Source organism: Crocuta crocuta, unplaced genomic scaffold, assembly GCF_008692635.1.
Source record: "Crocuta crocuta isolate KB4526 unplaced genomic scaffold, BGI_CrCroc_1.0 scaffold127, whole genome shotgun sequence".
In the NCBI taxonomy this organism is placed as follows: Eukaryota; Metazoa; Chordata; class Mammalia; order Carnivora; family Hyaenidae; genus Crocuta; species Crocuta crocuta.
In genome coordinates, this window is record NW_027532008.1 from 5,445,992 (window position 1) to 5,517,085 (window position 71,094).

Genomic DNA, 71,094 nt, shown 5'->3' on the forward strand with positions numbered 1-71,094 from the left:
GCATTTGTTTTCACAGATTTAAAATGAAAATGGCTTCCTGAGCCATACCTCTTGGAGCTAGGTATGCATGAGAAATTAAAAAGTGGCCGGGTCAGTGAGCTACTGTGTACAGCTTTTAGAAGTGGAGACAAAAAGTCACCTATGACAGGCTCAGAACGAGGTGAAGAGAAAGGAGCCCTTCAAAAACGAAAAAATCTGTAGAATGGTGATTAATATCTACTTCCTACAAGGCTGGCCTTCCCCCTCTGAGTTGAGTCCCAGGAAGAAGCAGGTGAGCAACAGATTCAGAAAAAAAAAAAAAAAAAAAAGTCCCCACTGTCCGCTGCTGGTAAATGGATCAGAACTCAAATCTTACCACCACTGCATCTCCACTACCTTTCTCCATTACTCAGTCTTCAAAGGGCACTCTGGGGCTCAGAGACCCAACTCAGAAACAGCACACTCCAGCCAGAGTGCTCAGGGGGACTGTTTGACACCTAAGTGTTTTCATCAGTGTAGGTCAGTTTTGAAGAATTCTAACATCCAGACACTGTCCCAGACACTGAGAAGCCGGATAAAACAAAGTTCGGAGAGCGGGAGGAATGCATTTAACTTAAGAAAGCAGTTAAAAAAAACAAAACAAACCCCAACACACTGGCTGAGGACAATTAAAAATGGTTGCCCGTCGTTCACAGCAACGAGGAAAGGTGGCTCTTACCTTCCCATCAAGGCCAGAAGGAAACGAGCCGCAACTCCTAACCTTTTTTTTTTTTTTTCCCTTGGTTTGTTCCCATTGCAACCTAAGTTTTCAGGCGAACCTACAGCTAGGGGACGCGACGTTTATTTTGTTTTGTTCTGAAAGGGCTTCCCTGAGAAAGCGAAAAGGTCCACGTTCTCCTATCAAGCCCGAGAGCCATAAAAACGTCTTAGAGACGCAGGACCACACACCGAGCCTAGACCCATCAGAGCCCAGGCAGAGCCCGGTCCTTCTCCCTCCGCACACACACCCGAAGACACAGCAACCGGACGCATCTCCCAGCGAGAGGATCAGCCCCCGCGAGCTCGCCCCGCGGGGAAAGCTGGCCCGGGACGCCGCCGGAGCGNCCCCGCTCCCCTCTGCCCACTCGCTCACCTTCTTCGGGTCCGGGTTCGCGGCCAGGCGCGCCTGCAGCTTCTCCACAACTTGGAGCGCCGACTCCGCCGCCATCGCTGTCACTGGCGCGGCCTCCTCGCCGGAACTGGGCTCGCGTCGCGTCCTCGGGCCGCAGCTCCGCCCTCCGTGCATCNTCTCCGCTGTCCAGCCACGGCGGAATGCAGCCCCCGCGCCGGACCCTGGCTTTAAGGCTCACCCTCGCCACGCCCCCGGGCGGGGTGTGGGCGCTGTGAGCCACGCCCTGATCCACACCTGTCACCGGTTCCGGGCGGGTCCACAGGGAGTCGGCAGAGCCAAACTGCCACTCTGGATTGAGCGCAGAACCACTCTGGGTTGAGCGCGCTAGGGGCCGATGGTTGGCCGGGCTACCTTAATTTCACCCTCCTGCGCAACCCCATTTTACAGATGAGGAAGCAGGGTCGGGGAAACCAAATTAACTTGCATGTGGTCACACAACGGGAAAGAGATGAAACTGGAATTTAATCTAAATGGTTTGAGGTCAACTATGAGGACACATCTCTGAACAGATGGAGGAATTGAGGGCTAGAGGGAGAAAGGGATTTGTGAGAAGTCAGACAACTTGGCTACAGGAGGTACTGTAGGTACCAAATAAATACATCTTGGATGAACATCTTGAAAGGTTGTTTCCTCTGAAGCAGTAGGGCCTGAATCAGACCAGCCCAAGACACCATCCTATAAGCACTAAATTATACTATAAGCGCTAACAAAAAAACAAGCAAACAGCTAAAAACTAAAAACATCAGCATTTATTACATCTTGTTCAATTAGATCAGATTAGATCCTAATCCAATCTCCAGCAGCAATTTGGCAATGTACTTAGTCTGACCTTTCACCCAATATGGGAAAGCCCAGAGATCCTTCCAGATCTCTCAGCTCTGGACAAAGGGGGGAAAATTATATATGTATACGTGTGTGTGGGTGGGTGTATACATATATATTTTTTTTCTTTTCATTCTAAGTTCTATTTTTTTCTTTTCATTCACTCACTATGCTGGGAAGCCCTCCCTACTGTGTTCTCACCCCTCAGCTTGGTGTCCCTCTCTACAACTGACCCGTTTCAGGGTGTAGATAGATTGTCAATTTATTCTTCTATCTTGCCACTGGGACATTTGTCAAGTACAGTAACCGACCTGTCCAACTTTAAATCTCTGCTACCCAGCACAATACAGATGATATAATCAGCACTATATAAAAAGTCCATACAAGTGGTGCCTGGGTGGCTCAGTCGGTTATGCGTTCGACTTCAGCTCAGGTCATGATCTCACAGTTCGTGAGTTTGACCCTGTAACCGGCTCTCTGCTGACAAGCTTGGGGCCTGGAGCCTGCTTTGGATTCTGTGTCTCCCTCTCTCTCTACCCCTCCCTCCCTCACATCCTGTCTCTGTCTCTCTCAAAAATAAACATTAAAAAAAAATTTTTAAGTCCATATAAGATTAATGGCCACCCACTTGGTGCCCTAAGACTGAACTGTGGGGTGTAACAGAAAGGGCATCAAACTGGTCGTGAGGGGACTTGGGTTCTGGTCCTGGCCCTAGAGTTTCCCTCCTCTCCACAGCAAATGCTTTAACATTTTAAATTCCTTCCATTTTGAAATTGCATCACTGGTGTAATGGAAAACGGGCCGATTCTTGAAGCAGAATTGCTGACTAACCGACCTGGCATATACTCGGGGCACACGGAACATATTGTGCATGTTACCTAGGGAGAGCTCAACAGCCACACAGAAAAGGAACTATCCACGCTGCTGAGGATTGCTGGAGAGGCTGCATCCCACTCCTCTGCCCCCTCAATGTCAGCCCGAGTCAGACTTACCTGCAAAGTAAAGAACTCTTACACGTGGCTATATAAATACTTCTCTGGTCAGTAAATTATGTGTCATTCTGATCTAAAAGAAAGTTTTTTAACCGGTTCCAAAAATGGTATTCTCTATATGCTCATGAAGGATTACCATTGTAATCCTTGGTTTACACATGGGTGTTTAACACCAGCATGAGTTCCCTAAGGTCAGAGGCTATTTTGTCCATCTTGGATCAACAACACCTAGCACACAGGTAACACCCCATAAAGGTCTGCTGAAAATCAAACTACTTATTATTAAACTTGAGGCCAGCCCAGATTATCATCTGACAATTTGAGGGGAAGTCCCTAACTCTCTTATCTGCTCCTCTGTGCGAGGACTTAAAAAAGGTCCATCTTATTCTCATCAGAAGGTAATTTTAAGGCTCTACTGGGAGAGAAAGATGGGAATCTTCTGCTAGGCACACTTTTGAGCTTTTGCAACATGCATGGTCTATTTTTATAATGAAGATAACTTTTTCTTTTAAAGATTTTATTATTTTTAAGTAACCTCTACACCCAACGTGGGGCTTGAACTTACAACCCCGAGATCAAGAGTCGCACACTCTGCTGACTGAGCCAGGCAAGTGCCCCTCTAATGAAAATAGCCTCAAGATATTTTAATTTTGGAAAAGAGCAATCTCAGGCGGATTGGTACTACAGTCATTTAACACACTGAAAAACAAGCGAAAGAATAAAAGACGACCAATCATCTTGTCCTCAACAGCAGAAAAGAGTCCTGGCCTTTCGAGGAACGGTCAGGTGAAGCTCCACGGGCTGAACAGGGTGTTGAGTGAGGAATATTGGTGGAGGTAGGGCCCCCCTCTGGGACCTCTCCAGCCCTGTGCTCTGCCATTCCTCTATCTCACTTGAGTAGGCGACGTTTGAGGTGGGTTGGATGGTGGGTGTAAAGGATGCAGGGTTGAGGCTCAGTGACCACCTGAGTCGCCCCCGAACTGTACCAATGCTAACAGTGGCTTCTGGTCCAGTTACTTACACTGGCTGAAATGGTTTCCTCCTACTTTAGAGATTTCTTGTGAAGCTTATTAATATGTCATGTTAAGCAACTGGTATATAGTAGGATTTTTTTTTCTTTCTTTTTTTTTAAGCAGCAATTATTAGGGAAAATTCATTGCCTTGGTAAAGAGAATATTGTGCTCTGCTGTAAAGGAGAATATAAAACCCTCCATCTGGGCAGTTTCATTCTGCACAGCTGTAGCCACTGTTCTCTTCCCCAGTGGGCTCATTTTTTCTGAATTGACTACATTCATCTTTGTTTTACATCCTTCCAACATGCTCAGTTGCTTATTTGCTTAGGGATGGCATCTTGCTTGGTTTCGCCAGCTGGATTCACCCTCCTCAAATACAGCAATGCAGGCAGAGACTGCTAAAGACAGGGAACGGGGGCGCCTGGGTAGCTCAGTCGGTTAAGCCTCCGACTTTGGCTCAGGTCATGATCTCACGGTTGTGGGTTCGAGCCCCGCATTGGGCTCTGTGCTGACAGCTCAGAGTCTGGAGCCTGTTTCAGATTCTGTGTCTCCCTCTCTCTCTGACCCTCCCCTGCTCATGCTGTGTCTCTTTCTCAGAAATAAATTTAAAAAAAAATTTTTTTTTAATTTAAAAAAATAAAGACAGGGAATGGTCTGAGATTCGAAATCCACACTTCTCATAGACTGCCGTGAAGGTGGATTAAACGTTTCCCTAACAACTTTAAAATATCAGGCCTAGAAAATCTGAGGCCCTTTGTCTAAGGAGGGCTGACTGCAGCATTCTCTAATGCCCATGGACAGTGGTCCACTGGGAATCTGTATTTACCAGGAAAAGAAGCTATCATCAACATTTTTTAAGTAATAGGTAAATACTCTGGTATTTTTATACTGTATGAATTTATATAAATTGTATCTAGGTAGTAACCTAAATGCCTTCTCTTTGCTCTTTATTTTATTTTTGTTGTAGCGTTATCACAATTTGAAATCACCTTCTGTAGTGAATCATGTTTTTATCATCTCTTCCCATTATGTGAGCTCCATGAGGCATCACTGTGGATAAAACGGTATCTAGAACATAGCAGGCACTCAATAAATACTGACGGATTTGAATAAAAGATCTGCCTCACAACACCGCTGAGATGGTGGGTGAACACACCTGGCAGAGTGCTGTCAACCAATAATGTTACCTTAATTAATCCTCATTATACATTTCGCAGATGAGGACATTGGTACCCTATGCCCCCAGTCCCCAAAACTTAGACTGTGGTTGTGGTTTTGGCCGAGAATGCCCTTCGAAGGAAGTTGTCCAAAAACATGTGGAGAAGTGACCAGTGCTGGGTATTTAGGCATGAGTGCAGGCTGGAAGAAGTGCCACCTGCCTTCTCGGGGGGTGATCCAGCTCTGCCACTCCTCTGTGTCACCTCTCCCCCGTCAACAATCTCATGAGGCTTCTTAAGGAATGAGAACCCAAGGCTCAAAGAGGCTGATCAACTAGCTCAAATGTGGTTAAGTGATAAACCCAAAATGTGCTCTGCTCAGCTCCAAAGCCCACCCTGGCCTGCGCCCATGTCTATATGCCTATTGCTGGTCACTTCGCCTCCATCCATGACTCACTACCTGACCCTGTCCAGCCCTGTTACCCCGTCTATTAACTGAGGAGGGCTGATCAAAGTAATAGTGGTTATAACAATCCCAATTCCAGGCACTTCCAATATGCCAGGCATTTTGCTAAGCGATTTGCATTAACTGTCAACTTTACCCTTAATCCTGCAAAACAGATCTCATGTAATCTCCATTCCACAGATGAGGAAACTAAGGATTTGGACCTAACAGAATGTGGAAGCAGCACAGTCAAAGCCACGTCTGTCTGGCACCAAAGCTCAAGATTTCTTGATTCCACCTTCTCCTTGAAATCCCTACTGCCATGGACATATTTGGGCTCTTAAATGATGTCCACTCTCTCAGACTTTCCAGCTGCAAACTCCTCAAACAATCCCTTTTATTTAGGCAGAACATGGTGGGCAACAGGATCTAGTTTTGTTTTCAGAAGCTCTTTTTACGTCAAATGATTTTTTTCCATTTCAATATAAATAAATTTATCTAAGTAAAAAAGTGAGTCTCTATATAATATCAGTAGGAGGGGCGCCTGGGTGGCCCAGTCAGCTAAGCGTCCAACTCTTGCTTGGTTTTGGCTCAGGTCATGATCTCACGGTCGAGCCCCGCTTTGGGTGAGCATGAGCCCCGCTTTGGGTGAGCTCAGGCACTGGTTCAGGTGAGCTAAAGCCCCACTTCAGGTAAAATACAAGCCCCAGGTGAGCCCCACTTCTCTCTTTCTCTCCCTCTCTACCCCTTATGGGATTCTCTCTCCTCTCTCTTTCTGCACCTCGCTCATTTGTGCCCTCTCTCTTGAAAAAAAAAAAAAAAAAAGACAGAAGTTTGAGAAACATTAAGATCGAAGACCCTTAGGATAACATATTTAGTTGAACCATACGAAATTGATGATATCTGACTATTTTTGTTTTGACCTACATAAATGACAATTTCATATGTTTCTAGAAAGTCCTATGTTTTCTAGCCCCTGACTCTGTTCCCGCAAAACCAACTGCTTGCCTTTGTCCTGCACACACCACATTATTTCTTTCCTCTGTGCCTTTGCCTGGGCCGGTCCCTCCACTTGTACATTCACACACTCTTAAGACTCGGGTCACCACCTTCATGAAACTTCTGTGTCATCTGTCCCCAAGGCTGGTGTGGTGCTCCCCTTCAGTGCTTCCCTAATAGCCAGCTTGTCTGTCTGCATGTTTGCCTGTGAACTCCTTTAGGAGAAAGACTTCTTAAAAAAGTTTTCTTTGGGGTGGGCGCCTGGGTGGCTCAGCCAGTTGAGCGTCCGACTTCAGCTCAGGTCATGATCTCACAGTTCATGAGTTCAAGCCCTGCGTTGGGCACTGTGTTGACAGCTCAGAGCCTGGAGCCTGCTTCAGATTCTGTGTCTCCCTCTCTCTCTGCTCCTTCCCTGCTCACACTCTGTCTCTCTCTCAAAAATAAATAAAGATTTAAAAAAATTTTTAATAGTTATAAACAGAGAGGAAGTGAGGCAAACCACAAGAGATTCTTAAATACAGAAAACTGAGGGTGGATGGGAGGGTGGGGGAGAAGGGAAAATGGTTGATGGGCATTGAGGAGGGCACTTGTTGGGATGAGCAACGGGTGTTGTATGTAAGCCAATTTGACAAATTATTTTATCATTTTTTTAATGTTTATTTTTGAGAGAGACAGAGACAGAGAGTGTGCAGGGGAGGGTCAGAGAGAGAGGGAGACACAGAATCTGAAGTAGGCTCCAGGCTCTGAGCTGTCAGCACAGAGCCTAACACAGGGCTTGAACCCACGAGCTGTGAGATCATGACCTGAGCCGAAATCAGATGCCTAACTGACTGAGTCCCCAGGCGCCCCTAGGACATTTTTTTTTTTCTAACGACTCCAATAGCCTCTGCCTGGTACACAACAGACCTTCAATCAAGCTGTACCTAACCGAGTGAGTGAATATGTACCACGAAGAGGTCTAACTTCCTGGAAGGCCAGAGAAGGCTTCAGAGAGGGATCATTTGATCCAGCTCTTGAAGGATGAGAAGGAAGGAATTTGCCGGGGAAGAGTGAGCGGCAGAACACTCCAGGTGAGGCGAGAGCAGGAGGGAGGGACTGGACGTCTGACAGGATCTGCGGTATTAGAGGAATGGAAACTGCCTTGAGCGGAGGGTAAATGTAGGAGAGCGGAGGGAAAAGGCACCGCTCACAGCCTATTTCCCCCTTTCCCTCAATCTTAGTCAAGACAGCCTGAAACTGATCAACATATCCGCAAATACTCCCAGTGGGTATTGATTGAAAGGGCTGTGAGACTGGCCTGTTCTGCCTTGAAAACTAAAAGCAGGTAATCTGAGCACAGGTGCAACATCAGTCATACGGAACCACCGTGTGCAAACCGGCGTGACCTCCAGCCACACAGAACCACTGTGTTCACACCAGCGTGACCGCCCTGCAGCCCTCAAGGAACTTACTCTCTAGAGAAGGTGCTGTGTAACCAAGAACCGGAGAAACTGTCACCACAGGCAAAGACCAAGACCAGGCTCGACCAGCAAATCCACTGGGAGACCACTCCTGGGAGCAGAGTGGCCTAAGACAGGCATAGTGATTCGAAGTCAAATATGGTGTCAGATCCCTCCCCACCAGGTAAGAGACCCCTCTGACCTGTACGAAAGAATGCTAGTTATGGTAACAATAAGAGCAAAACTCAAACAGGAGACCTGATATTGAAGGATGAGAAGGATTATTAACAGAAGTGGGTACTTTCTATGTTTTCTTATTTAAAAAACAGTCTTATGAGATAGGTTACTATTGTCCCCATTTTACAGAAAAAGAAACTGAGGCTGGGTGGGTTAACAGAAACCACTGGTACTGGATCCCAGGTCTCTGGCTGTGAAAACAATGTTCTTTCTACTTCACCAAGGAAGAAGCTTCACTCTGTGACTGAGCGGTGAAGGAGGGAGGACCCTCTGTGTCATGGGGGAAAAGGCACATTCAATGATAGGTACGTATGTGATGCACCAACTGCCAAGGGAGCACTCGCCTCGCAGGCTTTTTTATCCTCAGCCTCATGTTGAGATAATTTCTATGCTGATGATTACCAGAGTTCCAATCTTGCCCTCTCTCTCTAATCACCTAAAAGAATCACACACCGGTCCCTGAAGGCCAGCCAATTCCTCTTTTTACTTTTTGGTTTTAGTGGGGCAAGACACAGACAAGTCTCTCTCAGTCTGTTTTCTCATCAAAGTGGGGGAGCTTTGCTTGTTGGATAAGTTGATAGCTAAATCAATAATACTTGTGCCAAGAACTGCAAAATAAATAAAGAAATATCATGCCCTTGGGGCGCCTGGGTGGCTCAGTCAGTTAAGCCTCGGACTTCGGCTCAGGTCATGATCTTACAGTTCGTGAGTTCGAGCCCCGCGTTGGGCTCAGTGCTGACAGCTCAGAGCCTGGAGCCTGCTTCGGATTCTGTGTGTGTGTCTGTCTCTCTGTCTCTGTTACTCATGCTCTCTCTCTTTCTCTCAAGAATAAATAAACATTAAAAAAAAAAGAAATATCATGCCCTTGAAGTAACACTTGATTCATTCAACTCTCTACTGAGCCCCTATTTGGCGGGAGGGCACCGTATTTGGTGCTGGGGCGCCTAACAAGTGCTGACAGTCCCAAGCCTAAACAAGAAGGCCAGTCTGGTGGGTGTGATGTTATTCAAAAGAAAAATTCCATTCGGGAAACCTTAAATCTATCAACAACTAGAGGATGATCCAAAGGCTTGAAACAAAAACTCTACTGAGGAAGAGGAAACATCACAAAAAGACGATCAACTGTAGTAGTAATCCGGGAAATGCAAATTAAAGCCACAATGAAATACCAATTTAGACCCAGCTGACTGAATTAGATCCTGCTGGGAATACTGGGCCAGCAGGCCTGAGGTGACGGGACAGTAAACATGACCAGGCACTGAAGGAACACGGGTACAGCAGGCACTTGGTAAATATTTGCTAACCCAAACGCAGAAAAGCCGGAGTGGAGATAGCAAGCTGGCAGCCAGCGGGCTACTTATAACTGGCTTCCACGTTCTGTTTGCCCTCACAGTGTTTACAAAATTGAACTTTGCCAAGAGCAAAAATCTGGAGATTTCACAACTTCTGTTGAAAAGTGGTAGGCTCCAGCAGCTCTTGGCCCCGTCTCCACCGGACACCATGTGTTGTGCTCCTCTCGGTCGGAGATTTATTGGGACCCGCTCTCAGGGACAGACTCCAGAGATCGGTTTACCGGCTCTGCTGCAAGGCCAGGAACGAGCTCTTCAGCCAGATATTCACATACTATTCTCCTAAATCCTTACCACCCTGCAGGAAACCCAGGCTCGGAGGAGTGAAGACACTGGCTCAATGAATGGCAAAGATGTAAGGCAACTCAGGGATCTGACGCAGCTAATACTGGCGATTAAGCACTGTTAAGTGTCGTGCGTGAATTAAATAATCAGCACGTAAGCCCTGTGAGATGGGAACAATCATGAGCTCCCTTTCACTCGTGAGAAAACGAAGGCACACAAAGGCAGTGACTTGTCAAAGGTCACACGGCTTATAAGAGGCAGCACTGGGACTGAACCCCATGGCCTCGCAGAAGAGCCTGAATCTCAGGGCGACGCTGGCAGGCCTCTGGACCTTCCGGGGGTCGGGTCCCCGCCTTCCGAATCTCACCAGTTTACTCTTCGTGGCCACCACTGTTCACAGGTTAGTGGCTCCCTCTCAAAACATAAACATTTTGTGTTCGCCTTTAATATGAAGGTGGAACAGCACACACCATCCTGCAACGTGCTGTCCACCCCCTAACAACACACCACGGAGCACTTTCCTTATCAGCGTGGTGGTCCATTTCTATGGACATACTGTAATTTATTTAATTTAGCTCCTTATGAACATTTTGGTTGTCTCCAGTTTCTCCTTGTTTTATTAAAAATGGATGTATTAAACACCTTGGTCACCTAAATGTGTGCCGTTAAACATTTATTTCTGTAGGATAATTATTTTTTTATTAAAAATTTTTAAAAAAATATTTGTTTATTTTTGAGAGACAGAGAGAGAGAGCACGAGTCGGGGAGGGGCAGAGAGAGAGGGAGACACAGAATCCAAAGCAGGCTCCAGGCTCTGAGTTGTCAGCACAGAGCCCGATGCGGGGCTCGAACTCACAGACTGTGAGATCATGACCCAAGCCAAAGTAGGATGCTCAACCGACTGAGCCACCCAGGCACCCCATTTCTGTAGGATAATTCTAAATAGAATTCTGGAGTAAAGGTCATGTATATATAAGTTTTTGGCAGATGTTGTCGAGTTGCCCCCTCAGAAAGGCTCAGAGCATACCCAGAATGTACCCACGTACGTTCATTCCCATGAACGTTGTATGAGAGCCTGCCTGCATGTCCTTGTCTGCACTGGGTATAGTTTCCCACTGCTTTCTCTGCACCACCCTGAAGCTGCTTCCCTGAAGCTGCCTCCTCCTTTTTATAATCAGTTCAGTTTCACCAGTACGATTACAGCTATAAAAGAAACAAAACAGAATCACCTATGTCTAGTAAAATGGGGAAGCCAGGAAACACACCAGAATGATGGTGGCGACTGGATATATGTGGGCATGAACTGATTAAACCTTTTTTTTCAGCAGTTTCCAAATGTGCTTACATGAGTGTTGCTTAGATAACAATAGGGGAAAACTCCCTGATGCCCCTGATTCCTGTACGCCTTTTATTTTATTTATTTATTTATTTTTAAGAAAATGGGCTCAGAGTGTGTCTTTGGGACAGCATGGAGGAGAGGAGCTACAGATTGCTACTTGTGAGCCAGACTGTGTGGAAGAAGGGTTGTCTCCCCGCCCCGAGTGGACAGAACAGGGAAGACCGCGAAGAAGAAAGGAAGTTAGCTGGAGCTATACTCAGGGCCTGACGCACAGTGAAGGAGATTAGGGAGAGCCCAGAGCTTAACAGCCACTCAACTAATGTTAAGTTAAACTTAACATACACCTACATTGCCCAAGCCTGATGTCAGGGGGCCCATCCTAGATTCTTATCCATCCACCCCCAGCCACTAGAACCTCCTGACTCTATCTTCCTAAACCCTTTCCAAATCCACTTGCTTCTCCATCTCCTTGGATTGAGGTTCTCACCCTCTCTCACTCGGGTCACAAAAATAATCTCTAAACAGCCAGCACACCGGCACCCAGCCCCATTCATTTCCTGTAGAGTTGTCACTTCAGAGCGTTTCGAACATGCAAATCTGGTTTTGGGTAAAACCCTTCCATGGCTTCCTGTGGCCCGCAGCCCTGATTCTCAGTCCTGGCTGCCCAGGAGAATCACCTAGGGGGGTTTTAAGATGATCCCAAGAAACCAAGTCCCCATAGGCTGAGATTCAGACTAACCTGGTTTGGGGTGCGCCCAGACTGTTAGTTTTTAAAACCTCCGCTAGGTGATTCTAAGGTGCAGCCAGGGTTGAGAACCACTGGGCTCCAGGATACAGAGTGCAGCTTCCTCTGTATGGTGCTGGGAAACTCCAGGTCACTCAATCTTTCAGTAAATCTTTATGAACTACCTGCTATATACCCGACACCTTGCTGGCACGGAGGTTAAGTGAGTAACTTAAGCCCTTCATGAAGCCTATGTCTATCAGGGTCAATCCAGCTCTTAGTATTTTAAGTCTTTATTTCTGCCTCCTCCTACCTCCCACTCTGTCCTATTATCATGACCTGAAACTTGCCCCTTTGTGGCCTATGGACATGCCACTCTCTCAACCCAAATTCCAGACCTCAGACTTCTGGCCTAGTTAAGACTCAGCTTGAGAACCTCTTTCTCTGAAAAGGCTCGCCCTGACCCCAACCCTGGATCTGCCCTGATAATCATCGCACCTGCCACGGTAGCTACTGTTGTCACTGTCCATTTCGTTGTCTGGCGCCCTCACTGGACTGTGAGCCCCTTGAGGGCAGGAATGGTGCCTAAACCATCTCCATCTCCCCAGCGGGGATGCCAGTTGTTTGGTGAATCCATAAGTGAACAAACTTGAATGCCCCGGTGGAGGGTCTGTGTAAGAGGTATTCACACAGAGTGATAAATGGTATGAGCAAGGTATGAGCAGACTGGGAGCCTGTTAGAGGAGAACTGCAGCTTTGGAAACTTCATAAAGCTGGGAAGCTTCATGCTTCATGATGGGAGATTAAAAAACAGGCAGAGAGATAAACACAGTATCAAAACGGAGTAAAATGGTGGCGGGGGGCCTGTTGCCTTCCTACTCTCTGTGCATGGAAGTAACTGAGGATCTGTGTTCTGACTCGTACACTTATTTGTCACGTGACCTGGGGTCAGGTCTCCCCTGATATATGCAGGGCTGGTGGCAGAAGTGCAAACGCAGGCCAATACACTACATATCCAAAGAGCTGAAAGTTATAAACTAACAAAACATTACATATAGTTTCTATTCCATTCTCCTACGTTATTAAATACACCTTCGTAAGGGCCTGGAAGGCTAGGTTTGGATTTGGAATTGGGGAGTTGTTGGGATTATGGCAGCACAAGGAAAATCAGCCCCTGAACTACCCACTTCTCTTCCTGCCCATTCACCCAAGACATCCACAGCCAGATCCCTGCAGCCTGTGAATGTTACTTCACACAGCAATGGGGAATTAGGGTTGCTAATCACCTGACCTTGCGATAGGAGGATTATCCTAGATTATCTGGGCGGGCCCAACGCAGTCACAAGGACCCTAACAAGTGAAAGAGGCAGAAGAATCAGAGAAGATGTGACACAGGCAGAGGCTGGAGTGACAGGACTACTGACTTTGAGGAAAGAGCCACAGGCCAAGGAAGGTGGCCTCTAGACCCCGGAGAAGGCAAGGAAGTGGGTCCTCCTGCAGAGCTTCCAGAAAGGAGCTTGGCACTGCCAACACCTGGATTATAGCCCGCTGGGCCCCCTTCTGACCTCCAGGAATGTAAGAGAGTTAAGTCGGTGATAGTTTTTTACAATTGCACTAGGAAACTAGGCTCTGCCCTGCCCAAGGGCCTCTGGTTCAGCTGTGGGGCCACGTGAGCCACAAATCCACAGTCGCACGCCCACAAACAACTGTCCCTTTGCCACCCCTTGGGCCTGAGGGTACACATACCAGGGTTCTTAGGGGGGACCCATGGAAGAGGCTCTTTGAGCAAGGAAATGTGGGCATTTTAGCACTTATTGTGTATGGTCTGGAAGAGATGCAGGCTCTGGGTTGGCACAATTTCTAGACCCCATGGCCTTCTCACCCTGTGAGGTGCACAGCTCCTAGGAGGAGGTCCAGGGAAGGACCCTTTAATGCATAGAGCCCACACAGGCCCTGTGGACCCTCAGCTGTACCAGGGGCTTTTCCTGCCCCTGGCCTTGCCTTGCTCTTGCTTCTGTCTGCAGTGTTGGGTCCTCCACACTTACCCACCCACTTTCACCAAGCTAACTCTTTCAGGGCTTATTTTATTTTGATTTTTTTCGCGTTTATTTTTTTGAGAGAGAGAGACAGACAGACAGAAAGCGCAAGCAGGGGGGGAGAAGAGAGACAGTGAGGGAGACACAGGATCTGAAGCAGGCTCCAGGCTCCAAGCTGTCAGCACAAAGTCCAACGTGGGACTCGAACAGACCTGAGCCAAAGTCAGACACTCAACTGAGCCAACCAGACACCCCCTTTAGGGCTTAGTTTATTTATTTATTTTTTAATGTTTATTTATTTTTGAGAGAGAGAGAGACACAGCATGAGTGGGGTAGGGCAGAGAGGGAGACACAGAATCCGAAGGAGACTCCAGGCTCTGAGCTCTCTGCACAGAGCCCGATGCAGGGCTCGAACTCAGGACTTAGTTTAAATGTCCCTCTCTTAGGGTGCCTGGGTGGCTCAGTCGGTTAAGTGTCCGACTTCGGCTCAGGTCATGATCTCACAGTTCGTGGGTTCGAATCCCTTGCCAGGCTCTGCAGAGCCTGGAGCCTGCTTCAAATTCTGTCTCTCTCTCTCTCTGCCCCTCCCCCACTCACACTCTCTGTCTCTCAAAAATGAATAAGTGTTAAAAATATTTTTTAATTAAAAACAAATAAATAAATGTCCTCTTGAGGAAGCCCTCCAGTTCCCCCATGCCACTAACCAGAGCAGGTTTACCGGCTATCTTCTCTTACAGCTCCAGGGAGCACTCTCTGCGGCCCTTACCATGATGGCTATCATATGATGACATGGGTTACTTTTTTTGGTAAAGATGTAGAAGATGAATTTATTTTTGTAACTTTCCAGAAAATTTCATTTTTTCCAAGACAGAGCCCCTAACATATTACTTTTTTTATTGGGGCAAAATAGACACAACATAAAATTTACCATTTCAACCATTTTTAAAAAACATTTATTTATTTATTTTGAGAGAGAGTAAGCAGGGAAGGGGCAGAGAGAGAGGGAGAGAGAATCCCAAGTAGGTTCTGTGCTGCCAGCATAGAGCCCAATGTGAGGCCCGATCTCCCAAACTGTGAGATTGTGACCTGAGCCAAAACCAAGAGTCAGATGCTTAACTGACCGTGCCCCTATTTTAACCATTTTTAAGTGCCCAGTTCAATGTCGTTAAGTACACTCATTGCCATGCAACCAGCACCACTAGTATCCAAACTTTTGTCGTCCCAAACTGACACTCGATAGCCATTAAACAGTAACTCCCCGTTCTCCCTTCCCCTCAGCTCCTGGGAACCACTGTTCTATTTTCTGTCTCTATGAATCTGACTATTCTAGGAACCTCACAGAAGTGGAATCAGACAGTATGTGTCCTTTCACGGCTAGCTTATTTCACTTAGCGTAATGTCCTCAAGGTTCCTCCAACTTGTAACATGTGTCAGAACTTCACTCCTTTTCAAGGCTGAATCACATTCTGTCGTTAGGGATGTACCACATTTTGTTTACACACCATCCATCCATGGACACTTGGGTTAGCTTCCACCTTCTGCCTACTGTGGACAGCGCTGCTATGAACATGCGTGGACGAGTATCTGCTCCCCAGCTTTCAATTCTTTCGTGTATATGCCTGCAAGCGGAATTGCTGAATCAAATGGTAATTCTAGGATTAATATATATTGTTTTTTATCTATTCTTTTACACTCTCCCTGGTCCCTTCCTGCCCTACAGCCTTTACCCCATGAGGGGAGGAACCATGTCCGTCTTAATTCCGGGACCAGCAAGAGCTGGAGCTTCAATGTTTGTTAAGTGAATGAACAAATGGCCACGATTCGGGTGACGGGGAAGCCTGAAGCAGATGGAAACAGAAAAAAAAGTGGCAGCAGTCCCAGACAGATTTTCCAGCTCAGGGGTCCCTGGGAGAATGCCCACAAGGGTATCGTGTTTGCCCCAGTTTTTTAAAGTTTTCATGCCTTTTTGTGGGGCTCACCCTTCCTCTGGTCTTACACTCGAAGCTTTCAGGAGGAATTGTGTAAAAGGGAGCCCAAGTATCTTTGTTCCTCTTCTTGAGGCAACAGGACACAATGTGAAAGCTGCTTTGAGTCAGAAGGAACAGGGTTAGAATTCAAGCTCCCCTCCTTCCTGGTGGTGACTCTGAGCCTGGCTTTCCTCATTTATAAAAAGGGAATATTATATAACTCCTAGGGCAACTGTAAAGATTATCTCAAATATGCTAAGGGCCTGGAACAAAGGAGGTGCTGTCAATAAAATGTTGGTTCTCCCTTACCTCCTTCTTGAAGTGCCGCCACACACCCCACGTGTGCTCAGCTGATGGGCGTGATAAGCCGTCTTTGAAAGCCTTTATAGTTTTGATCACCATGGGGCAATTTCTAAAACAGAGACCAAAGGAACGTATTCTGGGGCACAGAGGAATTCATTATACACCACACTTTCTCTCCACGGAGGCTCAGTCCGCAATTAGAACTGAAAGAAACCTTACTATTCCCAGATCGAAACCGTTAAGCACGTTCACACTGAACGCATCTAAATGACGAGGACGAGAACACCTCTCAAGGATATACTGTGCTGGGGTTCACACAGCACTTTCACATATGTTCTCTCTTTGGGGCCTGGCAGGAAACAGATGGAGAGCTTGAGGATCTGTCTAAGGATACACACCCTGCATACGGCAGGAGGGTATAATGCAAAGCATTCAAGAGATCTTGGGTTCAAATTCTTGTCTGCCATTGATTCGTGTTGCGATTTTAGGCAAGATAAAGTAAATGAGACTCAGGTCAGAAATAATTATTACTGAGGCGTATGACTTTCAGTTGCTTGTATTCCAAAGTATGGTATTTTGCCCTTTTTTTTTTTTTTTTTTTAGAGACAGGAAGGAAAAACTGAATACACAGGGGAAACCGCCAGCATCAAGTTCTACTCAAAGCATGTTTGCACTTGATCTTAGCCAAGGCCAAGGAGTGTAATACTCAAAGCATGTTTGCACTTGATCTTATTAGCCAAAGGCCAAGGATTGATACTCAAAGCATGTTTGGAAGACCAGCAGCAGCAGCATCACCTGTGAAATGCAAATTCTCAACATTACTCCACCTCTACTCTATTTCCTCCACTTATCTGTTTACCTGACATCTTCATTTAGATATCTCAAATATAATGTGTCTAAAATCAAACTCTTGGTTTCTCTCTTTGCACCTCCTCCTTTTTCAATCTTTCTCAATGGGAAATCTAGGGTGAACCCACCAGTCTATACAATTATATGTTTCTAGTTTAGACAGATGAGGTGTATTTAAGATTTCGGACAGCATGGACATCTTTTGTAATGTATACCTGGAGGTTTTCCTTTGACCTTACTTTAATACGTCAACTTCTCTCTTAAAATATAAATCTTCAGGGGCGTCTGGGTGGCTCGCTCGGTCAAGCGTCTGACTCTTGATTTCAGCTCAGGTCATAATTTCACAGTTGTGAGATAGAGCCCCATGTTGGGCTCTGTGCTGGGGCATGGATCCTGCTTAAAATATTCTCATTCTCTCTCTCTTTCTCTCTCTCTCTCTCCCCCCCCACCCCCCACGCTCATGTGCTCTCTTTCATAAATAAATAAATAAACAAATAAGTAATGCTTTCCAACTGACCAGTCCTCCAGATATTCTCTAATCAGTAGCAAATACTTTGAAAGACTGGGCCAGGGTACTAGATTAATGTGTTTCAGGCTAAACTCCTTGGCCTGTAATTGCTTTTTCAGATCTACACTTGATGACTTCACTTGTTGTTGCTATCTGTGAAAACATGAGAAGAGTACAGCTTTAAAAATTATAGACCAAAGCCTATCAATTCTATAGAGAACACTTGCTATTCTGGAGGTACAGGTGACTTCTGAGAATTCTCCAAATTTATACTTCTATATAATTGCCCCCAAATTATGAAATAAAGCACAGCTGGGAAAAAAGACTCTCAGATAACCACTGGTCATATAAACCCACGGCTGCCTTTTTAAAAAATATTTATTTATTTTTGAGAGAGAGAGAGCCAGCACAAGAAAGGAAGGGGCAGAGAGAGAGACACACACACACAGAATCTTAAGCAGGCTCCAGGATCTGGGCTGTCAGCTCAGAGCCCAACGCGGGGCTCAAACCCATGAACTGTGAGATTATGACCTGAGCTGAGGTTGGACGTTGAACTGACTGAGCCACCAGGTGCCCCTGTTGTTGTTTTAAAAAATTTTTTTTAGTCTCTTTATTTTGAGAGAGAGAGAGAGAGAGAAAGTGGGGTAGGGGCAGAGAGGGAGAGAGAGAATCCCAAGCAGGCTCTGCACTGTCAGCACGGAGCCCGGTGCAGGGCTTGAACTCATGAACCACGAGATCATGACCTGAGCCGAAAGCAAGAGTGGAGTGCTTAACCAACTGAGCCACACAGACACCCCCAGGACTATAGTGCTTTGTAAAGCTGTTAAACTCTTTCTAACTTTTACCTGACCTGTTCTATCTCCTCAGATGTGTAATTTTTACACTGGATGAAAACAATGAAAACAAAAAGCTGTTCCTCTTTGCTGCAGAGGACACAATACTCTGCCCACACAGAGGCCCACGCCACACCACGGATCCAAGTGGCTTCCTCTCTCACTCTTCATCCTTAATTGCTTTCTGTCTCAGAAACCATTTTCCTTAGACTTATCATTCTTCTCTTCACTTCCATCACCCTCGGCAGCCAACGACTTTCATGAAAAATACCTCTTAGAGTGTCTCAGCAAAATTACATATTAAAATCTGCTATGGACTTTCAGGGTTACTTGCAACCAGCAGTAATTGTAGCTAAACGTTGCCAGCATCAGGTATTGGTCAGCTATCCCCAACTGTCATTCCCTCTCTAACTGCCTCAATTCAGGCTTCCTCGTCTTCTAGCAGGCGTATGACAAAATATCCTGCTTTTGTCCAGTCTCGATGGCCCCTGTGCACTGCTGCCAGCATGAGCTCTCTAAGCACAGAGGTAACGGATAATCATGATCATTCATGTCACAATAGTTACGTTATTTCTATTCCTCACAGTAACCAAATCAGATAAGAATAGTTATTCCTGTTCACCAGACAAAGATGGCACTGAATTCAGAGAAATGAAGAAATGCACCAAGATTACGAGATTAGGAAGATTAGATTTCATCCCAGATCTCTGTGGCCCCAGGGCCCTCGTCCTCCCCATTCCGACTGTCTTCCCAAAGCTTACCTGTCAAGCCCCCAGAACCTCTATCAGCTTTGTCTTGCATCCTTAGGGATCACTACTGTCTTGCCTGAAAAGATCTTCCTCAACCCTCTTCTTTGCCTGGTTCACTCCTGATACTGAGTTACTCCCACTGAGCTTGTCGTCATCAGCCCTCCCTGCCCACCCTCCTACGTGCGGTGTTCCCAGAACAGCCTAAGCAAAGCTCTGGCCTGCCACACGCCAGTCTTCTAAACCGCTGTATCTGAGAGCGTGGGGGGGTGGGGGGGGGTACGGTGGCACGCGGGATCTCCGAAGGCACACAGACACAATGCTAATACTGACTCACAAGGCGAGGGCATCATCCTAATTCTCTTTCAATCTCAGATTGCAAGGAGTAGGTTTTGGGGGGAGGGGGTGGTGATTAGGTGGTGGTTAAGAGCACGGCCTCTGGAGCTAGACTGCCCAGGTTCAACCCCTGCTCTGCCACATAGTGGCCGACTGACTTCTCTGTGCCTCAGCTTCCTTGCCTGTGCTATACAGAGAACTAGTATACATGGGGTCACTCGAAGGATCAAGAGAGCTGCGAAGAGCCTGCCTGCACCTAGGAGTGCTCGGGGGCACGGCCCAGTTCTCTTCAGCAGCTCTAGCCACCGCGCCTTCCGCTTGAGCAGAGCAAGCCTCAGGCCCAGAGCCTTGGGCACGCAGCTAGTGATGCTGGTGTTCCATTTACAGTAGAATGTGGAGATATAAACTTAACAAGGTCCATCCCCAGTAAACATTAGGTAATAATACACGTCATACCTGGATATGGCAAAAATAAAAATGCTAAAAGCAATACTGGAACAAACAAAAGTAGAGAAGTACACTCAAGTGTTCTCATAAAAATAACTGTGAGGGAATGGCTGTTAATTCATTTGATTAACATAACGGCTGTTGACTTGACTGTAGGAACCATTTCAGGATATATACACAGACCAGATCATCACACTGTATATTTTAATTATAGACAATGTGACTTGTCAATTATACATCAGGAAAGCTGGAGGGCGGGGACTAAAGCATACTGTTGATTTATTCATTTGTCTCCCTCACTAAAATGCCAGTTCCTTGGGGACAGAGACAGTCTTCCACTGCTGTATCCCCCAGATCCCAACACATAGCCACTGGGTATTCAATATAAATGTGATGAATGAACGAGTTCAGCAAACGCTCTTAGCACACAGTCAGCAGAGGTTTTCCTAAGACCCGACAGAGGACAGATGCTTTCCAAGCTCACAAACTTCAACCCAACAGAGAAATGTAGTCTAGCTCTGTGGTTCTCAAAGCATAGTTCTTGAATCAGTAGCTTCAGCACCACCTGGGAATGTGTTGAAAATGCAAATACTTAGGCCAGATCGACTGGATCAGAGGCTCTGAGGGTGAGGTCCCAGAAATCCAGGTTTTACACATCTGACAGGAGACTCTGATGCCTTATGTTTGATCATCACTGATCCAGAGGACAGAAATACAGAGCACGGCTAGAAGACGGCCCAGACAGAATCCAGACACCAAGAGCAGAGATGAGAGCGAGCTGCTCACAGGGCGGCTCTGTCTCTATTATCAGAATAGTCCTGCAGGTTGAGATGCTACCAGCAAGAGCCAAGAGCATCCTATCTTGGAACAGATTAGTTCCACGTGGATCTATCAAGTACCAGGCCAGGGGACTAGGCAATTTGGGTTAGGCCTGGCTCTGCCCTTAACCAGCTGCGTGGTCTCAAACACGGCCCTTTACCTCAAGCCTGTTTCTTGGCCTGTGGGCGCCGTTGCGGGGCTCCTGTCCTTCAGTAATGCCCTGCCCCCCATACCCAGTGCAGGACTCTGCCACGTGGCCTTTCCCTCCTTCTCTAATCTCCAACACCTCCTCCCCTATTCTTTCTCTCCCCCTTCACACAGAAGGGAACTTCCATACATCTCCATCACCCACGCATGCACCTGCACCCACATGTGCGGCTCCCAGCTTATGACCACACCCCAGCCACACTGCCATCCAAATCTAAACCCTCACACTGACTCAAGGCTGTTGCTACAGCAAGTGTCCCCCTGTCCCACATCACTGTTCTCTTTACTGGATTTTCTCAATCACTGGAAAAAGTTGTTTCTCCCACCTCTGTCCCCTTGGGCAACAAAACTTGTCAGAGTTGTTTCTAGGTGTCTCAAGTCACTGGCCCCCTGTTCTCCCTCAGCCCACTCTCCTGTCCCCCTCCAGCACCACTCCCGTCCTGGTCACTAAGGAAACCCAATGGCCACTTCGCGGGCCTTGTTTTACCTGATGGGTCAGCAGTACCTCGGCTTGGCCTGCCCTCCTCCACCGCACACTCCCACCTGACTGCCAGAAACCAAACACTTGCCTTTTCTCCAACTTCCCCGGTCCCTCCTCTTTGGTCTCCTTTGCCAATTCCCTTTCTTTTCCCAGCCATCGGGTTCAGTCTGGGACTCTTCATCACACTCACTCTTCTATGATTTCACCCAGTCTTGAGACTGTAAATCCGGGCATCTCTACACTGAAGCCCCCCACAGATCTGTAGCCCGAACTCCAGACTCCAGGCTGCTTACTCAACATCTCCCCTTAGATGATTAATAGCCATCTTGATTAAACATGTTCAAAATGGAACTCCTGCTTTTCTGTCAAATCTGATTTACATACTGCCTCGTCTGAATTAACAGTGGCTTTGTATTTCCTTATGCTTAGGCCAGAAATTTTAGTCATTCTTATCTTTCTCTCATATCCCTTCAACATTCACTCAAAGAAATCCTAATGGTTTACCTTTAAAAGGTATCCATTACCCGACCATTTCTCATCACTGCTAATGCCGCCACCCTGTCAGGGCCATGACTGTTTGGATTATTACGTTACTCTCTAAGTTTTCCTGCTTCTACCCATGCCCCCCAAATTCCAGTCTCAATGTAGCAGTTAGTTGCTTTTTGTTGCCATTGTTCTTTTTAACGTTTAGAAACAGGCTCCAGGCACAGAGCCCGACGCGGGGCTCAAACTCACGAACTGCGAGATCATGACCCAAGCCATGAAGTCCAATGCTTAACCGACTGAGCCACCCAGGCGCCACAGCAGTTAAAATAGAAGTCAGATCAAGTGACGCCTCTGGTCACAACCCTGAGAAGAGCGATTCACTTCATTTCCAATAAAGGCCAGGGTCCTTCTAACGGCCCACAAAGCCCTACACAAACTGGTGCCCAGTGCCCCCTTACCTCTCTGACCGCACCCCCCCTCACTCCGCCACAGCCATACCGGTCCCCGTGCCGCATGCTCCTCTGGCTGATCCCTCTCTCTCTGGAAAGCTCTTCCTCAAGGATCCCTATGGCCAACTGTGATCTCCAAGTCTTCTCAATCTCACTTTCTCAGCGAGGCCTGCCACAACCAGCCCTCCCTACCCCATACCCTGCTCCTTCTCATCTTACGACGTAGGCTTCCCTCATCATTGTTTATTGTCCGTCTCCCTCCATTAGTCGGGACGCTCCATGAGGGCAGGGAACTTTGTCTCTGTTCACTGATACACCCCAGGAAATTTAACAGTGCTAGGCATAGAGTGGGCACTCAGAAATTACTGAATAAATGACTTTAGCAGGACACATGTTTTGAGACAGTTAACAGGTTTATTTTAGCACATTAAAAAGTAATATAATAAACATGTCAAGCTTCTAAGTTCAGTAGCAACAGGTTCTTTTAGGACTTTTAAAGAAAACATCTGGGGGCACCTGGGTGGCTCAGTCGGTTAAGTGTCCGACTTCAGCCCAGGTCATGATCTCACATTCCTGGGTTTGAGCCCCGCATCGAGCTCTGTGCTGACAGCTTAGAGTCTGGAGCCTGCCTCAGATTCTGTGTGTGTCTCTCTCTCTCAGAAATGCACAAACGTTTAAAATCTTTTTTTAGGGGCGCCTGGGTGGCTTAGTCGGTTAAGCGTCCGACTTTCGCTTAGGTCATGATCTCGCGGTTCATGGGTTTGAGCCCCGTGTCGGGCTCTGTGTTGACTGCCAGCTCAGAGCCTGGAGCCTATTTCAGAGTCTGTATCTCCCTCTCTCTCTGACCCTCCCCTGCTCACGCTGTCTCTCTCTCTCCTAGAAATAAAAAATATTAAAAATCTTTAAAAAATTTTTTTAATAAAAAATAAAGAAAACATCTGATGAATAATAGTATTTCATAAGTAATCTGAAAGTGATATACAAATTGAGAAACTCTGCCCTCTAAACAGCAGAAATTCAAATCTGTTGCCACTCTAGAGGGACTTCACAGAGCAAGGGTTGTATCCTAGGATCTTCAAATCTGGCTGTGCATACAAATCATCTAGGAAGCTGACTGAAAATATATTCCTGTGTTCTTTTCTAAGGTTTCTGGGGTTGGGGCCCAGAGTCTATATTTTAAATAAGTATCTCAGGTGATCTCCTTCTAACAGTCCAGCACTGGGCCAGGATTAGGTCTCAGGGGCTGCTGGGTCAGATGACCACTGAGGGCTCTTCTAGCTCAGAAGTGCTGCCTTTGTTATTGAGACATGATTGACTATACTGGAGAGCAACATTTCTCGAAGTGCAGATTCAATGCGTTAGAACCAGAATTAGGAAATAAACACATAAAAGACTATAAAATGCAAATGTGTGGCCTATAGTAAAGAAATCATTTCATGAACCAATTTTCAATAGTGAAATGGCAACATGCATTTGGTATGCATAATGTAACATAAGTTTTTATATGGACTGTGGTTAAAACTTTGAAAGCCACTGCTGTTGAGAGAACAATGAACCTTAACCTTCCCTGTCATAACAATGCAAATTTATTAGCTTCTCTAAGTTCAAGTCTGAATGGAGCTCAGCAATCTAACTTTTTAACAAAAACTGACGCAAACAGCCCTAGACCACACATAGACTACTGTGCTCTGTGAACTTATCCAGTGCTTTTCAACACTGGGGGGTAGAATTCCCTTGGGGGGAACAAATCTCAGCCTCTCATTTCTGTGGTGGCAGTAAGAGATGGCTGGGAAAAGCAGTTAATATCACTCTACTGTCACAATGAGCAGGAATCCTATTTTCCTATTTATAACATTAGAGGGGGCACTGGATTTTTCTTCTACCTGAAAAGTGGAGGAAGGAGAAGGAACATGCACTTTTTGACCACTTAGCAGCAAAGACCGTACCTGTTTGGTTCAAGGCCGTGTTTATCTAGGTTGAGCGCTCAGGCATATGTTGAATGAATGACGAGAGAAATCCTGAACTGAGCAGACAGGACACTGTAGGGGGCCCTCTCCACGTTGCTGTCACTTGCAAACCCTGTTTGTTTGTTTTTTCTTTTTTTAAAGATTTTCCTTCTTAAAGTAATCTCTACACCCAATGTGGGGCTCAAACCCACAATCTGGAAATCAAGAGTCACCCGCTCTACTGATAGAGCCAGCCAGCCAGCCAGCCAGCCCCTCAGAGCCCGGAGTCCAGCAAACAATCCCCTGAATCCAAGCTTACTCAGTACTCCTCTTTTTTTTGTACCAGGAAAGAGTGGCACTCACACCCGAGTAAAAGTTCTTACACTCAAGCCTACCAGAGAACAGAAATGGTTCTATACAGGACATTTACCTACTCACAACAGCTCCTACTATGTGCCAACTGATTTACACATACTACCTTTAACTCTTGAAAATAACCCTGCAAGACAGGTATTGACCTATTTTACACAAGACCTGAGGCCCAGAAATATTGGCTGACTTGCCTAAGGTCTCACCCATGTATAAGTGGCAGTGTTGCTATCTGTGCCCAACGTGAACAACCAGCTGGTCTTCAAAATGTCAGACACTGCAAACAGTAAGACAGTCTCCTGAGAGATTACAGAACATCAGCTACAACATATCCACGCTTCCCATTTTGAGGAACTGTCTTCCTTTACGTAATTCAGGGGCTACTTGGGTGTTTGTTCCTATAGACTCAGCTGCTGACAAGTAGAGACCAACTCCAATTTTGAGTGCAGACCCTCCTTGGGGCCCTGGGGAACACAAGCTAGAATGATGAATGGCATTTTGTAGTCGGTAACCCAAATTTCAGGAAAAAACTCATGGAGGTACATTTGAAGGGGCAGATTGTGGTTTAGCCTTATTACTTAAGAGCTATAAACTGTACCAAAAGATATGCCTGGAGGTGCTGGAATCTGGACAATGTGTTTGACGACTGGCTCCACCACCACTACTGTGACTTTGGGCAATTCATTTCCCTGTGCTTTTCTCCATAATCACTGTAACAACTCACAGAATTATGAAAATGAATTGAGCTGAGAGGTGCTTGTCAGGGAAGAATCTTGACCAACCACCAGGAAAGCATGCGCCTCCCCTAGAGTTTGCCTGGACGACCACTCCTAGAGCAATAACCAGTGCATGACTACCTGCTATCAGTAGAGTTGGAAGAGGGGCCAGTTGGTAGCTGGTGGGACTCTCCATGGAAACGAAGCCTATGCTATCTGCAGGGACCTGCAAGATACTCGAGATGCTTAAATTCTAAATTCTGTTTTTTAAAATGCTTAATAGAGAGAGAAGGAGAGCGAGCGAGAAAGAATCCCAAGCAGACTCCTTGCTGTCTACAGAGCCTGATGTGGGGCTCGACCTCATGAACAATGAGATGGTGACCTGAGCTGCAGTCAAGAGTTAGATGCTTGGGGTGCCTGGGTGGCTTAGCCGGTTAGGACTCCGACTTCAGCTCAGGTCATGATCTCACGTTTGTGAGTTCAAGCCCCACATCGGGTTTTGTGCTGACAGCTCAGAGCCTGGAGCCTGCTTCGGATTCTGTGTCTCCCTGTCTCTCTGCCCCTCCCCCTCTCATGCTCTCTCTGTCTCAAAAATAAATAAAACATTTAAAAAAAGTTAGATGCTTAACTGACTGAGACAACCAGTAATCTCCCCACGCCCCCAAATTTGTGCTCTTATCCACTAAGATATACCATGTAATGTTTAAGCAGAACCAATCTTTAAAAGCAAAAAATAGAGATTCATCTTAGGAAAACACTTTCAGGGGCAGTTACCAGGGCATTAAAAGGGTCAGAATTCTTGCTACCAGAGCAGTACATTCAGCAGGGTAATTGAGGGGAATCAAGAATAGCATTTCTCCTTAAAGCTGCCGAATGCCTTTGCCTTCCAAGCTACTTTCAAACTGTAGGTAACTACTGATATATTAATAATTAAATAAGTAACAATAAATAAAATACCCTAACACCTTAAACTTAAGTTATATAAGGTCCTCAGTCTGATACAATCACAACTCATCATTTTTGTCCAGGTTTGTGAAAACCATCCGCCTTTGTTTCGCAGCCTTCCTGCACCCTGAGCCGCGAAGCTGTCCTGGTGCCCCCGGGTGCCTTAGCTGGAGTCCCCTCTGACAACCACACTGTGGTTTCCATAACAAGCTGCTCTGCAGGTGGTTCTGCGCCCCCAGGCACCAGTTAGGTCCCTAGTGACTGGCAGCTTCAACTATTTGTGGGTGGTTCCAAGGCCCTGAACTTGCCACTCACCTAGAGAGCCTGGACTGTAACACTTCAGGACCCAGCACTGGCGGCCTACTCACTGTGGTCTTTACCTACCAGTTGTCTAGAGCACAACCTATAAGGGAAGTCCAACAGTTTGGGACTGGCCGGTGGTTAGACTGTACTAGAAAAGCACAAAACGAGAAGATCAAGGGTCATACACAAAATCTAGGAGGCCAGCCTGCTCTAGAGGGCCAGAGAGTTTGCAATTTGCCTTGTGGCACCTGCCTATGGTCACGATGCTAGCAGGGGAAGCAGAGCAGAAAACACAGATGACATCTCTCAACACCACACCATCAGATAACTTTAAGATGCTATGCAAAGACCTTACAGATACTACGCAGTCAGCAAGAGTGCACCTGTACCGAGGCCGGGGGCAGTCTTACAGAATTAATATTATATTATTAAATAAACATTAAAAAATTGTTTTAAATAAAAAGATGGCATGTTACAAAGCCACATAATCACAGAATACACTTACAGTAAGAAGAAAGAGCACAAATTAAAATTATATTATTAAATAAACATTAAAAAATTGTTTTAAATAAAAAGATAGCATGTTACAAAGCCACATAATCACAGGAGAATACACTTACAGTAAGAAGAAAGAGCACAAATTAAAATTATACCTCATTTCCCCTCAATTATGTTAAAAAACAAACCTAGAAAGTAACATACTATGTTTGCCAACTAGTGTTTCCAATGAGGGAAGAAAACCTACTGCCTAGTCCTGTGATTATCATGTCTTTCCATTATTTGGCATAAACACAGTCCTGTGGGGATATTTCTACCAACCAGCTCAAGACCAGTATATCCTTGTACATACACAATTCTGAAAAATTCTGATCACATCTTTAAACAGAACCCTAGACTTCTCTTTGTCTGGATTTTGATCTCTCCCCTCTGGTCATCCTACATGGATGGAAATGCCAAGCAATGTGGTACAAGCTAAGCAGTTTCCCCATTTCTGCCCCAATTCCTTTTAGAGGTCTTGCTGCAGCAGCTATCATCTCCACTGGCCCCTCCTGGCCTGGCCTGATCTACTACTCCCTCCACCTTCGCTCTCTGGTTACCAGTTCCCTTGCTGCTTCTCAACCAGACTTGTGCCTCCAAGCCTTTGCACAGCTGGCTGGCCCCATCATGTCACCTGCTCAAATATTGGGGACCACCTTGTATCTATCCACATAGCTACCTGTATCATTATCCTGAATGGTAAAATGCTGGACACCCCTGACCTATAGGTACTACTACCAAGAGCAGCCCTATTTACAGGGTAACTGAAAGGCCTCCCAAATAAATTTTCAAATACTCCAGGATGGGGACAGATTATTGTCCTGGATTGAGAACTCTATCGCAGAGAATAGTTGTAGGACTAGAACATTCAGTCAGCAAAGTAGCATCCAGTATTTCTTGGCCGGGTACTGGGATACAGTTGCCTGCTGTAATACGACCTTATTCTGAAGACAACCACGATGTGACGCGGGGCAGAGGGCAACCTAACACTGATCCAAGTTTTCATGGACAGCAGCTGTGAAGAAACGAGAACAACAACCAAACAGCAAGAACTTCACAAAACTAAATTTATTAACGAAATCTCCTTAGGTATAAGTCCTCCCTCCTTGTTTTGGCATTAGCATGTGGGTAGTTTCTAGGCTTTAGTGTGTACGTACAAATCACCTATGGATCTTGTTAAAAGGCAGATTCTAATTCAGTAGGTCTGAGGTGAGACCCAAGAGTTTTAACAACCCCCAAGGGAACAGATCCACTTAATAACAAGTGAATGGATGTCAACTCAAACTGTTGTGACTTTGACAACAGTCTGACATCTGCCTGGAATCCAAGTTTCTAACTGGGAAAGGGGCAAGCTTTCTTGACACTGTCGCTCTCAACTGCTCAGCAAAATCTACCCACTTGCTCCAGAACTCACCCAGAATACCACTGAGAGCTGGGAGTAAAATCCCATCAGATCACTGAACTCCCAAGAGCCCTTTTTCTACTGGAGGCCAGGAACCCAGGCAGTTTTTTTTTTCTTTAAAAAAAACGCTTAAAACATTTATTTTTGTGAGAGAGAGAGAGAGACAAAGCTTGAGCAGGGGAGGGGCAGAGGGGGGAGGGAGAGAGAGAGAGAGAGAGAGAGAGAGAGAGAGAGCGAGAGAGAGAGAGAGAGAGAGAGAATCCGAAGCAGGCTCCAGGCTTTGGGCTGTCAGCACAGAACATGACGCGGAGCTCAAACTCACGGACCGCGAGATCATGACCTGAGCTGAAGTTGGCCATTTAATCGACTGAGCCACCCAGGCACCCCTTTTTCTTTAAAATTTGCAGTTTCATTTTAAAATGGGAAGTCACAGAGCACCTGGATGGCTTAGTTGGTTAAGCATGCAACTTCAGCTCACGTCATGATCTTACAGTTGGTGAGCTTGAGCACTGCTTTGGTGAGCTCAGGCTCCGCACTCTGACAGCCCCTCAGGGGATTCTCTCTCTCTCAGAAAAGTAAAAATAATAATAATAATAAAAAAACAGGGTTTCAACTCAACTAAATACACAACATGGCAGGGCCAAATCAAGGCTAGGCAGGTTTATTCTGTTAAATATGAACATAAACATAAAAACATAGATACATGGCAAATGGCTCACAGTAAAGCGCACAAGGACGGTGGCAGCATTAGAGGGCCTTTCATTTTCTACATTTTGTATTCCTGAAATGATTTTTAAGGGTTGGATGCTCTATGACAGAGTCAGCCAGGTACCCCTCTGAACTTGTTTTATTTAAATGTGCATACGCTCTCCATCCCTGTACCTTATACTGACTTCCCACAGCAGCTAGCACCCACCAGCACTGGTTAGCGATATATTCACCAACACTTGGTTCTCACATGTGCATTCCAGTCGTAGTTGTAACTGTAATTAAAGTCAGGACAAATCAAGTCCTCCCCATAAAAATGAAGCTGAACCACAAGAATCACACTTACACAAGTTTCACTCCCTTTACAAGGTGATAGCCCTGGCCCTAGAGTCAGACTGAAAAGTGAAAGCACACTGATAAATTTTAAGTGAAACAAAAAGTATACGGTAACACATTTCATGATTCTCTACTTTAACCAACTGTATCTGATCTCATTGGATAAGCCTTTATTATCAGAATACAAAAATAATATTTTCATAACAACTCAAGTACAGTAAATAATCTCTGGCTTTTAAAATAACTACAAACACAGCTAACAAATTAGAACCATTTAATGGCAGTGAAAAGGTGGCCTGAGAACTGAATTCTTTAGTCACAAGTAAGTCATTGAACTAAATTAACACACGCTCAAAATGTAAACCCCAAACTGAAAATTATGAACCATCAGCCAAGTACTGTGTCTAATGGTCAGAGAAATGGTGGCTTTTGAAGGCCACTGCTTCAGTGACGTGGAAAAGACAAGGAGGCTCTACTTTCACACGAAAGGAAGAGCAAACTTTGATCAAGGGTAACATTTCTCATATGCCAACAAAACACAAAAGTTAACCCTTTTTGTGCACTACGTGCTTGGCTCAAGTCTAAGTATTCTAGAGATATCACACTGTTTAATGTTTAATCCTCTGAGGGCTATTACTCGCCTCCATGATGTAAGTGAGAAACTGAGGCAGAGATTAACTAGTCTAAGGTAACACAGTGGATAAAAGGCAGGACAGGGAATCAAATCCAATTTGGCTGAAAGACCATTTTCTCCTCTGCTTATATTGCCTCAACAACCCTATACATTTTCATTTTAAAGGAAAACTGAACCTGTAATAGTTAAAATTTAATCCCAAGCATCACACACTAAAACCTGTGATTTCCTTCTGCAGATACAAGTGCTGGTATAATCTCTAGAGAAGAACAAATTACTGGATAGAGGGAACTTCCTGAAACATGGAAGCACAGCACCCCACCTTTAACCAAGGCTCTATATTCAACCCCCAGCCCCAACCATCCCCTCCCCTCCCCTCTAAAATCAGTTTCCATGTGACTACTGTCCCACCACAGCCTAACAACAAGGGGATCGTGAGCCCAGGCAATGCTGCGAAACTCAGGCTTCGGTCTACCAGGAAAACACTGGCATCCAGAGGACGACAGGGCTGTTACCAGCTATTCCCATTGAAGCTTTAAGTGGCTTGAGGTCCAGGGACTTGAATATGGCCAGGCTCCTTTCACAGAACACACAACAGTAATATACATTTCACTGAAAAGTTTTTATTGGGCTTTTGGATAGAAACTGGAATTTATTTGCCAGGAAGGATGATCCCATCATACTGAAAGAGAAGAGATTTTATTTTTTCACAACAGGAGGCAATAGCAAAGATTGCAGCAATGGCTAATGTTTGAGAATTCAAAATCTGACACATGAATTCATCTCTGAATCCCACATCCCTTCTAGACTGAACAGGAAGCTGGCCAGTTCTAACAACTGCTACACTGTGCTCAAACTGCACTCGACTATGAGAAAAGGGGCTCGTATTAAAGCCCCTTTTATTCCTCCCCTTCCAGCGACCTCCGATTATGGGGATGGGGAGAAAGCCTGATTATGGGTTTTCAAACCACCAACCCTGGAAGCCCACATTTGCCAAGTTGCCCAAATATTCTACCTGTATAAAGAAACTACCCACCAAATGGTGCTGGATTTTGCACCCCCAAATCCCAACTCCATTCACCAACACCACATTCCACCACTTCACCTGAGATAAATCAGCTTTACCTTCTGCTGGAACCAGCGCATGGCCTCCTCTTTGCTGATTCTGTGTTTGGCCCCAATGCAGCCTGTCCTGCGCTTCTTGTCTGCGATGCTGAAACCTGGCCTACCCAGCACCTGTCCCAGGAATAACCAACAGTCACCTAGCCAGCTCAGAGTCAAGAGTACACGGACAAGACTCACACATTTGAGACTGATCAAGAGTCATTTGGTGGCCCAATGAATTCTGGAGCAAAAGATCCATGATCTCGGGTTCCGATAAAACTGTTAGCGGCATCCAGGACAATATACCACACTGTTAAGTCTGCTTTGGAGGCTGGAACTTACAGCACCTCCCCCCACCCACATAACTTCCAATGGCAGCTAAAGATTCTCCACCATCGCCTCCCAGTCTCCAAAGCACATTTTAAAAATAACATTAAAAAAAAAATCTTACTATAACATATGCATTGTAGAAAACTTCAGATTCTGAGAAGCACAAAGAAATAATTATTCTTTTCTTTAGCTTCAGTTCAAAAATGCTTCTTAAAGTCTCCCAAACTCCCTGTGATCACCTGATTCTCCTTAGCGTTTGGATATTCTAAATCCAACGAGGATGCTGCCATTACTCGGGTGCCACACTAGTCAGGACTTCTGGTTTTTGCTTTTTAGTTTTATGGTTGGACAAACACACAAATGGTCATTTGTACATTGAAATCCCTATCCTGACTGAGCAAACAGCCACATCACCAAACATGTATCCATGTCCTCTGATGCAAGCCACCCTATCTTCCCTAAGGGAAGGAGCTGGGAAAGAGCGGCCTTAGCACAGCCAACCCACAGGCCCAGTACAGCACCAAACTCACTCAGCTTTCCAGTTCAGTGGGTGGAATAGTTCCTTTATCAACCTCTCAGCCATAATGGTGCTTGCTAGATCCCACATTGTACGCTTCACGACAGCAGCATCTTGTCTATCTAGTTCAGTGCTGTATCCCTACCTCTGCCACAAATGAGGCCCATCTTCCCAAGGGGGAGAACACAAGGCAGACAACACTCAAAGCTCCAATCCAACATCAGAACATCAAGATAGCACATACAAAATAAAGGAGTAGCAGATTCCACTCTCCTCACAGACCAGGAGTGGAAAAGATTAAATATCCATACCACATAGAAGTCCAGGCCATAGATACCAATGCTTGGGTCATATTTAATTCCCAGATCGATGTGCTCCTGGATCCCAAAACCAAAGTTTCCAGTATCGGAGAAGTTATTTTTTCTTAACTCATACTCTCGCACCTAGGAAAAAAATGCAGCAATTACGCTCCTTGTCAACTCAAATTCTCCCAAAATTACTAGCTTAGTCCACAACACTCAGCGCCCCAGAAGTACAACTCAACTAATTTGATCATGGACAAAAATCTTATTTCCCCCCAATACCAAATCACACAACTGTGGATGTCGTAGAACTTTCCCCAATATGTAAAGGACACAGGAAAACCCAGAGAAATCATTCATAGGGATCAGCCTCACCTTTAGACCTTTCTCTAGGATTTCTTCGGCCTTGGCCCCACGGACCGTGCAGTGGACAGCAATCTTTTCATTTCTCCTGATACCGAAGGATCTAACAGTGTATCTAGCTGCAGGCAGGGAGAAACAAGGAAACAGGTATCACAGGTCCATCCCACTCACCTCTTTTCCAGAACATCATCTCCAAGTCTAAAAGACATTAAATATCCATCCACAGCTTAAGTGGCAGCATTCTAACCAGTGTCACCTGCATCTGCTAATAGTTTCATCTGTAATACAGAAAGCAGATTTTTCAACTTCCAAGTCACTCAATCATAACTTAAGCAATTAGGAGCCCCAAATAATCCATCATGGCTGTGTCAGGAAGGGCCAAGAATACAGCCAGAATAGGCCACTAGAAAGGAGTATGATCATTGTGTTCTAAAGAAAACATTATTGATAATAACATTCTCTAAAGCCTTATTGTAATGTTATCTATTGCAGATGAAGTTCTGGGAGGTTAACTTGTCCCAAGTAAGAGGTAGGACCTGGACCTATGAACTTGCCATATTCCACTATCCTAAAGCAATGGAACTTCAAAAATAAACAAGAAAAAAAAAAAAATAAACAAGAAAAAAGTCAACACAATGGTAATGTCTATACTGGGCTCGGTATGCAGCAGGGATTCCACACAATTCATTCTATCCCTCAAACCTCGTTAACATCTCCTTCAGGCAAATGAGGAAGCCGACACCCAGAAAGGCCACAGTCAGACCTCCAAGTGTTGGAGCCAGGATTTGAACCCAGTTAGTCTAGGTACACAACTCTGTTTTACATTATTTTTTAAAAAGTTTGTTTTCAGAGGCATCTGGGTGGCTCGGTGGGTTAAGCGTCCAACTTCAGCTCAGGTCATGATCTCACAGTCGGTGAATTCCAGCCCCACGTGAGGCTCTGTGCTGACAGCTTGGAGCCTGGAGCCTGCTTTGGATTCTGTGTCTCCCTCTCTCTGTCCCCCCGCCCCCCCATTTATAAAGACTAAAAACAAAAAAAAAGTTTATTTTGAGAGAGTGTGAGTGAGCATGCGCATGAGCAGGTGAAGGGCGGAGAGAATCCCAAGCGGCACATGGAACTCAACGCAGGGCTTGATTCCATGAGATCATGCCCTGAGCAGAAATCAAGGGTCCACCTCCTAACTGAGCAACCCAGGCACCCCACAAAACTGCTCTTAATGTAGCTCATAAATTCTAAACGTGAATCAAGCCAAAGATCATTTACTGAATTCCCAACATTTCCACTCGCTCTGGAAAACCTCTCCCTGAACGGGTCGTGGCTTAATCCCTGCTAACTTCAAAACCTGGTATTCCAACACCAAACCCAATCTTGATAGGAGAATACGTCTGGGGTAGTTTAGGAAGGTAGTTTTATGGGATACCAACTGTCACTTACAAAACCGGCACTAAACAGGCTTGACACCAGGCCAATTAGGAAACATCCAGGGAGCCAGCAACCGGTCCTCCCCCAACTGCCTGCACTGCTCACCTTTGGAGAACACAGGGGTCTGGCCTGTGAGCTGCTCCAGCACCTTGGCTGCCCGGGTCAGTCTGTCTCCACTCTCCCCTACGCAGATGTTGAGGCAGAGCTTGCGGATGCGAAGTTCCCGCATGGGGTTCTCCTTTTCACCTTGATCCTGCCGCAACAACGGAAGCGCAGCAGTCAACACACAACCCACGCCAGCAGCGACTCCAGCATTTGGAGACACATTAACCCATTTCTGCTCATCCCGATTCCTAACGAAAGCCCCAAGGGTTTAAAAAAAAGTCCGTCAAGTACCCAACAGCTCGGGATACTGTTTCTTCTTCTACGCACGGAATGGGTGTATAGAAACTCAGGACGGGTACCGGGAGTTAAAATGACAGGCAAAGGATGAAGCCCCAAGGGCGCAACGCGTAAGGTGCGGGAGCGCGTCCCCATCATAAAGCCAATGCGGGGGAAAATATAATTTAAAAGCTGGGGAAACAGGAAACACGTGGTTGTGCGACGTCCCCCATTCCGTTCCGAAGCAGCCTGGGGGCCGCGGCAGAAGACTAGCGCCTTCCCCCAACGGAGGGACAGGCTGAGGTTCCCTGGCGCCGGACAGGTCTCAAGTCCCCGGAACGGGCAACAGGTCCTGACACCGCGTGCCAGCCCCGCCGTTCGCTCTGCTCGCCCTCCCTGCAGCCTACGGCTATGCTTCTGAGCCCTCCCGGCGCCTACTCCGAACCCGCTCCTAGGAGGGCGAAGGGGGAGGCGCCAGGGTTCAGTTCCGCGCCCTCCGCCTGCATGGCTCCGCCAGTTTTGGCACGGCCAGCACTGCGGGCTCCCTTCTCCTCCAGCCGCGGACGACGCAGCTCCCGCGGGCTCGGCCGGCCGTGGATGAAGGCGGATGAAGGGAGGCAAACCGAGAGCTCAGCTACTCACCGCCATGGTGGAGAACAGGAAGAGAAAGTGGGACTTCCGGCCCAAGGCCTTATGGGTCAGGAGGCGGGCTCTTTTCCCAGGCTAACCCGAGAGCTGAGGAGGAGCTGGAGGAGCCTGAGGGACGCCAGGGGCGCGGTGCGGCGCTCGGCTGGGCCTGGTGTGCGCTGCCGGCAGCTGCAGGGGGCGCCGGGCGACCCCCGGGACCCGGGTTTTCCAAAAATGGTCTTAAAAACTCCCTGAACCGGCTTTTTATTGAACTTCCGGTCTCCATTGACGCTCTTCCCTCCCCCAGTCTCCAGAGCCAGTGGTTCTTGCGTGATGAGACTTCCAGAACTACATGAAACCCATTGTGCGAACTATGAAGGAAACCATTTATTCGGTAAATATGTAAACACATGGAATGTATACAGTTAGAACAGTGGTGGCAGCTGTGTTCCTATCTTGGCTAGCTCATCGCTACACGACCATGGCCAGATTACCAACTAGACCTCTTTCCGCCTCAGTTTTCCTGGGCTTTAAAATGGGTACCTGGATCATAGGCGGTTGTTGTGAAACTGAAAGGTGATTGTGTAAGGAAGGCAGTAAGCTTCCAATTCAGGGTTACTCCTAATATAAAACCACTGTATCCAAGCAAATCTACACCCCCCAAAATGTGTTAAACACAGGGTATAGTCGAGTCAACCTGTAGTCACAAAAAGGGCTTGTCTCTGACAAACGCTCCAATCGCAAACAGTAATAGGGCTTCCTGGTTTACGCTAAATCCTCAGCAGCAGGACTCAAGGGGCTGCCAGGATCCACATCCGAGGAGAAATCTCAAATCAGTTTCTTTAACGGGAATAAGTGTGCAAATGGCTTTGGTGGTAAAGGAGACCAGCGTCGTCTTTCTGCTGCCATAATTCCTTACTCCCATTGCTACAGCGAAGGCAAAAGCCCCCAGGCTCTCCTTGTTTCATCCAGTAGGGGAACAAAGGGGACTTCTGGGAAGCTGGGTTGATGGAGAGTAAAAAGACCCCTCGGCCCCCTTCCCCCTCAGTCACCCCTGCACCCTTGAGCTTCCTCCATCAAACACCCACTAGTTAGTTCAGAGCAGAGGCCTCAAACCTCTAGGAGAAACAAAACCAAGGGTGGGGTGACTCCAAAACTTGGAATAAAGAAACAAGATCGCTTAATGCAACACATGATCCTGGATTTTCTTTTGCTATAAAGCATGTTTTTGGAGTAACCTGTGAAATCTGAATTAAGCCTGCAGATTTCAGAAGTGTACCCATATTAAACACCCTCATTTTGATTACTTTACCTTGGTTATATCAGAATATCCTCTTGGATTTAAGAAATACCCTTGCGGTATTCGCTGTAAATGGCCGTCATGTCTGCAGATCACCCTCAAATAATACATGGGGAAAAATGTGGTAAATATGATTTGGGGATTCTGGGTGAAAGAAACCAGGGGTTTCTTGCAGCTTTGGAACTCTGAAATTGTCAAACTGAAGTTAAAATAACCTGAGGGAGACATGTACCTAGCAGATCTAAAACAGCTCACCCGGGGCGCCTGGGTAGCTCAGTCGGTTAAGCGTCTGACTTCGGCTCAGGTCATGATCTCCCTGTTCGTGGGTTTGAGCCCCGCCTTAGGCTGTGCTGACAGCTTAGAGCCTGGAGCCTGTCTTCAGATTCTGTGTCTCCCTCTCTCTGACCCTCCCCTGCTGTGCTGTCTCTATCTCTCTATCAAAAATAAATAAAACATTAAAAAATAAAACAGAGCTCACCCTATAAATCTCAAGCTTGCTCTCTGCCCTCCCCCCCCCCCACTTTTTTCCAACAGAACTTCCCCAGGATAGTGCTCACTTGCCTCCAGTTGCCCACACCCTGTTGAGGAGATTAGCTAATTACCACACCTAGCAGGTATTAGCTCACTCAAACCTCAGCATCCCTGTGGAGGCAGATAGTATTGTTTTCCCATTTTACAGATGAGCAAGGCACACAGAAGTTTAGTAACTTTTATAGACACAATATTTAAGTCAGGCTATTTAACACCAGAGTCCTGTTCTAGGATCTGATGAACTTGGCTGGGGCCAAAAGCTGTCCTAGACTTTTCCCTTTACACCTTTTCCTCCCTGTGACCCCAGCTCTCTGGTTCTTGCACGAGTCAGGCACCAGAAGGAAGGTGAGGGGTAGAATTAGACCGAGCACTCCACCTGCTTCCTTTATGCTTGCAACATCAAGGTCAGTAGAGGCGGGGGCAAAAAGACTTGGTGTGCTTTACTCCCTCAAACTCATCAGCAAAAAGGTGACTGCATTAGCAGGGGGCAGGGTTAAGATAATTAAGGCAAGAGGAGAGTAAGTCCAAGGCTTCTCCTGGAGCCGTTCTTTTCCAGCTGTGGCTGCTCCTGGCCCAGAAAGGCCTGAAGTAGCTGTCACCACTCACTTCCTGGCCGCTTTCATGGCAGACTTGGTGACTTTGCCACCAGTCGCTGCTTTTTTCTCCACAGCCTTGATGACCCCAACAGCCACCGTCTGTCTCATGTCACGCACAGCGAAGCGACCTAGAACACAGGACATGAAACAAATGGGGAATGTTACAAGGGCACGAGCTAGGACACTTGCTCAGGAGGTCAAGTAAGTAATACTCTAAATTATACATATGAGTGCATTTAATTCTCCAAGCTCATAGATCTCAGATCTACTTTATAGTTGGGAAAGCTGGGGCAAAGGTCGCTTTGCTGTGATGGTTGAAAACCCAGAAAGTCTCACACCAACACTTAAGTTCTTAGCCACTGGATTGTCCCATTTCCCTAAGTAGAGGTCACTGGAAAACTTTGCTTTTGGTGCAACTCACCAGCCTACCATACTGATGCTCCCAGCCTCCAATCAGCTAGCACTCTCTCCGTGCCCGCCACAACTACCCACAGGGTGGCTTTCCTTTACATCCAACTGTGAATCTGGCAGATGCTTCTCCTGGGGGAGGGGAGTTCTTGAATGTTCCTCTGACTTCAGGTCATGGAGAGAAAGGCTTTGGCATCTGGCTTCAACCTCATAGTATTTTTGGCTGAGACAGGAAGTACTAAACCAGTTTGTAAGATTTCATGTGGCAGCCTCTGTGGCTCACCTCTAAAATTAGCCTTTTCAAATTCACACCCTGGGAGACCCTGAAGGCTGGGACTTGTTTGTTTATAAGTCTCTGTCATCTAGCACAGACTAGGCACTATATAAAAGTGCCTTCCCTCCCCCCCCCATATATTTGAGATCAGAACATTCTAGGTTAATGTTCAAACCTAGCCATGCATACTATACTTGGGGAATCTAAGAAACAGACAGCTAGGCTGCAGCTTTGACCAGGTGAATCTATCACCTGAGTCTCTGGGTTTAGTGGGGTCCATCAGTGGTTCTGATTATCTACCAGGTTTGAAAACCACTGCACTGGAGAAGAAGATGGAAAAAGAAAATCCCTAATAATCTCTGCTTTATTCACCTTGTCTGGATCACAGGGTCTTAAATTGATATGCATCTCGATTACCCGGGGATATTGTTAAACTGCAAACTTGAGTTCAGCAGGTCTGGGTGGGGCCTGAGGCTCTGCATGTCTAACTACCTCCTAGGGGATGCCCGTGCTACTAGTGCACGGACCATACTTTGAGTAGCAGGGCTCTAAAGTGGCCCCTGTTGAGGCGCCTGGGTGGCTCAGTCAGTTAAGCGTCTGACTTTGGCTCAGGTCATGATTTCATGGTTCGTGGGTTCGAGCCCCGTGTCAGGCTCTGTGCTGACAGCTCAGAGCCTGGAGCCTGTTTTTAGACTCTGTGTCTCCCTGTCTCTCTGACCTTCCCCTGCTCATGCTGTCTCTCTCAGAAGTAAATAAAACATTAAAAGAAATAATTTAAAGTGGCCCCTGCCTTGCTGTATGACACTGGACAAAAACCATTTTCCTTTTTTCTGAGCCCCTCTAACCTGGAACTCAGGTCCTTCTAACCAGGTTTTGTAACCTGGCTTGGGTGTGACACATTGGCTAACTGGCTCCCTGGAGCCAGGAGGAGGACAGGGCAGCCCCAGTAGCCAGGACTTACCAAGGGGTGGGTACTCTGAGAAGCTTTCCACGCACATGGGCTTTCGTGGAATCATCTGAACAATGGCTGAGTCCCCAGACTTTAGGGATTTGGGATTATCTTCCAGCTTCTTGCCTGAGCGCCTGTCGATCTTCTCCCTGAGCTCTGCAAACTTACAAGCGATGTGGGCCGTGTGGCAGTCCAGAACTGGGGAGTAGCCAGCTGCAATGTTGCCAGGGTGGTTGAGAATGATCACCTGGAACCCAGGGTGGGATGGGAGGGGATTAGCCAAGCATCCTCCAAAGGAGGTGGCCCTAACCGGCCAAGGGGTCAGGCACCTTGAACACATTTTAAGTTACAGTAAGCATTTGAACATTATATAGAGTATACCAAGTTCTGTGCTAAGTAGATCGCATGCATTCAGATCCAATTCTCACAGCACAGAACCTGAGTAATTTGCTCACAATGAAATAGCAGGGAAGTGGCAGAGCTGGGGATGAGTGCCACTAAAACCTACACGTGTGTATGTTATTTATGTACTACTTTCCCCACCATTTAGAAAATGCATTGTGATAGCAGCTAATGTGTTAGGTGACCTATTGGCCTCAGGTGAGCTGTTTTACATATAACCCCCTCCTTTAATGTTCCCAAGCTGACTGCAAGGTAGCACCAGCTTCCACGTGCACAAGAATGTGCCAGACATTGCGGCCAGAACACCCTTCACATTCTAACTCTGGGCCAAGGAGACCCCTGAGAGCTCTAACATACAGATTCCCAGGTTCCACCCGTCTACTGAATCACTCCCCAGAGCCACTGAGAAGAGTGTTAGGAATCTGCATTAAAAAATTTTTTTAGTGAGGGGTGCGCCTGGGTGGCTCAGTTAAGCTTCTGACTTCGGCTCAAGTCATGATCTCATGATCTCACGGTTTGGGAGTTTGAGCCTCGCATCAGGCTCAGTGTTGACAGCTCGGGGCCTGGAGCCTGCTTCAGATTCTCTGTGCCCCTCTCTCTCTGCCCCTTCCCTCACTCATGCTCTGTCTCTGTGTATCTCTCAAAAATAAATAAAAACATTAAAAAAATTTTTTAATGTTTATTTTTGAGAGAGAGTGCACACGAGTGCGCATGTCAACTCAAGCAAGAGAAGGGCAGGCAGAGAGGACAGAGGGTCTGTAGTGGGCCCTGTGCTCATAGCAGTGAGCCAGTGGATATCGTGACCTGAACTTGAATCCTCAGCTCAACTGACCAAGCCACCCAGGTGCCCCAGGAGTCTACATTTTTGAAACACCTGCCAGTTGATTCTAATCTACCTGGTTTGAAAACAACTGCTTTGAGACATCAAGACCATACTGGGGAAGCTAAGAGCAGCAAAGTGCATTGTTTTGTTCAAGGTCAAAGTAGCAAATAAGCTGCAGTCAGGATCCTAACCTGGACAGTTGGACTGTACCTACACTGCAGGCCAAGAGCCCAGTATGGAGCATATGCTCAGTGACCACTTCCTGAACAACCCAGTGGGCCATTCTGCTCATAGGACAATGTAGCTGTTTCAGGAGGATACCCCTTAAATGGTCCTCCTCACCTGGGAGACGAAGTTCTCCACCTCTGCAGGTGGGTCATTCTTGCTGTCTCCTGCCACGTAGCCCCTCCTGATGTCCTTCACCGACACATTCTTCACATTGAAGCCCACGTTGTCTCCGGGCAGGGCCTCAGCCAGGGGCTCATGGTGCATCTCTACAGACTTGACCTCCGTGGTGATGTTGCAGGGGGCAAAGGTCACCACCATGCCTGGCCTAAGGAAGCCTGTTTCCACCCGGCCCACGGGCACAGTGCCGATGCCTGGGGAACAAAGCAGCCACAGCTGTCAGCAGCCAGACTTCCATGAGCCCCCACCCCCAACACAGCATGTGCTCACCCCCAATCTTATATACGTCCTGCAGGGGTAGCCGCAGGGGCTTGTTCACAGGCCGGGCAGGGGGCATGATGGAGTCCAGTGCTTCTAGCAGGGTCATGCCCACCATGTTTCCTTCCTTCCTGGTGATCTTCCAGCCTCTGAACCAGGACATCTGGGAAAGCCACCAAATGTGCAGCTCACTTAGCTTGAGGGAGCCTGTCCCAGGTGCCAAACTGGTTTTAACATAGGACTTCAAGCAATTTTTTTTAATGCATTCTGAGCCTCAGCTTCTTCATCTATGAAACCTATCACCACCTACCTTGCAGGTTCAAGTAAAGACACAAAAGACCACATGCAATCCACCAAGCACAATGTTTGACATGTACTACACACATACTAAATGGTGGCAGTTGCTCTAAATCTTGCAGTTGTTGCCCGACTTGAGCCAGTATTTTTAGGAAGTAGAGATTCCTAGAGCCTGATTAGTTCTTGGGTCTCATTCCATCTGCTCATTCCACTGATGGGGAAACAAAGGAGCAGAGAAACACAGCAGAGTTAACTAAACATCAGCAGTGCGAATGAAGGTAAGACTCAAATACTCTAACACTTACAGTTTCTGAAGACTACACTTTCCCCAACATTAGGTCAGGGCAGCGTTATTGAGTGTGAAGCCTTCTAAGAGGATAACCATAAGTATAACAGTACCTTGTATGCATGCCTTTTAAGCAGACACTTTATTTACTTCTCTAAAAACCCTGGCCAAAGCACATCAGAAACATCATCTTTGCCTTCAGAAATGTATCAGTTAACTGGAAATCCAGGACAGAAGAGGTACAGAGCCAAGAAGGTTGACGAGAGGGCCCGAGTGACCAGTCATCAAGTGACAGAGCTGGTCAGTGTGTGACCTTAGGTCAGACAAAGTGTTGGAATCCCAGTCACATTTCTCCTTTCCAGCCATAGACCCTTGAGAAAATCTCTAGGCTTTGGAATCTCAGTCTACCATCAGTGTCAAAGCAATAGCAGCCTCTACCTATTGGTTAAAGTCAGGACATGGGTGAGGTGCCCTGGCCCTGAGGTCACACACAACAAGAGATCAGTCCTTAGTGAGAGTCTCGAAAGAGAGAGGAATAGGGACTACCATGGGTAAAAGGGTTGGTAAGGGGGATCGGGGATGGCTTTGGTGCGTAGGGAAGAGGGCTCTAGTAAAGTAAGTCCTCTTCCCTGAAGAAGTATAGCTGTGGAGCACAGAAGCCACACACAGCACATCTTGCCTAATGGACACAAAAATTGGTGACCCAAGGAAGAAAGCTACAATTTCAATTAATACTCAACTCTAGTAAGCAGGGGGATGGGGTGGAAGGGAAGCAGGAGGCTTTGAAGAACTGTAATATGCATTTTTATATAAATAATTCAAACATAAAAAAAGGAACACTCCCTCTTTTTACAGAGGGGATAAATGAGGGTCAAAAGTAGGTTGCCCAATGCCCAAAGGAGAAGTTGATAATGGGGCCAACTCCTCATTCAAACAGAGCCACATCAGTTAGGATAATCTCTTCTATTAGTTTGATGAATTTGGCAACTAACTTGGCTCTGTGCCAACTCAGCGGCCCACATAAGCTTAGGAGGGGAGCATCATCCCTATCTTAAAAGTGGGGAAACTGAGGTCTCCATGTCACAGGTATTTAAGAGTGGAGGCTAAATCCTAAATCTACTATTCAGTCCACTGACTGCACTTTATTCTTTTAGCGCCTAGAACATACTAGATGCCTAATAAATGCCCAAAGGGACAGGAGGATAAAATCCCCTTATTTCACAAGCTGAACTATGTGCTAATTACTTGGGAAACGGGCATCAAAGCTTCTGGTTTCTGTTCTGGAGTTATTTTAGAAGCGCCCCCCTTCACCACCCAACAGAGAGGAGCTCTCTCATACCATGCTCCCTCACCCTTAAGTNCAGCATGCAAATGTTGAAGTACCATCCAAGTGGACACACTGCCAAGGGTGGTTCTAATCTTTCCTAAGGACAATTGGGCAATAGGTGTCAGAAGACTCTAAAATGCCTCCCCTTTGTTGCAGTAGGAACTTATTCTGATTAAATTATCGAGGACACATGCAAAGATTTATCAAGATGCTTATGGAGGTATTCAATAAAACCAAAAACCATATTCTTGGAAGCTGGTGACCTTGGGCTATTATTTAACTACACTGTGTCCCAGTTTTCTTATTTTTCATGGGAATAAAATGCCTTCTTTGTGGGGTTGTGTACAGGTAAAGTGTTTAGTCTGGGGTCTGGCACATAGTAATTTCTCTACCATTTTCATTTAATAATGAATATGGCTAAACTACTGTACCTCTGATCTGCAATATAAAACACCCACTAAGTATTTAACAGGTTTAAATGGCAAAGAAAATTATAAAAATAAAGAGTTTCTAGAAAATTACATACAGTTTGAATCCAGATGTGAATACCTGGAAAGAATTGCACGAAAATTAGGTTATCTATAAGCCATGGGATTGCAGCTAATACTTCATGTCTGCATGAAAGGCTCATTGTAAAAATGTTAGACATCACTTTTATAATCAGAAAAAGGTTATGCTATGTACATGTGGAGGAAAAGGCTAAGAATCCTCAAGTCAATTATAGAAAAGGTAGGCTTTAGATAGTAAAGTAGCTAGTGATAGATAGCAGTTAGCATTTGAGCACCAACTGTATGCATGAACTCATGTGGAGTCTCTTAGTTTTTACAGTCTCTGGAAAGGAGTCCTTAGGCCAAGAGTATTAATTCCTCCCTAACCCCTTTACTGTGGGCAAGGGAGAAAGCTGGGGCTTGAACCCAGGTCTGATACCAGAGTTAGACTTCCTTTGTAGGGAGACACTTATTTAAGAATTTTAAACTTGGGGCGCCTGGATGGCTCAGTTGGTTAAGCCTCCGACTTTGGCTCAGGTCATGATCTCACAGTTTGTGGGTTCATGCCCCACATCAGGCTCTGTGCTGACAGCTAGCTCAGAGCCTGGAGCCTGCTTCAGATGCTGTGTCTCCCTCTCTCTGCCCCTTCCCTTCTCATGCTTTGTCTGTCTCAGTCTCTCAAAAATGAATAAACATTAAAAAAAAAAAAAGAATTTTAAACCCTGTTAGGTCCCAGGATCCATGAGCACAGTGACTGTATCTTAAACACATTTATATTGCCCCCACACTTCCTAACCTGCCTCGAGAGGTAGCTTAGATGCTGTGAGCATGGGCTAGAATTCTAGACTCTGCTGGCACTGCTCAACAGAACTTTCTACAATGATGGAAATATTCTGTCCTAACTTCTAACTTCACTGTCCAATATGGTAGCCCCGTGTTTCTTGGGCACTTGAAATGTAGCTAATACAACTAGGCAACTGAAATGATTTTGTTTGGCTTAACTTTAATAATTTAATAGCCACACGTAACTACTACATTATACAACGCAACTCTGTGCTTACTAGTTGTATAGTCTTGAGTAATCTCCTTTTTATCTGTATCACATTATGTAACCGATGGGGAAGGAGACCCTGTACAGTGATTGGCCCATAAGCGTGCTAAAAATCCTGGGTATTCTAGGAGAAGCACAAAGATTTGAGTGGGAATGTTGCATTTAATTGGCCCTGTCCCAGTCAGCTCTCACCTTGTTGCTGGGTTCTATCATGTTGTCCCCATGCCAGCCCGAGATGGGCACAAAGGCGACAGCCTCAGAGTTGTAACCGATCTTCTTGATATAGGCCTTCACCTCCTTGCTGATCTCCTCAAAGCGTGCACTACTGTAAGGAGGCTCTGTGATGTCCATCTTGTTGATGGCCACGATGAGCTGCTTCACACCCAGCGTGTAGGCCAGCAGTACATGCTCCCGGGTCTGCCCATTCTTGGAGATGCCAGACTCAAACTCACCTACACCACTTGCCACAATCAGCACAGCACAGTCTGCCTAGCCCAGGTGACAGAGGGAAGAAGGCTCAGCTCAGACTTAGCCTGGGACACCCATGCCCACCCCCAAAGCAGAGCCAAGGCAACTCTGGGGATACCTGTGAGGTGCCTGTGATCATGTTCTTGATGAAGTCACGGTGACCTGGGGCATCAATGATGGTGATGTAGTATTTCTTGGTCTCAAACTTCCACAGGGAGATGTCAATGGTGATGCCACGTTCGCGCTCTGCCTTCAGCTTGTCCAGTACCCAGGCATACTTGAAGGAGCCTTTGCCCACCTAGCCCAGGAATTGGAGGAAGACCCCAGGGTCACCCCTATATCCAAAGCAGCCCATCAACCCAGAAGGAAGTTCCCAAATGAGTTGAGAGTCAGAGGGATGGGAACAGGGCAGTCAGTGTATGGAGATGCCTTTGAATTTTTCAAAACAATAGAATTTTATTACTTATATAGTTAATGTTTTTCTTTCAGAGCAGGCTTTTAAAGTCAGAGTGACCCAGGACCAAATGATAGAGTGCCTCGGCAGGCGTGTGGACCACTGGCACACAGTCAGCAAGCCCTCAGTCATAGCAAACACAGAACTAATGCTGATCATGGACGTGGTGCTGTTTTAAGCACTTGGCATGGGTTATCTCATTTAATCTCCCAACAACTTAGTGATGTTTTATTATCTTCATCTTGCTGATAAAGTAATAGAGAAATTAACTGACTGGCCCAAGATCATATAATGAATACACGGTAGAGTCAGGATTTGAACCAAAGCATCAGACCCAAGTTCAGACTCTCAACCACTATCTTCTGTTAAATGTTGAATCAGTATCTATGACTGATAATTACTCATGGCACCTGGAGAAGTTGAGCTTCTTTCAGCACTGGTAAAAATGAGACTTCCTAAAGGTGGCAGCATATTCAAGTTAGCATGCTTGTTCAGGGAGTACTCTACCACTTGCCAGCTCAGGGGACCTGGGCATCTGTTCATTTCAGCTCTAATTAGAGGGTAGAGTAGAGAACAAGAAAGACCAGAGACCAAGTGGCTTCCCCCAAGAAAACTAATTAGATTATTAAAAGATAGAAATAGAACCCAGGTGTCTTAACCTTTGCCACTGTAGGAACTTCTGTTCAATAAAGTCTGTTATAGTTTAGAATATTCATTAGATAAGCAGCTATCAAGGGGTGGTCTAGAGACCCCAATATCTTTTAGAGTTTGCAAGGTCAAAACTGGTATTTATAATACGAAGGTATTATTTGCCTCCTCCCAACTCCTCCCCCCCAATTCTCACACCAGTGTGTAGTGTTTTCTAGAGGTTACAGGACAACAGACTGATTGCAGAAGATGAGAATCCAGGTGCCTTCTATTAAACCAGACATTAAAGATATCAGCAGAAATGTAAAACAATGCCACCCTCAAGACTTTTTGTTTTGGAAAAAGTTATTTTTCATACACAAAAAGTGTGAACTTATGTTAATATATAAGGAGTTTATTACTATTATTTTTAAGTGACTTAAGTGGGGGTTTTTTTGTTTTTTGTTTTTTGTTTTTTGAGAGAGAGAGCACATGCACACAAATGGGAGAGAGAGAATCCCAACCAGGCTCCATACTCAGCTTGGAGCCCGACACAGGGCTCGATCCCATAACCCTGGGATCACGACTTGAGTGGAAATTAAGAGTCAGACACTCAACCGACTGAGCCACCCAGGCGCCCCAATGAATTAAGGATTTTTAAAACCTTAGTTTTAAATTTGAATATCATAAATATGTAATTTACGTAAGTAAACTCTTTGTGGTGACTTTAAAAATGTAAAGGTTTTTTTTAAAATATTTCTACAATGTTCATTTATTATTGGGAGACCGAGCATGAGCATGGGAGGGGCAGAGAGAGGGGGAGACATAGAATGTGAAGCCAGCTCCAGGCTCTGAGCTGTCAGCACAGAGCCCTACGAGGGGCTCAAACTCACAAACTGANACTTATGTTAATATATAAGGAGTTTATTACTATTATTTTTAAGTGACTTAAGTGGGGGTTTTTTTGTTTTTTGTTTTTTGTTTTTTGAGAGAGAGAGCACATGCACACAAATGGGAGAGAGAGAATCCCAACCAGGCTCCATACTCAGCTTGGAGCCCGACACAGGGCTCGATCCCATAACCCTGGGATCACGACTTGAGTGGAAATTAAGAGTCAGACACTCAACCGACTGAGCCACCCAGGCGCCCCAATGAATTAAGGATTTTTAAAACCTTAGTTTTAAATTTGAATATCATAAATATGTAATTTACATAAGTAAACTCTTTGTGGTGCCTTTAAAAATGTAAAGGTTTTTTTTTAAATATTTCTACAATGTTCATTTATTATTGAGAGACCGAGCATGAGCATGGGAGGGGCAGAGAGAGGGGGAGACATAGAATGTGAAGCCAGCTCCAGGCTCTGAGCTGTCAGCACAGAGCCCTACGAGGGGCTCAAACTCACAAACTGAGATCATGACCTGAGCTGAAGTTGGGTGGTCAACAAACTGAGCCAGCCAGGTGCCCTATAAAGGGTTCTTGAGACCAGAAAGTTTGAAAACCACCGCATTAGATCATTTGTTTTTTCCATAACCTTGGTAATGCTTTTGCCATATTGGCTGTGGACCAGTCTCCTTTTCAAAACTCTGAAGCTTTTCATAGCAGCCCCTGCCACATAAGCACCCCCACAACAATTCCAACTATACCCGAGGAAGCCAAGATGAGGAAAATAGCTGATGGCACTGATTTATGACCTGTTGGTTTCTCTTTTCCATCTATTTATACCTTTGCAGCAGCTGGTTCTAGACTGTTCCCATCTTGTTTGATGCTTCTTCAACTCTAAGGTTTTCCACCCACCTCCCTGGGTCTCCCTTCTCATTCCCCTGCATGGGCTATTCCTCCCCTCATTCCAGGACTCCATCACTTCACTCTTTCCCAAAGCGTGTACCCAGCTCACCCCCGTGGTTTAGTCTTCAACCTGGGTTTCCATCTTGAGCTCCAGACTCCACTATTCAGCTGCCCTCCTGGACATCACCGTAGAAAGCCTGTGGACACCTCAAATCTCACACATCTAGACCAGCTCTGCTCCTGGTATTCACTGATCTTCCAGTTTCCAAAGCCAGAAACTTGGGGTCACTCTCAACACATCTTACTCCCTTCCCCCCTCCCCTCCAGCAAACTCCTAAGTTCTGTGGATTCCCCAACTCTCTAAGTCCCCCGGACTCCATCCATTACTCTCCATGCCCACTGCTGCCACCTGAGCCCAGGCCACTATCCTTGCTTCTGTGGTCAGGAGCGACAGCCTCCCATCTGGCTTCCTAGCCCCCAGCGTCATTCGCCCCACGCTGCAGCCAGTGTGCTCTTTCTAAAAAGATCTTGTCTGATTCTGGTCACTCCCATCCTTGAAATCCTTTCTTGGCTGCAGGGAAAGTGGCCAGGCTCTTTCACAGGGCACCCAAGGCCTGCATCCCCTGTCCTACTAGGCAACGACTCTCCATCTCAGGGTTCTACACCTGCTGTTCAATCTCCTGGTGGCTCACGACACCCGCCCCATTTCCTCCACGCTCAGAGGAGGTCCCTTCCTCGGGGACGCCTTCGGGGGCCTCTCAGGACGTGCTCATTGTTCCTGACCTGGGCTCCTACAGCACCCGTGTGACAAGAAGGTGTGTGACCAGCGGTTTCTGGGGCGCAAGGCTTGCTATGTTCACCATTGTATTCAAGGCTCTAAAGTTCATGCCAGATGCAGGGCAAATAAATCCTTTCTCCTCTTTTAAGTGGCAGCTTTATCTCCTTAGATACAGCGTGATGGCATCTGTGTCACACGAAGTTTTAAACCTTGGCACCATCCTCAGGAACGTCCTTTAACCCTTTTGAGCCTCCTTTGTCTCACCTGGAAGATGGCAGCCACACCACCTCCCTGACACGATTGAGCAGGAAAGCACCTAGCAGCCCAGCAGGTGCTCAGCAGAGGTGAGTGGTCTCCTCCCCCTCAAGGAGGCACCCCTCCCAGGGAAACCAAGGCTGGGAAGCGGAGCAGGGAGGCTAGACGGAGCAGCCTTACCTCTGCGGCCTCCTTCTCAAACCTTTCGATGGTCCTCTTGTCGATGCCCCCACATTTGTAGATGAGGTGCCCTGTCGTGGTGGACTTGCCCGAGTCCACATGGCCGATGACCACGATGTTGATGTGGGTCTTCTCTTTGCCCATGCTGGGAGCTGCTCAGAGAGGACGGGCGTGCTCAGTGCCTGAACTGACCGCCGCCTGCCCCAGACTCACCTTCCTTGGGACTGGGCCAGCTCTGCTGGCAGAGGGTGAGGCAGAAGAGCAAATCAGCTGGCCAAGAGGGCAAAGAGGGGGGCCTTCCCAGCACCTCTCACCTGAGGGTGCTCCGGTCTCTCCGCCAGCCCCAAGGAGGACGTGCCTACCTCCAGAGCCAGGAGGAGCCCCTTGTACCTCCTCACACCCAGAACAGACCAACCAGGGCACTGGGGCCCCACCTTCTTTTACAGAGGACATCTCCGGCCCGCCCCTCAAGTCCCTTGTCCCTATTGGCTTCCGCCACTGTCTGGGATGCATGGAAAACCACACACCCATCTCACAGGGGGTGGGTTCTCCCTCTCCAGCTGGGAGGAGGATGAGCCTGCTGCCTACCAAAAGGAAGCTTCTCTGGGCTTTGACATGCTGATTGATACCCCCTTCCTACCACCTCCAGGGCCAGGCTGGGCACTAGGAAGTGGGCCAGGGGTCAAAGGCAGGCCTGGGATGGGAGGTGGTCCCCAGATTTGCTGCCCCTGGGTAATCAGGTCTATGTGTTTGGGCGGTGGGGGAGGGTGTACAGGAAAGGGTGGGGAAGAGAAGGAGCAAGTGGCTGGAGTGCTAGTGTTTTACATACCGGCCTCCTGAATCTTCCTGGGCCACAAGAACCACGTGGATTTTTCAAAAATTTTTAAATTTTAAGTAGGCTCCCAACGTGGGGCCTGAACTCATGATCCTGAGATTAAGAGTTACATGTTTGGGACACCTGAGTGGTTCAGCGGGTTAAGTGTCCGACTTTGGCTCAGGTCACAATCTCACAGTTTGTGAGTTTGAGCCCCGCATCAGGCTCTGCGCTGATGGTGTGGAGCCTACTTGGGGTTCTCTCTCTTCCTCTCTCTCTCTACCCCTCCCCTCACACACACTTTCTCTCAAATAATCAAATAAACTTTAAAAAATTTTTTAAAAAGAGTCACATATTCTACCAACTGAGCAGCCAGGAGCCCCTTTTAATACGAACCACATGGATTTATCCCTGCCTCCGGCAGCCTGCACACAGCCCCACCTGTGGCAAATTCTGAGTTTGGGGAGTGAATGCAGAAAGACCACTACCTTTAGGCCCTGAGCTCTGTACGCACCATCACTTTTATGCTACTGCTAATTCTACCTGAGACACAAGGAAAATGAGGCTCAGGAGCCGGACCCCTGGGGAGAAAGTAGCAGAACTCAAGTCGTCTGGCCCTAGGATCTCAGCGCTGCCTCTCACTGAACTCGTGCCTGAATCACCCCTGCTCACTTCTGTGGTCCCAGAACTGGGTTGCTGAATGAGTACTTAGGGTAGGGCATGGGAAGAAGATGAGCGAGAGGGGCCAGTCTCCCACACGGAAGGGCTGGCCTCAGAATTGAAGATCAAGCTACTGGACTGTGGTCTGAGGCCAGTGCAGTGCTGGCCTCCCCCAGGGGCTCTGGAACATTAGTTCCTGAGCAGCAGGCTCTGTGCCTGGAGACCAGTGAGATGCAGGGAGTGGTAGCAGGAAGAAGGGGCTCCTGAGAAGTGGGACCTACTCGGATTAGAGTCTTGGCTTTGCCACTCTCCCTCAATGGTCCCTTAGCCCCTCTGAGCCTGGGTATCCACTTACCTCTTACTGTTGTGGAGTTTCAAGGAGATCAGCCCCCTCACTCATAAATCTTGATGATGCTGATAATTGGTCCTTTAAAAAAACGTAGGACAAAGTAGAAACACGTGGGGACGCTCTAAGCACAAGCCACAGATTAACCTGTTCTTAGGACCAGGGCAGCTGGGAGCCTAGGAACGGCTGGAGAGCAATTATTACTGGCCCTTCCTCTTCAGATACAGGTGGTCGTAGAGAAATAATGTGTGAGTGGTGGGTGTGTAGCTAATTTTGCCTCCATCTAAGATTGGTTTTTCACTAGTTATTTAGCAGCTTGGTGTGTTAGCAGTTTCTTAGCTGGAAGTCCCATGAGTTCATAAAAGACAAAGTGAGGCCCTTGGGATGGTTGTATCACCCACTCCAGGACCCTCAGTTCCTGCTCCTGAGGATCTGTGGAGCGTTGGGTAGGAAACTGGTTTTGGAATCCAAAGACCAGGCAAGTCTCAGCTCTGCCACTTTGCGGCCTGCTCACTCTCCACCTCCCCTTCATTTTCACTGGGCCAACCTTACTCTCCCTCTCTTCCTGCGGGATGGAGGGCAGCTTCCTCCCCGTGGGCAGCAGCAGGACACGCGGCTGGTCCCTCAGCATCCCCACCAGAGTATAGCCCTGGCAGTTCCCAATGTGTGGAGGGGCGCTCGGGAGCCGGGTCTGGGGGACAATCCAGAGTCTAGAGGCCACACAGAGTCACCAGGGCTCTAGAGGCAAAGGTATAAGGAGGGAGGGAGTGGGGGGAGAAGGGAGAGCTCTAGGGCACCCTGAGCCATGTAAAGGTGCAGCTCAGAAGAAGGCTTTGGAGCCAGAGAGACCTGAGTGGGAATTCTGACTCCAACCCTTACTCAGTGAGCGATTTGGAGCAAGTCAGTTGCCTCCTTGAGCCTCATGTGAAATGCAGGTAATAGTCCCAGCTCACATATATTGAGCACCTATAACATGCCAGGTATTGTGCTGAGCCCTTTATGTGCACTTTTCCACTTGCCCCTAGAAAACCCCTCTGAGGTAAGTAGTAATATTAATAACAGATCAGGGAACGAAGGCCCAGTTATTTTTCCAAGAACACACAGGTCATAAAGGGTGGAAACATGATTGGCCCAGGCATTCTGAGAACACTTGAAATTATTCTTTCACAAGGTTGTTGGGAGATTAAATGGTATAATTTAAATTTGTTAATTATTTTCACCAATTAGATAGGCAAAAAGGAGAGGGCTTAAAGCAATTTTGTTTTACATTTCCATAATTACCAAATACTTTTACAAAGTAGTAGTTTTCTCTCTATATCTGCTTGTATGGATAATCTATTTTTATCTTCTGATTCTTCATCTACTGGGGATTCGATGTCTACTCCTTTCCTGAGTGATCAGAAGGTTTCAAGCATAGGAGTATCCTGTCCAATATGGTAGTCACTACCCACGTGTGGTGACTTATATTTAGATTAATTAAAATTAGGTAAAATTTAAAATCCAGTTCCTCAACTACAACATATGTGACATGCTCAAGAGCCTCCATATTGAACAGCATGGATGTGAAACATTTCCATCATCACAGAAAGTTCTATCAGACAGCACTGCCCTCGGGGAAATCAGGTCCGGCCTTCTGAAACCTTGAGATTGAACCATATGTAGCCAGGAGCTCTGGTCCCAGTGCTGTCACCAATTGGCTGGAGTGCCTCAGACAAACAGATCTCTGGACCCCATTCCTTCCCTATAAAATGTGGGCAGAGGTTAGACTAAGTAATACATGAATGTCTTTTTTTTTTTGAGAGAGAGAAAGAGGGAGAATCCTAAGCAGGCTCCACACTCAGCATGGAGCTTGACATGGGGCTCAACCTCATGACCCTGGGATTGTGACCTGAGTCTAAATCAAGAGTTGGATGCTCAACTGACTGAGCCCCCCAGGTTCCCCTGCGTGAATGTCTTTTAAGCTCTGACCTGGGCTCAACTCTGGGAGCTCTGGATTCAATTTCTGGTCACCTCTATACTAATCCCTCTGAGGACTCAAACTTCTCAGCTGGCCCAGTTTTTCCCTGCTACAGAAGAGCTGTGATGAACTCATTGGCCCTCTGGCAATTACTTACTGTGTATTTTTTGGATGTGGCCAAATCTGGGCCGATCAAAATCTCTCTATTCGGATCCTGGCTTGGGGATTTAGGGTCGTTTAGTGAGTCTCTGCACATGGTAGAGACTGTAACTGGTGGTGGCTACATTGGTGGAGAAAGCCAGCTTAGAGGGAGACGGGGAGACAGGTGGCGAGAAACACGGCACACCTTCAGGGAGAAACAGGGAGAAGAATCCCTATTCTAAGCTCTTAGAATCTTTTTTTTATTTTTTTTTTTTTTATTTATTTCTAGGAGAGAGAGAGAGCGTGAGCAGGGGAGGGTCAGAGAGAGAGGGAGTCACAGACTGAAACAGGCTCCAGGCTCTGAGCTGGCAGTCAGCACAGAGCCCGACGCGGGGCTCAAACCCACGAACCGCGAGATCATGACCTAAGCGAAAGTCGGACGCTTAACCAACTAAGCCACCCAGGCGCCCCTAAGCTCTTAGAATCTTTGAAACACTCCTGGGTCTTTGTAATAAATCCTCCCCACTTCCTTCTTTGCTAATTAAGCTCCAGTTAATTTCTATTGTTTGTTACCAAAGATCCTATCTCATGTAGGTGAAGGCAAAGGGGTTTGGTATATTGTTGTTCTGAAAAGTTGAGTGAGTTTTCAGCTGGAAAAAAAAAGGGAAAGCAATGACAAAAATACACCCATACACTGGCCAACAACAAACTGAAAGGAAATCACTCATCAGTTATTAGTTTGACAGGTGTTTCTTGAGCACCTACACTGTGTCCAGAGCCTTATATACTTTATCTAATCTTCACAAAAACCCTTGAGAGGTAATGCTTTCCCCATTTCAGAAGGAGTTGAAGCACAGAGAGGTTAAGGGACTCATGCAAGGACACACAGCTGGTGAATGGCAGAGACATCAGGGCTTGGTGAAATGACAGTAGTTGGCTGGGCTCCTGCATAAGCCCAGCTTGTGAACTGACGAGGTTTCCTGGGCGGGGACGCACTTGGCCCAGAGGGTACAGCAAGCCAGAAAGATCACACAGATATGACTCAGTTTTTCTGGCTATAAAGAACACAGTAACCTTTCCACTGTCTGGAAGTGGGGAAGGGTAGATGGGAGAGCAAAATCCTCTAACACTAAAAGGACTTGTAGTCTCAGTATCTCTTATTTTCCATCTTCTTAAGATTTCTTTTATAAAAACCTTTCCCAGATTAAGTAAAATTATTCTTAATTCTGTGGAAGATGTTAGAGGAGGTAGTAGAGGGAGAATCAATCCCCAAATCCATTCTGGAATCAAGAGTTTTCTTTGCAATTCCATCCCATTCATATAAAAAGATCTGTTACAAAGCCATAAGAAGAGACCCTACCAACACACAAATAGGCAAATTGCCAATAAACCAAGAAATAATATTAAACATTTTGAGGAATCAAAGAAAATGAAATTGAGGTAACATACCATTTTTTACCTTCAAGGTTTTCAAGCATGGAAACACTATAAAAAACATTTTTGGGGAAGATGTGGGAAAATGGGCACTTTTTTTTAAGTTTTATTTTTAAAATAATTTTAATACATTTTAAATTGAGAAAATTTTTTAAAAATTTTAATAATTTTGGGGCGCCTGGGTGGCTTAGTCGGTTAAGCGTCCGACTTTTGCTTAGGTCATGATCTCGCGGTTCGTGGNTAAAATTTTTAAAAAAATTAATAATTTTAAAATCTCTACCCCCAACGTGGGGCATGAAACCATGTTGCCGAGATCAAGAGTTGCATGCTCCACCAGCTGAGCCAGCCAGGGGCTCCTAAAAATGTGTGGTTTTTTTAATCTAATAATTTATTTATTTTTTTATAATTTACACCTAAGTTAGCACATGGTGCAAGAATGATTTCAGGAGTAGATTCCTTAATGCCCCTTCCCCATGTAGCCCATCCCCCCCACAACCCCTTCAGTAAGCCTCTGTTTGTTCTCTATATTTAAGAGTCTCTTATGATTTGTCCTCCTCCCTGTTTTTATATTATTTTTGCTTCCCTTCCCTTATGTTCGTCTGTTTTGTACCTGAAAGTCCTCATATGAGTGAAGTCATAAGATGATAGTCTTTCTCTGGCTGACTGATTTCACTTAGCATAATACCTTCTAGTTCCAGCCACGTAGTTGCAAATGGCAAGATTTCACTTTTTTTAAATTTTTTTTTAATGTTTTATTTATTTCTAGGAGAGAGAGAGAGAGACAGCGTGATCAGGGGAGGGTCAGAGAGAGAGGGAGACACAGACTGAAACAGGCTCCAGGCTCTGAGCTGGCAGTCAGCACAGAGCCCAATGCGGGGCTCGAACCCACAAACCGCGAGATCATGACCTAAGTGAAAGTCGGACGCTCAACCGACTAAGCCACCCAGGCGCCCCAAGATTTCACTTTTTTGATTGCCGAGTAATACTCATTGCGTATATACACCACAGCTTCTTCATCCATTCATCTGTCGGTGGACATTTGGGCTCTCTCCATACTTTGGCTGTTGTTGATAGTGCTGCTATAAACATCGGTGTGCATGTGCCCCTTTGAAACAGCACACCTGTATCCCTTGGATAAATACCTAGTAGTGCAATTGCTGGGTCGTAGGCTAGTTGTATTTTTTATTTTTTGAGGAACCTCCGTGCTGTTTTCCAGAGTGGCTGCACCAGTTTGCATACCCACCAGCAGTGCAAAAGAGATCCTCTTTCTCTGCATCCTCGCCAGCATCTGTTGTTGCCTGAGTTGTTAACCTAAAAAATTGTTTTTAAAGGTGGTTTCTGCTTCCTCTTAAAGTTGGAGCTGGGAGCTGGGGTTTTGTTGCTCACTTTTCTGGTTGAGCACAGGTCTTGGGGCAAGTTTATGTCATTAATGGGAAATTGAATCTATAGTGTGTTCTTGGGTTTTAAGAATTTCTCAATTTTAGTTTCCAACATGGTACATAGTGAAAGAAGTAACTCACATAAAAAAAAAATCTGTAGGGTCTTCAAGAGTGATTAAGAGTATACAAGGTTCTAGGCGTGCCTGGGTGGCTGTCAGCTGAACATCTGACTCTTGATTTCCACTCAGGTCATGATCTCACGGTTCATGAGTTTGAGTCCAACATTGAGCTCTGTGCTGACGGCATGGAGTCCTCTCTTTTCCTCTCTCTCTGTGCTTGTTCTGCCTCTCAAAATAAATAAATCAAGAAGGAAAGAAAAAAAGGAAGGAAGGAAGAAGGAAGGAAGGAAAGAAAGGAGGGAGGGAAGGAAAGGAAAAACTGGAAGGAAGGAAGGAAGGAAGGAAGGGAAAAAGAGCGTACAGGGTTCCTGAGACTGAAAAGTGTGAGAACTGCTAATCCAAACAGATGGACATCAAGGCCATTTTCAAGATAAAACAAGTGGGGCCTGTGGATCGCCCAGGATCACCAGCTAATGGGGAGTGAAGCTGGACTTGCATCCAGGTGTGTCTGATCGGAGTCCTCCGTTTCCCGCTGCCTGCCAGGGAGACACTCTCTCAGTACAGTGTGATGGCTGGTGTCTGTGTGTCTCCTGGCGGGGACCCAGACACTCTCTCTGCGGCGTCCTAGCTCCTGGCCTGGGCCCCTCCCTAACTGGGAGAGCAACAGATGTCTGTTGACTGAGTAAATGAATGACCCATTCCCAAAAGACACAATTGAAATTCTCCTTGGGCGGGAGGTGAGTGCAGAGTTAACCTCTCCTTGCACCCTTGGCCCTGCTCTTTGGCCTCGAGCCTCCTGGCAGGGCTTCCAGGGACAAGAAGCCGGGGACAGGGGAGAAGATGTTCTCCAGTAGCTGGAGGGGTACGTCCCAACCACACAGGGCCACAAAGCCCACGAACGGAAGAGCCTCGGCAGTGGGGAGCTGTGTTAGGCAGCTCAGGCTACCGTAACAGAGCACCACAGGCCCCACGGCTTAAACAGCAGAAATCTATTTTCTGTTCTGTTCTGGAGGCCAGCAGTCCAAGATCAAGATCAAGGCGGCAACAGATTCCGTTTCTGGTGATGGTCTCTTCCTGGCTTGCGGATGGCCACTTTCTTCCGGGTCTTCACGTGGCACTGCTTCCTCTGTGCTCGAGCTGGGCAGGGGCTGGGGGCAAACTCACTGGTGTCTCTCCTCATAAGAACACCAGTCCAGTCAGATCCGGGCCCCACCCTATGACCTCATTCCATCTCCATTACCTCTGAGAGGCCCTATTTCCAAATACAGTCACATTGGGGCTTAGGGTTTTACCACGTGAATTTGAGGGGAACACAGTTCATTCCACTGCAGGTGCCATTGGGAGGTGGCCGGGAGGTGCTAGGGTCGAGTTGGCCTGTAGGGAGCACTCTCTTGCTGCAGAGGGGAGGATGGGGCAGAGCAGGCAAGATCGGGAGCTATTTAATGGCTGCTTTTGTTCAGGAGTGAGAAATGCTGCCTCGACCAAAGGGATGGCATTTGGGGCAGAGAACGGGCGGCCGTTTAATGAGCTTGAAGCCACAGGACACGATGTAGGCAGCTGGGGGGAGGGAGAGGTGCAGGAAGGCAGCCAGGCTTCCAGCATGGTGGTTGCAAGGCTGACCTAGGCCATCTCACACTCGGAGGGGCCCATTTCTTATTTAAGCCCCTGCTGTCACTGTCCTGAAGTTATTAACACTTTTTAAAGAAAGGAGCCCTCTGTGCTGACAACTAGCTCAGAGCCTGGAGCCTGCTTCAGATTCTGTCTCCCTCTCTCTCTGACCCTCCCCTGCTCAGGCTGTCTCCCTTTCTCTCTCTTAGAAATTTAAAAAAAAAATTTTTTTAATCATTAAAAAAAAAAGGAGCCCTGCATTTTTATTTTGCCCTGGGCCCTGGGAATTATGTAGCCAGTCTGTGTGGTTGAGAGTTCATGGATCCAGATTGGGAATCTGGAAAAGGAAGAGGTTTGAAGAGGAAGATGCAGGGTTCAGAGTGAGCCCCTTGTTGTGCCAATGTTCAGAAGCTTTCCAGTCTTTTCTACAGGCCTCTTTTTCTTGGGCAGCAGGGAAAAGGAGCAAGGTCCCCTGGGGGGCTTTCTCCCTCAGAGACCTTTCTCCTGAGGGGTTTCCTGGCCAGGAGGGGCCCCTCTTCTCATCCTCCATCTCTGAGGCCTTTGTTATCCTCCAAACCAGGGCCTCCAGGCTCTCCCTTCTTTCTCACGAGCCACCTCTTCTCCTGCACAGATCACTGGACCAGAGCAGGGGGGAGAGCTGGGTCTGGCAGCCCCAGGAAGATGCCCAGCCTGTAACCTCTCTCTTGAGATGGTTGGATGACACCAGCTTATCCCTGCCAAGAAACCTCGCCCAATTCACACCACCATACTAGCAGTCGAGGGCAAGGGCTTTAGAACCTCAGGTGGGTGCAAGTCAGGTGCTGAATGTATTTCCTTCAGGACTTTTTAAAGCCTCAGCTGCCTTAAAAATACTTTATTGACCCTTCTAAGAACGAAAGGGGAGAGAAAGCATGACATACACACTCATTATACTGGGACAATGGGCACAAACAGACCATCCTAGATAAATCGGGACACACAGTTCCCCGACTTCTCCATGAGGTGGGATTAAATGGTACCACACACAGAGAGCAGGGGGCACAAAGGAAGTGCTCGAGGGACAGCACCGTTTACCCTTTCTGCCCTCTGTGTTCACCCTCAACCCATGTCTGAATCTCAGTCACTCATCAGTCACTGACACCCACTGCGTGTCAGGCGCACGGCATTGGTGCCCCTGATAAAGATGGACTGCTGCTCCTCTATTCAGCCAACATGTCGTGAGCAGCTCCCCTATGCCAAGCCCTGGGCCAGGTTCCAGGGACCTACAGACGAGTGGCACTACTTCCTTTCTGGAGCCTGTGGTCATGTAGGGTGTGGTGGGTTGCATAGTGTCCTCCCCAAAATTCATATCCACTCAGAATATGACCTCGTTTGGGTCTTTGCAGTTGTAATTAAGGATGGAGATGAGATCATACTGGGTGACGGTGGGTCCTGAGAGCGTCCTCATAGGAGACAGAGAGGACACAGAGGGGCACCGAGGGAAAGGCCTTGTGGAGACCAAAGAAACTGGAAGGCTGTCAGACTCCAAGAGTGCCAAGGATTTTGCCCGTGGCCACCGGAATATAGGAGAAAGGCATGGCATGGATTCTCCCTCTGAGCCTTCAGAAAGAACCAACCCATGCTGGCATTTTGTTTTCAGACTTCTGGCCTCCAGAACTGCGAGAATATAAATTTGTTGTTTTAAAGCCACCAAGTTTGTAGCAATTTGTTACAGCAGCCCCAAAGAAAGTAACACATAGGGATACAGGTGCCGTCTACACTGATAAACAGAGAATTCTCAAATAGCAGCTACCTCTGGGAGAGAAGGTGACTGGGAGACCAGAGAAGGGGGTGTCTGGGGACTAGTCACATTCTTTTCTCCATCCGGGTAGGCAGGTATGTTCACTTCGTGACAACATATTGAGCTGTACACTTAGGATTTGTGGATTTTTTTCCCGTTAAAAAAATTTTTATATATTTTGAGAGAGAGAGCACACCGAAGGGGCAGAGGGAGAGGGAGAGAGCGAGAAGCCCCCTTGAACTCTCAAACGGTGAGATTATGACCTGAGCTAAAATCAAGAGTCGGACACTGACCGAGCCACCCAGGCGCCCCTGGATTTGTGTGCTTTCATGAGTGTTATATTTTGAGAAAAGGTTAAGAGGATAAATAGCACAGATACATAATGATAGATTATAATAAGTGCTTTGAAACACTTTGGAACAAATCCCAGGGCTGTTGGAGACATTGGGTCTCTTCCCATGTTTCCTGCTTCTGGATGCTCCTGGGGGTTACTTTTTTTTTTTAAAATATTTTTATTTATTTCTAGGAGAGAGGGAGAGAGAGAGACAGCGTGAGCAGGGGAGGGTCAGAGAGAGAGGGAGATACAGACTCTGAAATAGGCTCCAGGCTCTGAGCTGGCAGTCAGCACAGAGCCCGACGCGGGGCTCGAACCCACAAACCGTGAGATCATGACCTAAGCGAAAGTCGGACACTTAACCGACTAAGCCACCCAGGTGCCCCTCCTGGGGGTTAATATAAAACGTTACCTTTACGTTTGAGGGAGGGAGGTTCTGTGTAAATAATTCAACTTCATTAATTCAGCATGTGTTGGCTGATGCATTAAATTCCTTGTCCACTTCTGGGAGTCCACCTAAAAAAAGGAAATTTGCTTGTTCCTTTTTTTTTTNGCCGTGCCCCAGACTCTCTGTCTTTGCTGTAAAACAAGCACATGGGCGTGGTAAGGATTAAGTGACTGGGCACAGGTAGAGTCCTAGGAATGGTAGCTGGCATATAGTAAGTGCTCAGTAAATGTAAGATAGTAATGTTAGCAAGGGACGAAATGTGAAGGGCGATGCCTCACGATTTAGTACCAGTACGGGTGGCATCTAGTGTTTATTGGACACCTAACTATGGTCCAGAACTTTGTGTAATCTTCACAGCAAACTCTGAAATTGGAACTATTATTAACCCCTTTGCGTATGAGGAGGCTGAGGCTCACATGCCTCTCAGAGGTAAACATCAGGATCTGTCTAACACCCTCCCACGCCCTCTTCCCCCCCCTCACCCCCCACCCCCGCCCGTCANCCTCCTTGTTTCCTGGAGGAGGCTGTGGACAAAGAGGGGCCTAGCACCTGCTGCGGTGGTTGGGGAGGGTAGGGGACACGCTGCCTGTCTTCTCCAGCCTTCTCCTCCTTCCTTCCTGTCCCCTGGGCCTGGCCTCAGTTCCCACCTCGCCGGACAACCGGGAGAAAGGGTCAGAGAACCAGACTTATCTGACTCCTGGCTGGGCCACAGCAGCTGGGGGAGGGAGAGGCCGCCTTAACCGGCGTCTCCAGGGTCGGCTTCCCAGGGCAGGTGACTTCTCAGGTGAGTAGCGAAGGATGACTAGGAGTCAACCCAGAAATGTGGGAGCCAAGGAACCTGTCAGGGCCCTCACCAACCCCAGCTTGCTCAGCTGCAGTCCGACAACCCATGTCATGGCTGTCACAGCCGTGGTGACACAAGAGACTCTCAGACCCTCTCCCTCCCTGTGACACATACACACCCATACACTCGGTGACAAGGCCTCCAGAGCAGGACCCCTTGCTTCCTCCGCACACCCAGCCTGATCTCTGTCCCCAGAACTTGCTGCCCCCCCTTCTCTCTGCTTTGCATCGTTCCCTTTCTCCTGGGAGTCTTGCTTCCTGGGTTTAGGCTCCAGCTTCATATCCACTTGTGTGTGACCTTGAGCACATTATTAAAACCCCCTGAAACTGCCCCTCAATTGTACATGAGGGGTCATTGAGGGGGAGGAGGGAAGGGAAGGGTCATCTCCCCATAAAGCAGCTACCTCAGTGTCTGTCCCTCACTAGTGGTAGCTCAGCTTAGGATCCTGGCTGTCGTTATCACCCATCTTGGGCTTGCTCTGGCCCCACCCGCTGCAGGCGCCTTGCCTCTCCCTCTCCCAGCTCATTGTCCCCCCTTCTAACTAATCCTCCTTTCTTTCCCTTCTCTCCCTCCTTCCTGAACCTGAGACTTCAGAATATCTGAGCGGCTAGGGAAGGAGAAAGCACAGTCATTTATCCAGAGAGATCTAAGCCTTGGCCTCCTGGCTGGTAAATTGAGGCAAGGCAATAATCCCTGCCTACCAGCCTCTCAGGGCTGGTGGAAGGAAACCGTGTTGAGGAGAGAATTGTGCCAAGTCGGCGACTGAGCACCTGCCCACCTGGGCCAGCAGATGGCGCCATTGTAGCGCCAGTGCCTCGGCCCCAGGTCTCCCCTACCATTCGTTCCCAGGTACCAGCCTGACTTCTTGAACGGCCACATTCGTTTTACGTGGCAAAACTTGGTCCAGAGTGTTAATTAAAAGCCCCAGTTTTGGAACCAACAGACCTGGACTGAACTGATTCTACCCCTTTAACGAAGGCAATGTCTCTTTGGGTAACTTTGCTTCACTGCTCAGAACCTCAGTTTCCCCAAATGTAAAATGGGGATGGCATCTTGCTTCTGGAGTTGTCAGGAGGATTGAGTCAATCTCGGGTGCAGAGGCCCCCACAGCGCCTGCAGGGGGTCGGTGCTCAGTAGCTTGGCTGTTAGAACAAGTGGCCTGTGAGTGAGCCATACGTCCTTCTGTTCCCTCCCAAGCTGCCCAAATCCAGCCACACCGAGCTACGCCCTCCACACCCCGCCATGCAGTCTTGTCACCAGACTCCTGTCCTCTACCTTCTCCCTGGAATGGTCGCCGCCTCCCTGGTTCATGAATTTTAGAGACTTTTTTTTTTTTCTGATTGCATTTTCTAACTTTATTGAGACATAATTTATGTCAAAAAAAGGTACTCATTTTAAGTGTACAAGTCAATGATTTTCAGTAAATTTATGAAGTTTTGCTCAAGACTCGATGTTCCTCTCTCCTGAGTCCCAGGCCCTTTATCCAGTGCCCCTTGGACATTGCCACAACGCTATCCCCCACCCCACCCACTCAGCACATCCCCGACCAAACTCATCCTTGTCTCCCCTCCCTTCTCTCTTGCTGCGTTTTGCACCTCACTCCTTGGCTTCCTCAGGCTCCCCGTTTCATTTTTTCCCCTGTGTTCTCAGCACTTTGCTCAGAACCTGGCACTTAGTAGGTACTCAGTAAAAGTTTGTTCTGTGCGTGGATGAAATAAACAGCATCATCCTGTTACCCAAGTTCGATGGCTCAGCCCTCACACCCCACCTGCCAACCACCCTGTTGACTCTTAGAGCTGTCTGGAAGTCAGTGCCCTGAGGCTCCAAGTCTCTCCAGCTCCGGACTCCTCCTCCCCGTCGGTTCCCCTTATCTGGTCACAGTGATTTCTCCAAAAAGCACATCTGACCTCATCACCTCCTCGCTAAGAACATGCTACCCATCCAGCCACAGCCACGTCCAGATCCCCTAACCTGACACGTGCGGTGCTTCAGTGTTTGTGAGCCCATCTCTCCAGCCTCAGTCTCATCCCTCCCCCTTCTCTGACTCTCCCAGGCGCTAGTCACCGCAAACCGCAAGAGCAATAATGACACCGTGGGGAAAAGGTGGGACTGGAGTCAGTCTAGCTGGAGTTCACATGCCAGCGGCAATGCCTCTTTGAGCCTCAGCTTTCTCCTCTGTAAAATGGGAGTTGTAACAGCACCGACGTCCTAAGGTTGTTGTGGGGGATTAAATGAGGTGATGAAGGTAAAGCACTTGGAATAGGGCTTGGCACAGGGCCAGGACTCAACATACCTAGTTTCATTTCTCTGAGAGCTCCCCAAGCGCACGGAAACTCCCAGAGTTCCGCGGCCGAGACTCTTTCCCCTTCATCTCCACCAGGGGGTGCTGCAACCCACTCCACAGCCCCGCAGAGCCGGGCTCCATCTGGGAGGACGGCCCCAATGCCCTTCAAGTCGGCTCTAGGCAGACCTTCCTCACAGAGCTTATCACACAAGGACCCCTTCTGCCACCTCCTCTTGGGCGAATGCAACGCCACGTCTCCAGAGAGCTCCCAAATCTCTCCCCGTCTCCGCGTCCCGCTGCCACCCCCCTTCCATCGGCCACATTACGCCCACCCCACTTCCACTCCGCCCCTGCGTCATTCATTCCAGAATGGACGACTGTTCTCACTGCCCCTCCCCTGCAACCCGTCCCTGTTTCCATGGTCCCGCAGACTCAGCGGGCTCTGCCCCTCCCCCAGCCGTGTAACAGACCCCACCCCTTCCACGGGCCGGGTTGCAGCCACCCTGGCCTTAGGAGCACTCTCCTCCCTCCACTCCTTGGGCCCTCTGTCCCCGCCCCAGCACCCTTCATTCAACCCCTTCAGATCCTGCTCTCGTCAGAGACATCATCCCTGGCCCTCCCACCACCGTTCTATTAAGATCTCCCATGACATGTCTCCACAGCACTCCGCCGCCTCCTCTTAACCCTTACCACAGTTTGTCATTACATATTTGAGTGGCTATTGGATGAACATCTGCCTCCCCGCTTCCTCTGGAAGCTTCCTGAGAGCAGAGGCTGTCTTGTTCCATGGTGTCCCTAGTGGCCCTGCACACACAGGGCGAGGAGGGTGTTGCTGAATGGAGTTTGCCTGTGTCCTGGTGTCCCTTCTGCTCCCTTGGCAGTTTCAGGGTGGGGGGTAAGATGGTAATCCAGGTCTATATTTTCAGACACACCTCTCACTCCCCCTTGGCCTGGAGCATCATAGGGGATCAACAGATCACATGCGTGACCAGTTACATCTTCTGGTCTTCCTAAGGTTGATATTTTAACTCTGCTTAAAGAGGCTATGATGCATTGTGATAAAATATTAATATCTACAGTGGGCATCGGAACTGGCTGTCACTGCCTAATCATTCCCCCGGGGGAGGGCGGGAGCACATTCTCTGACTGTGAGCATCTCCGCAGGCCTTTGTAATGCGCTTTCCCAGCCCTGGTCAACCCCGTGCTTCCACTTCCACAGGGCAGGGCACTCTCTTCAGGCTTTTACAGAAGAGAAGGTGGAGGTTTAGGGAGATTAAGGGGCGTGCCCAGAGGAGGCTGAGCTGGGGGTTCAGACCCAGGCCTCCAGTTGCCAGCCCTGTTAATTTCCATTCAGTAACTCCCTAGCCTGTCCCGACCCCATCTCCACGTGGGCACTCCTTGTCCCGCTGTCCCCTGTGCTGGTGTAGTGCCTGGCCAGGAGGGGGAGGGCTCGCAATGGCTGTTCAATGAATGAATGAGCAAAGGAATGCTTCCTTAGCTACGGGGACCAGACCCCAGAACACCCTCCCCACTCCCAGAGATCACACAGGGATGCTTTCTCTGGTCGGAGCTCTATCTCAGAGCCCAGGAGGGAAGGGTGCAAACGGGCCTGGATAAGAGAAAGAAGGGTCACATACAGCAGCACCTCCTGAGTACAGCACCTCACAGTTTGCAAAAAGCCCTCATGCTCGCTGCCTCTTACTGAGATCTCAAAGGAACTGTGCAAGTAGCAGAACAAATAAACAAACAAGAAAAAGAGAAAGAAAAGCTTTCTTTTTCCCTTTTTGCAAAGCCAGTGTGCGTTCCCTATAAACAATTTAGAACAATGCCGCCCAGTGCAGTAAGGAGCCGCTTTGTACACATGCCCGTTCAAATTTATATTAAATACAATTAAGTAAAATGTAAAATTAAATTCCTCAGCCTCAATAACCACATTTATTTTATTTTTAAAATTTTATTAATGTTTATTTTTGAGAGAGAGAGACAGTGCCAGTGGGGGAGGGGCAGAGAGAGAGGCAGACACAGAATGTGAAGCAGGCTCCAGGCTCTGAGCTGTCANATCCAGAACATTTCCATCACTGCAGAACGTTCTATGGGACAAAACTGATTTATGACATACAAATAAGCAAAAGGAAGGGAGGAAAAACACCTGCAATTCCATTTCCCAGAGAAAACTACTGCTAACATTTTGACGTGGATGTTTCCAGTTTTTCCTAGGGGTGGGCATTATATATTGGGGGTTTTTTTGTTGCTGTTTTTCAAAAAGGGGCTAATATTGTACAAACTGTTTTATGGCCTGTTTTTTTTTTTAACTTATCAAAGTACTACAAACATCTTTTCTATAACACCTTTTTATTTTATTTTTAAATATTTATTTACTTTTGAGACAGAGGGAGACAGAGCATGAGTGGGGGGAGGGCAGAGAGAGAGACACACACAGAATCCAAAGCAGGCTCCAGGCTCCGAGCTGTCAGCACAGAGCCCGACGCGGGGCTCTAATCCACGAACCATGAGATCATGACCCCAGCCAAAGTCAGACACTCAACTGACTGAGCCACCCAAGTGCCCTTATAACACCTTTTTAAACAGTAGTACAGTATTTGTATGAGCAGCACAATCAATTTACCCAAATCTCAATTCCCAGATGCACAGTCTCTACTGTCTTTTTTGTTTGTTTTTAATCTATCAGGACAACTATTCTTTTTTTAAAAAAAGAAAAGTTATTTAGGGACACCTGAGTGGCTCAGTCTGAAGAGTGTGCAATTCTTGACATCGAGATTGTAAGTTTGAGCCCCACGTTGGGGAGAAAGATTACTAAAACAACAACTACTACTTACTTACTTAAACATTTTGTGTAACAAGAGCTATATTTTATTTTGAAATCACTTAATTATTTTTGTAAAAGTGGTAGAGGTTCATTATAGAAAATTAAATTAAATACATAATATACAAAGAAGGAAAAAAAATCCCCAAATCACTCTACTCAAAATAACCACATTTTCTTTCAACTTGATATTGTAAGATTTTTTTTCAAACACACAGAAAGGTTGAAAGAGCAGCATAGCAAACACCCATACACCCATCACCTCAATTCAGCAATTGAAACCACCACCACCACACTTTAAACATGTTGGGGCCCTATTTCTGAACATCTTTCTGGGTCTAAACACATACACATGTGTATCTATAAGAACAACATTGCACATTGGCCTGCATTCTGGTTTTTAAAAAAGGTTTTCACTTTTAATAATATATTGAAGTATCTTGTCAAGTTCAAGTTAGTTGCAAGAATATATTGCAAACGTCCTTGCACAACATCATGTTTAATGGCCCCTTAGTATCAGTCATATGGATCTATCATACTTTTCATACCAACCTCCTCGGTTGGGCGTTGGGGTTTCCAATTTTTCACTATCATGAAAAAAAAAAAGTTCATTGAGTATCCCTGTGTCTTTTTGCCTTTGGGTGGTAATCTCCTGAGGGTAAGTTCCTAGAATGGAGATTCAGTAGCAAATGGACTAACCTTCCAGAAAGATTGTGCCAGTTTACACCTCCCACTAATAATGCACAAGTCTCTCCGGTAACCACATCCTCACCAATACTTTTACTCTTAGGGCAGATGTGTATTTAAGTTATTTATTTCATCTCTGTCTCTCTCCAGAAATGATCTTTTTTTTTTTTAATGTTTATTTTTGAGAGAGAAAGAGACAGAGCACAAGTGGGGGAGGAGCAGAGAGGGAGGGAGACACAGAATCTGAAGGAAGCTCTGGGCTCTGAGCTGTCAGCACAGAGCCCAACATGTGGCTTGAACTCATGAACCTCAAGATCATGACCTAAGCCGAAATCAGACACTTAACCGACTGAGCCACCCAGGCGCCCCTGAGATGATCTTATTTGCTGCTTTTTTTTTTTAATGTTTTATTTTATTTCTGAGAGAGAGAGACAGCGTGAGCGGGGGGCGGGGTTCAGAGAGAGAGGGAGACACAGAATCTGAAACAGGCTCCAGGCTCTGAGCTGGCAGTCAGCACAGAGCCCGACGCGGGGCTCAAACCCACGAACCGTGAGATCATGACCTAAGCGAAAGTCGGACGCTTAACCGACTAAGCCACCCAGGCGCCCCATTATTTGCTGCTTTTTTAATTTTAGGCCCTAGCACAATAGTTGGCACATAATAGATGCTCAGGAAATAAATGTTGAATGTATAATTGCTCCTCCTCACGGCTGATCCTATGGGAAGGGCATGAGACAGAGATTACAGTGGAAAGACATCTGACCAGGGCAGGTGGGTTTTAAAGTTGGCACGTAAATAAAATACCCCATAAAATATTTTCTAAAAATTTTTAAAATATTTATTTATTTTTGATAGAGAGAGGAGACAGATTATTTTTGATAGAGAGGGAGACACAGAATGTAAAGCAGGCTCCAGGCTCTGAGCTGTCAGCACAGAGCCCAATGCAGGGCTCAAACTCACAAACAGCAAGATCATGACCTGAGTGGAAGTTGGACTCTTAACCAACTGAGCCACCTGGGCGCCCTCCCCCCTTTTTTAATTTTTAAAATATTTATTTTTAATATATATAGAGAGACAGAGTGTGAGCAGGGGAGGGGCAGAGAGAGGGGAAGACAGAAAAATACTCCATAAAATGTTTGTTGAATGAGCAAATGTTGAAAATCCTTAGGGAAGATGCCACAGTGGGTACCAACAGATAACTTCTCAGTTATTCAAACATGTTCATGCATTTAGTGTATAATTCCTTCATTCAGCAGCTACTATGAACCAGGCACTATTCTGGATAATACAGCCAAGAATGAAATCAAGTCCCTGCCTTTGTGGAGCTGACATTCTAGTGGGGGAGATGTACAATAAACAAATAAATAATATGCTTGGAACGTCTCTTCGGTGGTGATGAGGGTCGCGAAGAAAAGTAAAGCCGGAGAGGGGGCTAGCAAGTAGCAGAGGTGAGGGAGTGAGGAGGGGGTGCAATTTTATGTGGGGTGGCCAGGGGAAGCCTCCTTAATGATGAGCAGAAGAGAACCCTGTAGATGGATGCAGAGTAGATTCCTTGAGACAGAAGGGACCGCAAGTGCAAAAGCCCTGGGGTATGATTGTGCGTGGCTACTCCAAGATGAGCAGGGAAGCCAGAGTAGCTGAAGTGAGGGAGGGGACGGCAGGTGGAGACCAGGTGAGCGCATGGAAAGGTGCTAAGATGTGCTTCCAGTGACAAGAGAGTCACTGGACTATTTGAAAAGAGGAAGGAAGTGATTTGACTCATGTTGTTTTTTTAAAATAATGTGTATTTATTTTTTTATTTTTTAATTTACAGCCAAGTTAATTGGCATATAATGCAACAATGATTTCCAGTGTTTTANGTTTGAAAAGAGGAAGGAAGTGATTTGGCTCATGTTGTTTTTTTAAAATAATGTGTATTTATTTTTTTAATTTACAGCCAAGTTAATTGGCATATAATGCAACAATGATTTCCAGTGTTTTATCCCCTATGTATAACACCCAGTGCTCATCCCAACAAGTGTCTTCTTTTTTTAAAAATATTTTTATTTATTTCTAGGAGAGAGAGAGACAGTGTGAGCAGGGGAGGGTCAGAGAGAGAGGGAGATACAGACTCTGAAACAGGCTCCAGGCTCCGAGCTGGCAGTCAGCACAGAGCCCGACAGGGGGCTCGAACCCACGAACCATGAGATCATGACCTAAGCGAAAGTCGGACGCTTAACCGACTAAGCCACCCAGGCGCCCCAACAAGTGTCTTCCTTAAAGCCCTTTACCCATGAAGCCCATTTCCCCTCCCACAATCCCTCCAGCCACCCCTCTGTTTGTCCTCTATAGATTAACTCTGTTGAATCTTGTTAAGATTAGCTACTATATGGAGAATAAAAGGTGGAGGGAGGAGCAAGGGCAGAAGAAGGGAGTCCCGCCAAGAGGTTTCTATGCAAATCCAGGCAAGAAAAGATGGTACCTCAGAGCAAGTAGTAGCATGGAGATGGTGAGGGTCAGATTCTGGACATCTTTTGAAAGTAGGGCTGGAGGTATCTGTGCTGTGTCAAGTGTGAGCAAGAAAGAGGAGTCAGATAAGACCCCAGTTGTAGCCTGAGCAATGGGAAGGATGGAGTTGCCATTCACTGAGATGGGAAGACCAAGAGAGGATCAGATTTGGGGATAAAAATTAAGCCTTCAATTGAGTTTCTTGTTGAATAGCTGAGCAGAGATGTTTGATTCTAGAGTTGAGTGGGAAGGTCTAGGTTGGAGAAGCAAATCTATGGTCAGCAGCATGTAGGATGTATGTAAAGCCTTGGGACCAGAGGGGAGCACCCTGGAGTGAGCTGGGGAAGCAGAGAGGTCAGAGGGCTGACTTCCAGGGAGCTTCAGCATGTGAACATGGGGAAGATGAGGGAGAAGGAACTGAAAGGGGGTCCCTTGGGTACCTGGGTGGCTCAGTCAGTTAAGCACCCAACTCTTGATCTCAACTCAGGTCTTGATCTCAGGGTTGTGAGTTCAAGCCCCGCATTGGGTGTGGAGCCTACTTAAGAAAAGAGGGATCCCTTGAGGTGTGAGGAGAACCGAAAGAGTAAGGTCCAGGAAGATTCAGGGAGGATATAGTCAAGTAGGAGTGCTCAGTCACCTGATCAGACGCTGGTGAGGAGGACCAGCCATTGACCATTGCATTGGGCAGCGTGAGGTCATTGATGGCCTTGACAACAGCACTTTGAGTGGATCAGACGGAGTGAAAGCCTAACTAAAACGTGCTGTAGAAAATGAGAATAAGCAATTAAGACTGTCAATCAGAAAACTCTTGGAGAACTTTTACTGTAGAGGGAAGCAAAAGTGCCCGTGTGTGTGTGTGTGTGTGTGTGTGTGTGTGTGTTAGGACTGGGAGAGTGACAGCATGATTGTGTGCTGATGGGGAAAAGCCAGTAGGAGAGGAGGAAACCTGTTGTTGCAGGAGACGCGGGAGGAATTGCTGGATGTGCCCTGGAGGCAGGAGAGGATGCTATAGAGTGCCCACGTGGAGGGCGTGGCCTTGGAAGGACACACGATGGCCCCGTGTGACGGGGAGAGACAGAGAACTGGGTACAGATGCGGGCAGGGGAGCAGAGGGCGAGGTGAGAGCCAGGGGAAGCTTCCTTCTAAGTGCTTCTGTTTTCCCAGTGAAGCAGGAAGCAAGGTCATCCATCAGTGGACAGTGGATAGTGCAGGCTCTTTGTCTGGTATTGTTACAGATAGCTGCGGCTTCCGCTGACCACCAGATGGAAAGGTTGGCTTATATTTAGGGCCACATGGCGTAAACTACCCTTGAATGCCAGGATCACACTAGGCATGGCGAGAGCCCACACTCTGCTGGGTGTGGGGGAACTGCGATCATTTGGGGGCAGTTAGGACCCATTAGGTCAAGGTGTGAGTGCGCACGGTGGAGGGGGGAGAGTGTAACTCTCGTGCGATTCGTGGATATGGTGCTCTCTCTTCTCTCCTTCTGTGTGTGTGTTTAAATGGAAGTTAAATGCACTGCAATGAGGACTCCGCTGAAAATGTCACAGCTGGACCCTCAGGCCTTCTGGCTCCAGGCCACTTTTCTGTCCCCCGTGTTACTCATCATGTGTAAGTAGGGAACAACAAAATTGCAGGGAAGAGAG

The 71,094-nt window shown here is 47.0% G+C and overlaps 3 protein-coding genes across 3 annotated transcripts in view; all 3 read right to left on the reverse strand.

Annotated features, from left to right (window-relative positions):
• ELOA (elongin A) overlaps positions 1–1,264 on the reverse strand; it is a 16,609-nt gene extending 15,345 nt beyond the window's left edge. The window contains exon 1 of the mRNA XM_077775644.1: positions 1,112–1,264. Within this exon, the coding sequence (XP_077631770.1) occupies positions 1,112–1,264 (153 nt within the window). The remainder of the gene's footprint in view (positions 1–1,111) is intronic.
• A 29,653-nt stretch (positions 1,265–30,917) lies between these two features.
• Positions 30,918–35,452, reverse strand: RPL11 (ribosomal protein L11). Its single transcript, XM_077775643.1, has 6 exons — positions 35,376–35,452; positions 34,458–34,605; positions 32,943–33,049; positions 32,577–32,708; positions 31,440–31,550; positions 30,918–30,996 (listed from the first exon to the last, which is right to left on the reverse strand). The coding sequence occupies exons 1-6, from the start codon at positions 35,379–35,381 to the stop codon at positions 30,967–30,969; spliced, it is 534 nt and encodes a 177-aa protein (XP_077631769.1). The 5' UTR covers positions 35,382–35,452; the 3' UTR covers positions 30,918–30,966.
• Positions 35,453–37,793: 2,341 nt separating this feature from the next.
• On the reverse strand, positions 37,794–49,446 carry LOC144241226 (elongation factor 1-alpha, somatic form-like). The gene is made up of 7 exons (XM_077775738.1): positions 49,303–49,446; positions 45,342–45,521; positions 44,948–45,244; positions 41,319–41,469; positions 40,986–41,242; positions 39,431–39,665; positions 37,794–37,915 (listed from the first exon to the last, which is right to left on the reverse strand). Exons 1-7 carry the CDS (start codon positions 49,444–49,446, stop codon positions 37,794–37,796), a joined length of 1,386 nt encoding a protein of 461 aa, XP_077631864.1.
• Between the last annotated feature and the right edge of the window lie 21,648 nt (positions 49,447–71,094).

What these genes read in the sequence shown, in the direction of transcription:
- LOC144241226 (XM_077775738.1), bottom strand. Translation starts at nt 49,446, where the DNA reads ATGGGCAAAGAGAAGACCCACATCAACATCGTGGTCATCGGCCATGTG. An exon ending in TGATAGAACCCAGCAACAAG is followed by an intron (nt 41,470 to 44,947) that starts GTGAGAGCTGAC and finishes TGGCTTTCCCAG; the next exon opens with ATGTCCTGGTTCAGAGGCTG. An exon ending in TGGAGAACTTCGTCTCCCAG is followed by an intron (nt 39,666 to 40,985) that starts GTGAGGAGGACC and finishes CCTGGGTTCCAG; the next exon opens with GTGATCATTCTCAACCACCC.
- RPL11 (XM_077775643.1), bottom strand. An exon ending in TCCTAGAGAAAGGTCTAAAG is followed by an intron (nt 32,709 to 32,942) that starts GTGAGGCTGATC and finishes TTTTTTTCCTAG; the next exon opens with GTGCGAGAGTATGAGTTAAG. An exon ending in TGCGCTGGTTCCAGCAGAAG is followed by an intron (nt 30,997 to 31,439) that starts GTAAAGCTGATT and finishes CTTCTCTTTCAG; the next exon opens with TATGATGGGATCATCCTTCC.